The sequence below is a fragment of the Malus domestica genome, chromosome 10, assembly GCF_042453785.1.
Source record: "Malus domestica chromosome 10, GDT2T_hap1".
Lineage (NCBI taxonomy): Eukaryota > Viridiplantae > Streptophyta > Magnoliopsida > Rosales > Rosaceae > Malus > Malus domestica.
Window position 1 is genome coordinate 11776513 of NC_091670.1, and position 70536 is coordinate 11847048.

The 70536-nt window shown below is 36.0% G+C and overlaps 5 protein-coding genes and 1 long non-coding RNA gene across 24 annotated transcripts; 5 read left to right on the forward strand and 1 right to left on the reverse strand.

Annotated features, from left to right (window-relative positions):
- Positions 1-8869: 8869 nt before the first annotated feature.
- LOC103449807 (protein TIC 62, chloroplastic) lies at positions 8870-15378 on the forward strand. Of its 2 annotated transcripts, none has more exons than XM_008389123.4 (14): positions 8870-9134; positions 10041-10158; positions 10254-10326; positions 10409-10445; positions 10626-10802; positions 11396-11477; positions 11615-11687; positions 11782-11892; positions 12668-12820; positions 13125-13357; positions 13739-13936; positions 14292-14486; positions 14924-15010; positions 15103-15378. In XM_008389123.4, the coding sequence occupies exons 1-13, from the start codon at positions 8960-8962 to the stop codon at positions 14979-14981; spliced, it is 1683 nt and encodes a 560-aa protein (XP_008387345.1). In that variant the 5' UTR covers positions 8870-8959; the 3' UTR covers positions 14982-15010; positions 15103-15378. The 2 variants fall into 2 exon arrangements, with proteins under 2 accessions (XP_008387345.1, XP_070663392.1); XM_070807291.1 differs by having other exon boundaries at positions 8878-9134; positions 10041-10188.
- Positions 15379-15523: 145 nt separating this feature from the next.
- LOC103449808 (uncharacterized) lies at positions 15524-18612 on the forward strand. Its single transcript, XM_008389124.4, has 7 exons — positions 15524-16052; positions 16128-16224; positions 16709-16847; positions 17681-17763; positions 17913-18047; positions 18128-18232; positions 18340-18612. The coding sequence occupies exons 1-7, from the start codon at positions 15967-15969 to the stop codon at positions 18469-18471; spliced, it is 777 nt and encodes a 258-aa protein (XP_008387346.1). The 5' UTR covers positions 15524-15966; the 3' UTR covers positions 18472-18612.
- A 1808-nt stretch (positions 18613-20420) lies between these two features.
- Positions 20421-24932, forward strand: LOC103449809 (probable E3 ubiquitin-protein ligase ARI1). 4 transcript variants are annotated; one of them, XM_070807292.1, is made up of 8 exons: positions 20434-20995; positions 21348-21380; positions 21476-21755; positions 21994-22474; positions 22707-23255; positions 23364-23521; positions 23900-23957; positions 24440-24932. In XM_070807292.1, exons 1-7 carry the CDS (start codon positions 20876-20878, stop codon positions 23914-23916), a joined length of 1638 nt encoding a protein of 545 aa, XP_070663393.1. In that variant the 5' UTR covers positions 20434-20875; the 3' UTR covers positions 23917-23957; positions 24440-24932. The 4 variants fall into 4 exon arrangements, with proteins under 4 accessions (XP_008387349.1, XP_070663393.1, XP_008387350.1 ...); XM_008389127.4 differs by lacking the exon at positions 23900-23957 and having other exon boundaries at positions 20421-20995; XM_008389128.4 differs by lacking the exon at positions 20434-20995 and having other exon boundaries at positions 21021-21380.
- Positions 24933-26762: 1830 nt separating this feature from the next.
- Positions 26763-32127, reverse strand: LOC108174884 (uncharacterized). Of its 3 annotated transcripts, XR_001791714.3 has the most exons (4): positions 31873-32125; positions 28659-28724; positions 28473-28575; positions 26763-27010 (listed from the first exon to the last, which is right to left on the reverse strand). It is a non-coding gene; the product is annotated as an uncharacterized lncRNA (long non-coding RNA). The 3 variants fall into 3 exon arrangements; XR_011572141.1 differs by lacking the exon at positions 31873-32125 and having other exon boundaries at positions 28659-31093; XR_011572142.1 differs by lacking the exons at positions 28473-28575; positions 28659-28724 and having other exon boundaries at positions 31873-32127.
- A 1344-nt stretch (positions 32128-33471) lies between these two features.
- Positions 33472-36340, forward strand: LOC103449810 (DNA-directed RNA polymerases II, IV and V subunit 11). Of its 11 annotated transcripts, none has more exons than XM_070807299.1 (7): positions 33494-33632; positions 34347-34441; positions 34892-35011; positions 35093-35182; positions 35309-35387; positions 35539-35634; positions 36134-36340. In XM_070807299.1, the coding sequence occupies exons 3-7, from the start codon at positions 34959-34961 to the stop codon at positions 36164-36166; spliced, it is 351 nt and encodes a 116-aa protein (XP_070663400.1). In that variant the 5' UTR covers positions 33494-33632; positions 34347-34441; positions 34892-34958; the 3' UTR covers positions 36167-36340. The 11 variants fall into 11 exon arrangements, with proteins under 11 accessions (XP_008387352.1, XP_070663400.1, XP_008387353.1 ...); XM_008389131.4 differs by lacking the exon at positions 34347-34441 and adding an exon at positions 34757-34789; XM_070807298.1 differs by having other exon boundaries at positions 33496-33642.
- Positions 36341-51112: 14772 nt separating this feature from the next.
- On the forward strand, positions 51113-55582 carry LOC103413621 (uncharacterized). 3 transcript variants are annotated; one of them, XM_070807301.1, is made up of 13 exons: positions 51113-51305; positions 51426-51577; positions 51855-51927; positions 51997-52039; positions 52152-52226; positions 52315-52431; positions 52695-53135; positions 53277-53677; positions 53845-53944; positions 54063-54122; positions 54201-54287; positions 54447-54575; positions 54682-55582. In XM_070807301.1, exons 4-13 carry the CDS (start codon positions 52025-52027, stop codon positions 54982-54984), a joined length of 1728 nt encoding a protein of 575 aa, XP_070663402.1. In that variant the 5' UTR covers positions 51113-51305; positions 51426-51577; positions 51855-51927; positions 51997-52024; the 3' UTR covers positions 54985-55582. The 3 variants fall into 3 exon arrangements, with proteins under 3 accessions (XP_070663402.1, XP_028965430.1, XP_028965429.1); XM_029109597.2 differs by lacking the exon at positions 51997-52039; XM_029109596.2 differs by lacking the exons at positions 51113-51305; positions 51997-52039 and having other exon boundaries at positions 51312-51577.
- Positions 55583-70536: the final 14954 nt, after the last annotated feature.

Here is a 70536-nt window from a genome sequence, read left to right on the forward strand (position 1 = left end):
TCACAAGAAGAGCCAGAGCTGTTACTGGCACGTTGATACCCTTGACACACATGTACTAGACCCCCTCGGCCCTCATGAGAAATATTCCCCTTGTGCTCCACTGGAAATCTACTTTGAAGTCTCCAGAAACTACAACTACTTCGACCACGATCTCTCAGAAGACGGAACCCTAACCCTGGTGCACCAATCTGAAGTACAAGTGAGAAGTTACCAAAGCAAAATAGTTGATGCGTGCTGGTTAGAAACCAGAAACAAATACGTCAGACGCTATCTTTCTCTGGTGTTGTCCTTTCTTAAAACCCACGAGGACGTGCACAGTGATATAGTGGAGACAATTATAGACGCTGCTATCCGAATTAGAAACTTGGATTCCAAGAAAGGTCCTAAAGTCCTGCGCCTGAGGGTTGGCGTAAAAATATACCATAAACAGATTCGTTGTGAGGATTGTTCGAAACAAAGAGAACTCAAAAGGGATGCGTTGATCAAGAAGATATGCTAAAGAGGGTTAGAGTGGTGGCTGATGCCGATGATGTTAATGAGGAGGAGAGAGGTCGAGGAAGACAAAGACACCCCGTTGTGCGTGAAAGTGAGGTTTGCCCTATTTGTCTGGAAGAGTTTATTGTGGGATCAGAGGATGTAACGTCCATGCCTTGCACACATGTGTTTCATGAAAACTGCATATGGAGATGGTTCAAACAGAGTCACCTTAATTGCCCTATTTGCCATTTCGAGATGTTTATTGAACTTGGATCACAAGGCGACGGAGACATTAGGGTTTAAGCTAGTCTAGTTAGCTGTTTTAATTGGCACTTCATTTTATTGTATTTTGTACAAAATATATAATGGGTTTCGTTCTTCTAAATATGAGAATGAATTTTCTGGACATGTTTAGTTATGTCAAAGTATTTATTTAATTATGTGTGTATAGAGGATTAAGATCAAGAAACAAACATTTTGACAAATATTTTACACTCTTTATAGGCCAATGCACGCTCTGCATTTTCAGTTTCATCCAGTAGGTTATTAGTGACAGATAATTAATCCAGAAAAAAAAATTAAAAAAAAAATTGAGGAACTTCACACAAGGCATGTGCAAGGGGCTGCATGTTTTACAACTTTGGCACTTTAGTTTTGATTTCCTCTATAAAAATCGAACCAATCTGCAATTGTTTACCATACAAGGCTGAGTTTTTTTGTTTCATCCTTTTTAATGGGGCTCCTTCTTTTCAAAATCTTTGCTTTTCTAACAGTAAGTGAACCCCGTATAAATTGAATTTTAACGATAATTTTTTTACGAATCTTTAGTGTATGTGTATTAGATTTTCTTTAGCTCGTACTCATGAGAATTTTAACTATTTTGCAGCTCACACTGGTGGCAACGGCAAGCCATGTTACTACTTTACTGCTACCTCAACTTTACTACTGGAACTCTATTTTTCTAGACACACCAATGCCAAGAGCTCTCAGTCAACTTGTCCAACCTGATTTGTATTTACAATCTCTGACCCATGGAGCTTATCCATCATGTCTTGCTAATACGAAAGATATATAAAAGAATAGAAAAAAAAAGTGATTTTATTCTGTGAAGGGTATTTAAAGGGATAGGGATGTATTGAATGAAATTAGAGTTGTCTCCATAAACCCTAGATATCTCCGCACATGCTATGCATGTGTTAGGGGAAAGTTATAACAGGATACAGAAAAGGTAGGGAGTGGGAGAGAAAGTGGATATAATAATTATAATAGTGCATTTGATTGATTTTATTTTCAATTTTAGTAGAGCGATAGCATTCGTGAGTAAAATAGTTAATTTGTAGGAGTGCAAAATGAGATTTTTGAAGTGCCAATAATAATTTCCATTTTAAAATAATCATTTAATTCTAGAGAGTTCTCTTAATTTGTAGTGTAGATAGAACAATGATTTTGAAATGTGTGTACTAATCAAATGAATACCACAAACAATATTATAACAATCATGAGCAACTATTAACACTGCAATTCTCTTTGACTAGCCTCTATACACGCGCTCACATGCATGCGAGGGGCCATTTTTTTAATCAAGGGCGCTACGCGTTCCTAAAAATATGTTGCAATAACTGACACTTTTTAACAAACTGTGCTACATACTAAACTTTTTGATTATCAATCTTTTTTTTAGTTAACATCTTTCTAAATAAAAGAAAGTGAATGATAATAAAAGTTATGAATCTATCACCAGATTTGCTTGGAGTATCTCGTTCAATATTTCTTTGTAATGCAAGCTTGTAAAAGTATATTCTATATAGATTTTGTAAATAGACATGATTGTAATAACGAATTCAAGCTCAATGAACAATTTTAGTCATTAATGTGGAGGACGGGTTGAAGCAATTGAGCATGACCTTCGAGATTGCTCTTTTGCTACGGCTGTTTGGTTCGCAGGGTTAGGCTTGAGGATTATTGTCTTTGATCACCTAAGTATAAAGGCTTGGTTGATGCAAAGTGCTCGCTCTTTTCTTGTGGCAAAGTTTGAACTACTACTTATGATTTTATGGACCTATGGAAGAGCGGAATGAACTACTATGGCAAGGAAAGCAAGTAACTCCAGTTGAGCTCGTTATGAATGTCGACGAATGGTTGAAAGTTTATAAGCAATGCCATGGTCAGAGAAACCCTTGCACTACTAGTGTGCGACAGAGATGGGCAGCGCCCAGTGATGGTTGGCTTAAGTGCAAGTTCGACTGTGCGTCGGTTGAAGGCTCGAAGAGGGGAGGGTTTGGAGTCGTTGTAAGTGATAAAGAGGGTTCCTTTGTGGCTGGGATGGCTGGTAGCAGTGATTGGGTGACCTCTTCGCTGCTTGCTGAATTATTGGCAGCAAGGAAAGCCACCAGTTTCTGTAAGGAAAACTTCCCTGAAGACGTTAGATTGGTGTTTGAATGAGACGCAACCGCTGTTATAGCAGCCTTGAGGAGGTAGGAGGAAGAACTATCAAACGAAGGCCCAGTTCTGAACGACGTTAGATGCTTGTTGCAGGAGTTCGTCCACTACGATCTATCTTTTGTACGTCGAGATGCCAACAAGGCTGCTCATCGTCTGGCTCGTGTGGGATTTGGTTATGGAGATGAAATAGTTTGGTTTGAGGAACCACCCTCTTTAATTGTAGATGTTTTACTAGAAGACCGTATTAGGTAATGCATGGATTGTACTTTGAGGGATAGATCTCCTAAGACACTCTTTTTCACTTCGACTGGGTTGAAAGCTCGGGCAAGGTTTTTATTGAGGCACTTTATGCACACTATCCCCCACGTTTGTACGTTATTTATTTCAATAAAATATCATACCTTCTCAATAAAAAATAAATAAACAGTCTATAGAGATAAATTTATTGTCAAAAGGAAATAATGAAATATAACATTCACTCTTTTCCTAGGAATACATTGAAGTGATACATAAATTTAAACTTACTTTCAATGGACTCATGATTTTGCATCTTCAATAATACAAACTACAAAGCCTTTTTTTCGTATAAGGATAATAAAAATTTCCTGGATTGGCTTTCTTTTCTCCACAAACCAATAAAGTAAAACATTGTTTTTATTTTATTTTATTTTTTTTTAAATTTATTGATCTACAGTTGCAATATATGAATAATCAATTTATCAGAATTGCATTTCTTAATAGAAAAACTAACACAAGGTAAAGGGATTCTAAAAAGAAAAAGAATATATAAACCAAGCCAAGTTGAAACTCTTGTTACAACCACAAACATCTAACTCTTTGATCTGAAAGCAAACATCAATACTCTCACATCCCAAACCCAAGTGAATAAGTCATAGAAAGCAAACCTAATACTCTTGTATAAAAAACTGAAATTAGAAGATAAATAGCAATTGAACAATAAGAGACTTTGCGACTGAACCCCCCACACCTTGTGCAGCTATTACAAATAAAGGATCATGATATGAAGAATTATGGTTCTTTCTCAAATTGTTGCAAAGCCTCATATAATCCTTCAGCGCCTCAATCCTTCTTTGTATATATGCGAAGGAAAAAAATGGTACACCGCATAACCATATTAGTGAAAGCTAATTCCACTTTATGGGGCTAAAATGGTGTTCTTTGTTGTAATTACAAATTAAAATGAACTCACGCAGATTCTGCACCAAGAAAAAAAAGAGACTGCAGTTCCTACCAAATTAAAGAAAAAAACTAAACTATTGATTAAAAATCGATTAAAACATTAATCAGAGACACTTTTGTCGTTCAATGTGATAGTATTCGTGCAATATAAAACGTTGGAAAGGGATTAAGGTTGTGAAGAAGGTGCATTTTAAGGTTGATTGGCTAATTAGGGTTGTTTTAACTCTCTTCAAGAGGTATTGAACCTGAATTGCTTTGTGAGGGCAAGATGATGATCCATTAATCTTCATAGAGATTCACAACTAAATATGGCCTTATTATTTTGTCATCATCTCCACTGTCTTCTTGAGGACTACTTTTGCTGCTTCAAAATGTCAGAAACCTAGTCGAATTCATGAAGTACATTAGACTTCCAATTACTTGAGAATATTCAAGTTGAGATATAACATTGCCTTTATTTTTCTCCAACTTGCATCCAACATCAAAAGGAGTTGCAACAGGTTTGCAGTCAAATTAACCAAACCTTCGTAATATTTTTTCCGCATAATGGGACTCTGTAAGGACACATCCTTCACTATTTCTCTTAATTTGAATTCCTAGAATGACATCGGCTTGACCTAAGTCTTTCATGTCAAAAGTTGAATTCAACATTTTCTTTGTTTTGTTTATTACATCCTTATCAATTTCCATTATGAGCATATCATCCACATACAAGTAGACAATAACACAAGTTTTATCATTACTCTTAATGTAGACACATTTATCATATTCGTTTATTTTGAACCCATGTGTCAACAAGTATGATCAAATTTCTCGTGCCATTATTTTGGTGCTTGTTTAAGTCCATATAATGTTACTTAACTAATTTGCACACTTTGTTTTCTTGCCCTTTAAGCACAAACCCCTCAAGTTGTTCCACGTATATATTCTTCATCTAGTTCTCCAGTTAAAAATGTTGTTTTTACATCCATTTAATGTATATCAAAGTTGTATACAGCTGCAATCTCTATTAACGTCCTAATTGACATTATGCAAGAAACTGGAAAATAGGTGTCGAAATAATCCAACCCTTCCCTTTGGCGATAACCTTTGACTAAACGTGCCTTGAACTTATCAATGGTTCCATCCACCTTAAGTTTCTTCTTGAAAATTCATTTATGACCAATTGGTTTACTACTAGGAGGTAAATCAACCAATTCTTAGGTTCCATAATGGATTCCATTTCACTTTTAATTGCTTCCTTCCATAAAGGAGTCTCGGAAGAAAATATTGCTTCTTTAAAAGTTCTAGGTTCATTCTCGGACAAGAAAGCAATGAAATTTGGTCCAAAGTTTTTAGAAACTTTGATTCTTTTTCCTCTTCTTGGTTCCACATCATTTTCTTGAACACCAGAAGAAGAGGCCTCATCATGACTATGATCATGAATCATCTTTTTATTAGAACCAGATTCCTTTTCTTTGTAAGGAAATATATCCTTAAAGAATTATGCATCTGCCGATTCTAGTATAGTGTTAACATGAATATCAGAAATCGAAGATTTTACAAGAAGGAACTTATAAGCAGCATTATTATTTGCATATCCAATGAATACACAATCAATAGTTTTAGGTCCTAATTTCGTTCTTTTTGGTAACGAAACTTGCACTTTTGCTTAGCAGCCCCACACTTTGAGGGTTTTATAAGTGGGTTTATGTCCCTTTCATAGTTCATAAGGTGACTCGTCCGTCTTCTTTTGAGGAACTTTATTCAATATGGTATTTGTATTAAGTAAGGCTTCACCTCACAAACTGTGTGGAAGCCTAAAACTATTTAACATAGAATTAATCATATCCTTGAATGTTCTATTTTTTCTTTCGGCAATACCATTTTGTTGTGGTGTGTATGGAACCGTTGTTTGATGTATAATTCCATGTTGTGCACAAAAATTTGAGAAGACAGTAGACTCATACTCTCATCCTCTATCAAATCTAAGTGCTTTGATTTTTCTCTCAAGTTGATTTTCAACTTCGACTTTATATGTTTTAAACATATTCAAAGCTTCGCCCTTGATATGAATCAAATAAACATAGTAATACATACTGCAATCATCAATAAAAGTGACATAATAATTCTTTCATCCACGAGTTGGTGTGGATTTAAAGTCACAAAGATCACTATGAATTAATCCAAGTAATTCATTTGATCTTTCCATAATTGACTTTCTAGTTTGCCTAGCAAATTTGGATTTAGTACAAGTCTCACACTTATGATTAAAATCAATTTCGAATTTAGGTAATAATTCTAATTTAACCATTCTTTGCATGGAACAAAAATTAACATGTCCTAATCTAGCATGCCAAATATTAGAAGACTCAACAATATAAGTAGAAGCATTTATTTTATTAGCACCATCAATGGAAATTACATTGAGTTTCGCGAGGCCATCAACCATATATCCTTTTCCAACAAACATCCCACCTTTGGTAAGTACAAATTTGTTAAATTCAAATACAAGTTTAAAGCCCTTAGCAATCTGAATAGGTCCATAAACCAAGTTCCTCTTTATTTCAAGAACATGTAGCACATTCAGCAAGGTCAGACTCTTTCTAGATGTGAATTTGAGTATTACTTTGCCTTTGCTTTCAACTGCAGATGAAGCAGACTTGCCCATATACAACTTTTCTCAAAGGGCAGCATGATGATATTCAATGAACAGATTTCTGCCAGCGCATATGTGCTTAGTAGCACCAGTATCCATCAGTCATTCACTCACATTCGAGACCATATTGACCTCGGACACAACAGCAGCTAACTCTTCATCGATGATTGCCATGTTAGCATGGTTGTTGTTTCCGTTGGCATGATTTCCACCTTTGCGATGATAACAATCTTGTGCCTTGTGACCAGATTTTCCACATATAGCAGACGCACTTAATCTTCTTCGGATTCTTGCCTTTAGGTGCAAGGGCAGATTGTACAAATTGCTTGGTTTTCAGAGCCTTATTCTTCATCGGCTTGGCCTTAGAGTTTCCTCCCTCAACATAATTTGCATTGGCTTTAATGGCAGTAAACCTACCAGAACGATTTGCCTTTCTATGGTCTTCTTCCACTCTTAGCCTCATAATCAAATCCTTCATATTCATCTCAAGACACTTGTGCTTGAGATAAATTTTGAAGTCATTCAAGTAAGTTGTTAACTTCTCGATTATTGCCCCAACTTGGAAATGCTAATTGATCTCACATCCTTCGGAGTGCAGTTCATAGATTAATTTCTGGATTTCTTCGACCTGAGAGACAACAGATTTTGAATCCACCATTGTATAATTGAGAAACTTACCTATAACAAATTTCTTTGAATCGGCATCGTCAATCTTATACTTTTTGTCCAAGGATTCCCACAACTCCTTTGCAGTCTTACACAGAGAATAAATGTCATACAGATTGTCATCCAAACTATTCAGAATATAGTTCTTGTAACAAAACTCAGAATGATTCCAAGCTTCCATTGCCATGACAGTCTCTTTTATCATTGGATTCTCATTAGACTTCGAAGCTTCTTCCTTGACAACATGAGCGAGATTCATGGTTGTCAGGAAAAACAACATCTTATGTTGCTATCTCTTGAAATCCAGCCCTTTGAATTTATTAGGCTTTTTAGAGTATTTCGGCAGCCATATTCATAGTCATTGATTGTTGATCCATTTTTTGTTTCAAGATTGTTGGATATATGTCAACAATTTATGACAAACTTATATATGCTAATAATAAATGCGAATAATTTTTTACAAAATATAAACAGAATGCAATAATAATTAAGTAGATAAACAGAAGATTGAGGCTTGCGTATCACAATGTCCTTAAACATAAATTTTGTCCCTACTCAGTGCTTGTAGTTCTACGGATGTTTGCTTCACCAGGATTCAACGATCAAGTTAGAATTCCAACACCAGAAAACTTAACTTCTGGCAAATTTCTTTGTGGTTCTCTCAGTAAGAAGGCTTTTGATTGTAGAAAGAGAATTATGTTTTTTTATGTGTGCTAAATGCCATGCAGATGGATGTATATATAATATGATTATGCATGTTTGCAATAGGTATGAAGAAGGGATGCATTTGTTGGGAGAGAGGGGTGTTTGTTTTCTGCCTTCTTTCACCACACTTCAGACTTCATCTGAAAGGATGAGTTTGTTTGTAAAAAAATAATTAATTAATTAAATCTGAAAATAAATAATTTAATAATTTAATTATATATTAATTATCAATTAATTAGTACACCCCAAAGCCCAACTCCAAGGGTGAGCCCAATTTTATTCTCCATGGTCTATCACTCCAATAACTTTGTATAAAGGACAAAGCCTTATAAAGTGAGGGGACCTTTTGGTGGTGAACAATGTGGGACAATGAAATTCTACTCAAAATTTCCAACATATCTATGGTCACGAATGACTCCCTGAAAGTCCCATTAGAAGTAAAAACAGAAGCAAGTGTAGCCAATTGGCAGCTGCGAAGCCACAATTTGTGGAGAGATTTTTTAGTATGCTGGAAATACAGTCTGGTACACTAATTTTATAATACAAATAGTTGGATATCTAAAAAAAAAATTTAACCACTTGTATTATGACATTTGGTGTATCGAAAACACATACTTGATGTACCGTTTTGTGTTCCGATACTTAGAAAAATTTCTCCTATCTGTGACACAGGAAATTTGGCGCGGGGTCCATCATATCCATGGACTGTGGAGGGTGCCACATCTGCCAAACTCAAAAAGTTTCAAGAGATAATAAAACCTTTCATTTGCCTCCAATTGTTTAAAGCTCCGAGCTTTTGGTGAGCTTCTGAACACTTGAAACTCCACTGCGATGGAGGCTTGCTCTCTGCTTTCACCAAATGTGACCGCTATTCCCTCCTCTCTATCCCAAAGTAGGTTTGCAGAAAAACCCCTTCTGCGTGGCCAGATCCTCAAATTTTCCAATTCCAAGAGGTACCCAAATGCCAGGAAGCTTGGATTTCTTCATGTCAAAGCTCAAGCTTCAGGTATGTAATATTTCTTTTACTGTTTCGTTGAAATGGGTTTGTTATGCTTTTAATTTTGATTAATGATATGATGCCCCTTTTCTTTTGTTCATCTGGAATTTTTTATCTTATTATGATTTTACTATTGTTTATTTGTTCTATGTATTTGTAAAAAAGTAGTGATGATATGATCCAATCCAACAATCAAAATGTACTAAAATTTTACCTACTTCACCACCTGCATCATGTTCCCTAATCCTCCTGCTACTGCTAGTTCTGCATATATTTTGCGAGAGAGCAAACTAGACCTAGAAAATAAGCTACATTAAGGGATCGTTTGGGAGTGTTTCGGTAGAAGTGATTAAAAACGATTAAATGTATGTGTAGAGAAAGGAAATTTTGTTTTTTTTAATGGTAGGAAGGGACTGATGTAGGAGCACTTATAAGTTATCAAACAAAAGCAGGTGTCATTTGCATTTAGAGAGATGAAATTTCAATATAGTCTAGAAACCCTACACTTACAGTAAGATTTTGAGGCTTGTGTCACCAATGTCAACTAGTTTCTCCATTAACTTCGAATGCACCATTATAGTCTAGCACTTTGTTGCACTAGCTTCCCATTTAGGATGTGAGGCGTACTTAAATTAGATATACTCTTGGAGATGTGAATTATGAATCAGTGCTTGTAAGAGTATATATGCTACTGGCTTGCATAAGCTGGCTACAGAATGGTGAGGAAATTATAAAGCATAAGGAAGTGCCTTAGAACGTATTCAACCTACTTCAAGTCACAATCTTATCTTACCTATATGTTAAAGAAAGTTAAGGGGCTTTTCCTCTGTTTAGGTGTGTGCTGAAATGGTAAATTGTTAATCACCGTAACTCCTTCCTAACCTATCTGTAACTGATTTTTACTGTTTTTACAAGGCACCACAAAGTTCAGCTCAGAGATAGTTGAGCCAGTTTCGGAAAAAGGAGATATTAAGGATGAGAATCTTGCATTTGTTGCCGGTGCTACTGGGAAAGTTGGCTCACGAACAGTAAGGTTATCATTTGCTGCTTGCTCTGCCTTCAGGTGATTTTCTTTTCCAACCTGAGACCTGTTTTATTAAATTTCTAAGCTTTCTTAGTGCGATTCAGGGAGCTTTTGAAACTTGGGTTCCAAGTCAGAGCTGGTGTCAGGAGTGCTCAGAGAGCACAAACTCTTGTGCAAGTACGAATTTGATTGGTGATACCATAACTTATGCACCACTTTCCTTAATCACATTTATACTGATAAATCAATTCATCTGCAGAGTGTTAAACAAATGAAGCTCGACGAAGGGATTCAGCGTAAGATTAAAGACTTTAGAACTATCAATTTCTTATTGCATTTGATTTCTATAAAATTTTCAGAGAAAAAAATAAGGAAAAGGTGAAAAAGAGGAGCGAGATAAAGTTTGGATAAAGAGATATTACCTTAACAATATTTGCTTATAGAAAATAACAGGTAGCTTTTGATTTTTAGCCCAGCTGTAGAAAAGCTTGAAATTGTGGAGTGTGACTTGGAGAAACCAGATCAGATTAGACCAGCATTGGGCAATTCATCAGTGGTCTTGTGCTGCATCGGTGCCAGTGAGAAGGAGGTTTTTGATGTTACTGGACCATATCGAATTGACTATCTAGCTACCAAAAATCTTATTGAGGCAGGTAAGCAAGGGTTTTGACTGGTGGCGGGTACAATGTTACTTATATCTTTGCGTGATGTAACTATTTTGACTTTAGTCTTATTTATCTTGCTTGATTTGCAGACCTAAAAGAAGTTACAATGAAAACATTATGGCTTATTGCACTACCCTCCACACACACACCCTAGAGCCTTCTCTTTTTATTTTATTTTAATAGATTTGTGAATATTTTTAGTTTCCATTCCCATAAGTAGAACTCTTCAAACACCCAGGATCGAGAGAGTTTTCACTTTTATTTTTTTGGATTAGCAAAGCTTCTGAAGCATGTTACTCGAAAAAAAGCTTCTGAAGCATGTTTGGTATAACTTACAGTTATTCTAGGAAAGTATTCATCCAGTTTCAACTAGCAAGAACACGATGTTCTTTTACTGCTTAGCCGTTTAGGTGATCTTTTGCAAGTACAAACAGTTATAGATGGGAGGAGTGCAAAGAAATGGTGCCAACGGATCTTTGTATTCAGAATATTTTCAAATCTTGACTGTCTATTCAGTTATGTTTTTTGAACTTTTAAGATAAAAAATGTGAAAATCTTGAGTATCTATCAATGATGTGCAGCAACTGCAGCAAAAGTTAACCACTTCATATTGCTTACATCTCTGGGAACGAACAAGATTGGATTTCCTGCAGCTATTTTAAAGTAAGTCTTCAGGCTCATGGTAGAAATTTGATATATTATCATTTGTAGCTTGTCTATGTACTCGAAACTCTAGAGAAACCGCCTCCTTTTGTTTCTTTTTTGGGTGAACTCACTGAATTTTCTCTTCTTTTATAAAGCTTATTTTGGGGAGTCTTGATTTGGAAAAGAAAGGCAGAAGAAGCACTGATAGCCAGTGGACTTCCCTACACTGTGAGTATTCACAGCATTTGCTGCAGAAAAATCAATGAAATAGATAGGTTGTAAGTTGCTGGATCGTTGAGTTCTTATCTGCGGTCTTCTTCAGATAGTGAGACCAGGTGGAATGGAGCGGCCCACTGATGCTTACAAGGAAACTCATAATACTACCCTCTCAACGGAAGATACTTTATTTGGTGGTCAAGTTTCAAACCTCCAGGTATTCCTTCTGTAAAGATTACTTAATTGTGCACCATGCTGTGGCGTTTCTGTTTTCGGCACTAACTCATGAAAAATAATTAGAAACCAAAAGTAGTAACATCGGCCATATAGTCAGCTTATTCAAAACAAAATACAAAGCCTCTTTCTGAGGCTCAAACACCTGCGTTTTCTTTTTTCTTCTTTCTGAACAAGAATTATAATTTGGTCTCCCATGACTGAGTCAAATGCAACAGTTTTTCACTAGATAGTTTGGAAAGTGCATCAATTGTAATTTTGCGCCATATATATGTTTTCTTCTGCGGATGAAAAGACTTCACTTAGTTAAATCATTTTTCTGTACAAATGATAGGCTAATTACACTAAATTCATCTAAACTACGGGAAGGGGGCTCGAACTTAAGTGCAAAGGGTCAAGCACACTACCCTACCCAACTTGGCTAAACCCACATACTTTGTAAGTTCATTAGAAAGTATAAAATTGAACATCTGTATTTCACTTCTGTCCTACCTTTGATTGTATTAATGTATGTTCTTGTATAGAGACAGGCATGTTGGATTGCGTTTTATGTACTGTTAAAACTCAAATGTTTTTGTTGTTTTAACTGTCACATCAGTAGACTAGAGATAAATCAAATATTGTCCTGATCCTGGTGCTTTTGTTTTCGAAATAAAATTTCTACTCATGCTGTCCATAACTTAACATATATCTGAATTTTAGAGAAACTTGGAATTTATTGAACAACTGTAAAAGTATACTTCTATTTATCAATTCAGGTGGCAGAGTTACTGGCCTCTGCAGCCAAAAATCCCAGGCTTTCTTACTTCAAAGTAGTGGAAGTAATTGCAGAAACAACTGCTCCGTTGACTCCCTTGGAGGAACTCCTCGCAAAGATACCATCTCAATGTGCTTACACTTACACACCAAAGGTTTGTTTGTTCTTTCTTTTGCTAACATTTAGTAAGTAACTAAGGAAATCTTTAGTCCCTATTTTTCCTAAAAGGGCAGAAATGCATTTGAGTTTTATATGTGAGTCTTCAGCTGCCAAGTGAACCTTGGAGAGTTCCCTTATTGCTTCTTCGTGTATTATCTAGCTTTCATTCTTTCACCTTTCCTCATAACAAATATTGTTACTCCTGAACATGAATATCTCTGTTCTTTTATTCAAACAAGTAGAAGTACTTTACCTTTTAACTGTCAGAGCGAAATTGACGCTCTCTATGGTGTCATCAGGAATCATCTGCGGCACCCACAGCTGATCCAGAGCTTTCTAAGAGTGCCAAACCACCAACATCTCCTACTACGTCGCCAAGCACCACGGATCTTCCCACCAAAGCGAGTGATACAGATACCACACCTGCAGAATCAGTAGCTACCCCTCCTCAGGAAGCTTCAAAACCCATCATAGAGAAAGAAAGCATTCAGACAGAAAAGAAAGTTACAAGGGCTTCCTCGCCTTATGCTTCGTAAGCTCATAATATAGACACTGAAAACCTCACCTTATGCTTCGTAAGCTCATATTATAGGCACTGAAAATCTAATAATCTAACTTTCTTTTGACAGAACAACATTGCACTGGTACAAAACTATAGATCTTTCCACAGCTTTCCAGAGTCTGTTTTGGTCTCCATATATGTTAAATTTCAAGTCAATCCAATATCTTTAACCAGTTCTTATCTCTGTTATTATGAAATGTAACAACTTCTGCGAATGAGATAAAATCAGTCTCACAATAATTGCTAATAACAAGCCCTCTTTCACCTTACATTGTGTAAGCTACTTCCAATGCTTTCCTGTCACATCATAGATATGGGACAATTTCTGTATGATGATATGATTTTTTATAGTTATGAGGATTTGAAGCCACCTAGCTCTCCGAGCCCAACACCAAGTGCTCCCAAGAAAACGCCTTTGGATGCCTCAACTCCGGTAGAAGTTGTCACACAATCAAGTGGAGGTAATGATGTTCCAGAAGCTGAGACAAACAGTGTTGCCGAAGAGGTTTCTCCCGGGGATTCACCTCATTATCATTCACCCTACCACGTGTAAGAATTTTCTCATATTTTTATTTTTGTATTCAAAATAAGTGTTTTTTGCTTCTTGCTACTTTGATCATTGTGCTCTTAAATTTGGTAAGTGCACAATCACTAATGCAATGATCTTGTAGGAAGTAACTACAAGAGTTTGTTGATTGAACAGATGTTTACCCTTCATATTATATAAGATTCGACTCAATGAATTATTGATTTCAAATATTATGTTAAATCCAGCTATTTTGTGTCGAATATTAGCCTTTCCTGTGAGTTATATTGTTCTGAGAAATAGGGATTGAACTTATTGTTGGTGTTTTATATATCCAAAGAAGAAAAAGGAACTTATTGTTGGCGTGCTATGTTTCAGATACGACGACTTCAAGCCCCCTTCATCACCATCTCCTACTCCTCCGATCGTATCAGTTTTCTCAGCACCAGCTGCAAACAATGGATCCCCAATCGATACCTCAAACAGCACAGGGCAACTTCCAGCAGAAAATAAACAAAGTGAGGAAGAGCAACATACCAAACCAAAGCCAAGACCGCAGTCACCTTTTTATATGTAAGCTTCTTCATGGTTGCACTTTTGTAGGTCAACGGGATTTCATAAGATTGTTTTTACTATAATAAGTACACAAGGAAGAAACGTATTTAAGGGCTCGTTTGGAAAATGGCTGAAAGAGTTTTTTGTAAAAAGTTTTTAGAACCAATTTTTAGTATAAATGCAAGTGAATTCTTGGAAAAGTACTTGAAGTGCTTCTTACAAGAAGCACATAATTGGTGTTTCTTGCAGGAAGCACTTTAAGTGCTTAATGAACCCGGAAACATGTTTTCTAAAAGCGCTTTCAGTTATTGTAAAAACACTTCCAAACGAGTCCTTAGTCATGCTTCAGTGCCTCAGCGGGGAGTACAAACTAAAACTACAACATACTCCTAGCTTATATGACAGATTTTGGTTTAGGACAACTTTATGAACCCTTGAGGCTTATAAATGAACAGGTATGAGGAGCTAAAGCCTCCAACATCACCAATACCAGTACCGTCCCTAAAATCCTAGAAAGTATCACTGCCATCAATGTTTACGAGGTAGTGATCCCGAAACTCTTCATACTTTCCATCTTCTGAATGAACAAAAGCGGAGTATTTCTGGGTCGTGTGAAACTAAACTGTCTGTGCAGGTTCACATATTCACGCAACTAAGCACTCCACCGTAACAGCAGCATTGGAACAAACGTGGACTTTGCATCAGGGTGTCGGCAAGTTTGTTTTAATGTTCATGAAGAGGAAGCAACTGAAATTGCGGGAGTATTATTCATGGATATTCGAATACCAACATTGTATATGTTACAGTTTTATCTCTTAAATGTGTCTTTTCTTCTTTCAGATTATGTACTCAATATGCAAAACCCAAACAACCTAATCTGGTTTTAACAAATGAGTCCTATGTTTTTGTAGCTTTCAAAAGTTTGGTGAGTGTGACAAAGGGTGGGTCTATATGGTGGGCCCAAAGCCAGCCGAGCCAAACCAATCCGACTGGTTTGGTTTGGTTTTTAACATGACACAAGCGTAATTTTATATCGAACCAAACCATTCAGATCAAGGTCTAGTTTGGTTTGCTTTCGCCTATATGAAAGCGCAGAACAGAATCAAACCAACTATTTTACTATTTTTCTTTTACACGAGACATGTTTTAGGATATTAGATTGCAAGTTTGTTACTTTGAAGAAATGGTAACGTTTAAATAATCAAATTGCGAGTTTGTTACTTTCATGAAATGTTGAATATGGTTAGGAATATTAGAGTGTTACATGTGAAAGGGGCTAAAAGAAGAAAAGGGCTCAATCTGCTTCCTGTGAGCCCAAAAAGCAAATTTTCCAGCTCAGCCCAAAAACGGAAACATCCACTCCCCCAAAACACCCCCACACCAACCACCAAAACGAAAGAAGGAAGACTGGAGGGGCTTTTCAGGGTTTTCGGCCGGCGGGGAAGCTGCAACCGGCCAGAGTCTGAGTGGGAGGAGAAGTAAAACGCGAAACAGTGAAATGGGTACAAAGCAAGACCCGACCGGAACCCAGAGAAATGGCGTTGGGCCATCTACTGCTCTCGCCTACCTGGATCCCAAATACTGGTAATTTGTAATCTTCCTCTTTCCCTTTCTTTTTCTCAATCAAGTTCATAGTTCCATTGGTGTTGTTTGTTTCAGGGACGAACGATTCTCCTCTGAGGAGCACTACGAGTGGCTCAAGGACTACTCTCACTTCCGCCACCTCATCCAATCTCATATCACTCCCAATTCCTCTGTAACTTCACTCTCTCTCTCTCTCTCTCTCTCTCTCTCTCTCTCTCTCTCTATATATATATATATATATCTCATATATGTGTGTATTTCTTGGACATGTATCTTTTCTAGCTTAGTAACAGGCAATTATGTCTGGGTCTGGAGTATATTATGCTAGGAAGATGCGTAGAGAGAATGGGTTGAATTGATTGATTGGTTATTCGAATCGGGTTGAGTTAAAGTTATGAATCTTATGATATAGATGGATAGTTTAACACTTTATGTGGGAATTGTACAGACTGTTATTTCTTGCAGAATATCGCCTATTTCATTTGCCTCGATTGTCCTGAGCTCCTGTTATGCAAATCTTTTCGAATGAACAAAAATTGTCGATTCATTTGCATCGACTTTATTTTTAGACTTAAATAAGAATATGCATCATGTTTATTGGTTGCATTTAGAAGGGTCGGATAAAGCAGTGGTGATGAGCAATGACTATAATGCAGGTGTTGGAGCTGGGTTGTGGAAACTCACACTTGTCCGAAGAGTTGTATAAAGATGGGGTTACGGAAATAACTTGCATTGATCTGTCCGCTGTTGCCGTAGAGAACATGCAGAAGAAGTTACAGTCTAAAGGTTTTAAAGGTGTGCTGTTTGAACTTTGATATTCTACAAACTATACACACTAGAATTATCTGCTTGTATACTGATCCTAAGACCCTACCTATTACTTTTCCCCGTCTTTCAATTGTGCTAAAGTTATTTGAGTTCAAGGTTTTTGATGATTTTCTAAATTTACAGAAAGAGGAGTTTTTGGTCCAAGTTGTTTATAGTTAATGATTGGAATTTGATTATCAATAATTAATCACTCTATACAAGCAGCATCAAACGTAAAAACTGGTATTGTAAAATTTGTGAATATATTATACCTGATATATATACTGTGCATGTACTTGTATACCTCAGTACGTCTGTTTATTTATTTTCTGATAAGAGATATGCTACGGTGTGTGTTCGACCTTAGAAATAACTTTCTGACAATATGTAATGGCTAAACGGTGAATGTGAATAGTAGTCAGGGCTTGGAACAATTAGTATTCATTACTTACAAACTCTTTATGAGGACAAATGAAAATCTGTCAATTATCTGTTTTGTTTTTTGAGGTAATGGAGAGACAGCAGAATCAAAATTGTTCGCTGCTACTTTAAACTGCGTAATCTGGATTGAATCTTGTCTTTTGGGAGGACATTGGTATGCTATCTCCTCCATGATTTTCGGTGCTCCTGTTCCTAATTAAAAGTTTTTTCTCATCCTCAAGCATAATGAACAATGGACTTCTTTGTCTCTCCGTTGCAGTTTTTCTTGTTTCCTTGGAGCTCATTATTAAATTCCTTCAATTGAACTGATTCTCGGAACACAGTTGATTTGCATTAGAGAGAAAATCTTATTTATCTTTTCCAATATTCTTTATTATCAGAAATAAAAGTTCTGGAAGCTGACATGCTAGACCTGCCTTTTAGCAACGAGTGTTTTGACGTTGTTATTGAGAAAGGAACCATGGTAAATTTACTATTTAATATGGTTTTCCTCAAGTTTTGTCCAATTTCAAGTTATCAGTGATTACTATGATCAATATAATTGTGATTTTTTCCACCACCTAAACCTTAAGTGAGAAAGGTATAATGCTTAATCTATTTTTGATTATGAAGGAGGTACTGTTCGTTGATAGCGGTGACCCGTGGAATCCACGACCTGCAACAGTAACCAAGGTCATGAAAATGCTTGAGGGTGTTCATAGGGTTCTGAAACCAGATGGCATTTACATCTCAATTTCTTTTGGACAGGTAATATACCTATGTAGTAAGTTCATAATACTTTTCCGAGTTAGAAAACCTATTGTTCTTATTTGGATTGTTGCCCGCAGCCACATTTTAGGCGCCCTTTTTTCGATGCTCCACAATTTACCTGGTCTGTGGAGTGGAGTACCTTTGGTGATGGATTTCATTACTTCTTCTATACATTGAAGAAGGTCAGTCCAGAATCCAGATACTGTTTTGTGTGCTCGTCGAGGCTTATATCAACCTTTTTCCTCGCAGAATCGACCATTATGTGATTAACAGTACATTAATGTTTCAGGGAAGAAGATCAGTGGATGATAAAGGATCTAGCAAAGAGAAGTTAGAGACTCAGTCTATTTGTCTTTTTCAAGATGAGTTAGAGGGCGAAGATTATCTTTTCCGAACCAACTTTGATGAACTCAATAGTTAGACGAACTGATTGTACCTTGTATTCATTATTTTCCTGGTGTAACATTCATTTGATTGCATCTCAAAGCCGAGTTACAACTAATCATATAACACATTTAACCTGTAAACGTGCGTTATTTATACGAAATTTGTGTTTCCTTTTCTTCTCTGCGCCTGATTTGGATTTTTTTTTCGGTGCAATTAACTACTCAAAGGTCTTGTGTTTTCATTTGAATAACTAAATTGTATAATTATCAGAGAGACGGGCCAAAAGGCCACTTCCAACAACACAGATATTGTCTCCAAATTGATAATTATCACATGCACAATTCGTATCACAAAAAGGTGGGATATTTCAACGTAAACAGCAATGTAATTGGCTGTGGTTCTTTGAATACTAGTTTGGGGAGTTGTATCTACTCTTGAATCACATCATAAGTATTCCATGAACAGAGTGCAGCCCAAGCAAGGAAGGCTCCTTTTGCTTGACTCTTGGGATTGTGCTGGGCAGTCGATGACGATTAAAAACAATAATTAGAGCCAACACAACCAAGGGTAGAACCATGAATTTTCATGAGGGTGGGTTATGATATACGTTTTTCCTTGTATTGTGTGCGGGCGGCTGATTGGTGTTGTCTTGGAAACAGTTACTCTAGAGAAGACCTGACATTTTGGATCCGATCCGTTAATATTAGTATTTGGATGGATGCTTAACGGGTCAGGTCGCTAACGGATGAACCCGTTAAATAACGGGTCACTTTAGGTCAACCCATTAAACCCGTTAGCACCCGTTAATTAATGATGTTTTAGTAATTTTAGTAAAATCTTAATAATAAAAAATAAACTCTATGCAAAAAAAAAATAATAATAATAATTGTTAACGGTTGAAACGGGTGACCTGTTAGTTTAACGGGTTGAGTTTGGATGATCCGTTAACTAAACGGGTCGGATTAAACCCGACCGAAATCCGATAAATCTGACCCGTTTACAGGTCTACTCTAGAGGAAAGGCTTGAACCCTCGGCCTTGTGCTTAACAGCCACACTCTATCCAACTGAGCTACTCCAGCTGCTTGCTCTCAATTTCAAAAACAGTTTTTCTTGTAATAAAATGCTTTAAATAGTTATATTGATGGCCAGTCCGGAGCCCCGATTCTGTATTTGGTATTTACAATATTAGTCGAACATACTATCGAAGAAGGAGCAATCGGTAATTTGCTGGAAATCATAACATAATACCTGGTTTAATCATAATGTCTCAAGTTCAAATATGTCGTGAGTTAGATTCAACAATATTATAATGGTCTTATTATTGATTTAGCCCAAATTCCCAATCCCGATAAAAACAAGAATAAGTTCAAATATGTCTCAAGTTCAAGTATTGATGTTTACGGATTCTAATAACTAGTAAGATGGTAGTGAGTAGTGATGAGTTTATTTATTTATTTATTTATTTTTTGAATAAAGTAGATTAGTATTTTTAGTAGCGATGTTGAGACACTCAAAAAGCATTCGATGTATATGATACCTTATTAATTAGTCGAGTAGAAATAAGAATAACAAATTTAATACAACGCACTAAAAGAAATTGTTATACACTCTCATAATAACTATTATGCACACTTTTTTCATTATCATTTTCACCGATTCCAATTCAAAATGACTCTTCGCAATTGATATCAAACTCTTACTAACTCACTACACGATTTAGCTCAATTTTACTCTCAATATTATCGTGTACAATAAAAAATTATTCGTAAAATATGGTATAGGATAAAAACAAAACAAAATCCATTAAATTAGTTGTTTGCTAACATTTCAAGTACCTTTTTTTGTTTGTGATCAAACTCTTAGAAATGAGGCTACTGACTATTACGATGTAATGATATTTTTCTTCATCTGTAAATGAGAAGTTTTAAGCTTGATTATCGTCGAGAAAAAGTTAAACTAGAGTATTACTAACTCATTCCCTCAACGTAAATAAAAAAAAGCGCTCGGCAGAGTGGGAGTGAGAGACAAGCATAAACCAAAGAGGCCTCCTCCGTCTCATAATAGTTTTCCCTAATACTCTCTCGCATTGAGACGTTCCAGTTGCCCAACCGCTCCAGACTCGCACCCAAAATCCACCACTTCTACTGGATCCATCTCTCCACTTCCCCTACCAGCTCAAACGACGCCGTCCAGCTCCTCCATCCCCCTCACCAAACCCTCGTCTTCCAAATTCAATCCCAATCCCAATCCCAAAATTCAATCAATCCCTTCAATCTATCTTCTCTCTTGGGAAGAAACCCCCAATTCGTCCCTACGTGAATTCCTTACATGCGCGTACTGCCTGTTCGTTTCGATTGCAATTAAAAAAAAAATCATTTTTTTCTGAATTTTTTTTTTAAAGTTTCGATTTTTTTGTTTGGGGGGAGATAAATAATCCATGGAGGATTGCTTGGTCAGCGACGAGGAGTACTATTACTCCGATCAGGACTCTCTCGACGTCATCGAGAACGAAGACTGTGATCTTCAGTGGATTCCCCCCAAGGGCGCCACTACTAAGGTTTTCTGATTGTTTTCTGGGGTTTTCAGCTCTTTCCTGCAATCAATAGGAGTTGAATTTCAATTATTTATTTACCGTAATTTTTTATGGGTTTTCATGGTATTAATAAAATCTGTGTATATTTTGCTTGTTTTGTTTGTTTGCGTGCATATATATGTTGTTTGTTTCAATTCGGAAAGACCTAACTTTTTGGTGTATTGGAATTTGGGTTGCTTTTCACTCTCTTAATAACTTTCGCATTTTTTTCGACATTTTGTATCATTATTGCTGTTGGGTATTTCTTTCAAATAAGTTTTGGCTCTGTTGTTCTGTACTTATTTGGGAGTTTGACGGTGTTTCTGTACTGTTGCAGGTGATTACCAAAGAATCTCTTTTAACTGCACAGGTAGGGAAAGAATAGTTCTCACTGCTTTGCTATAAATCCTCGCTAATATGTGTTACGGTTTAAGATAATGTTTCAATGGGGTTGTGTTTATGCAGAAGGAGGATTTGCGCAGGGTGATGGACATGCTATTCCTTAGGGAGCACCATGCCAGGACTTTACTTATTCATCATCGCTGGGATGTCGATAGGCTTTTTGCAGTGTATGTAGATAAGGGAAAATCTTGGTTGTTTGCTGAAGCAGGTGTAACTGTCGTTGAGCATCACGATCTTGATCCATCACCTCCCAATTCACCACTAATGTGTGCTATTTGTATAGAAGATGTACCTAGTAATGAGACGACAAAAATGGATTGCGGACATTGCTTTTGCAACACTTGTAAGTATTGTACCCGTCTTTTGCATTTTTGAATGTTACCATGTTTATTCTGTTGTGGTTTTGTACGATTATTAGTATGCAGTTCATCGAATGGTATTTTTGGATTTATTCTTCATCCTGTATTTGTGTATATATATATATGTAGTAATATGTGCATGCTTAGGTCTCTTATTCCATGTGCTTTGTTTTTCTATCATATAGCAACTGTCATAAATTTAACATTCTCTATCTTATTTAGGTTGGACAGAGCATTTCGTCGTAAAGATAAATGAGGGTCAAAGTAAGCGCATTAGGTGCATGGCTCACAAATGCAATGCCATTTGTGATGAAGCCGTTGTCAGAAATCTAGTCAGTAAGAGGCATCCCCAGCTTGCTGAAAAATTTGACCGTTTTCTTCTTGAGTCATATATTGAAGACAATAAAAGGGTTAAGTGGTGCCCAAGCACTCCTCATTGTGGGAATGCAATACGCGTCGAGGATGATCAGTTTTGTGAGATAGAATGTTCATGTGGTCTACAATTTTGTTTCAGTTGTTTATCACAAGCTCATTCACCTTGTTCATGTTTAATGTGGGAGCTTTGGGCCAAGAAGTGCCGAGATGAATCAGAGACAGTTAATTGGATCACAGTTCATACAAAACCTTGTCCTAAATGTCACAAACCCGTGGAGAAGAATGGTGGCTGCAACCTTGTGAGCTGTATCTGTGGACAAGCATTTTGGTGAGGGTTCTTTCTTCTTTTTTCCCCTTCCTCTTGCTCCCTTCAATTGATGTACTTGTATTATCATTTGTTTCTTGTACTTTTAACGTTCTTTGTAACTTGATGCATGCCCTTGCCATTACAGGCTTGACAAACTTAAAAATGAGCAAAGATTTGCATTATAGTTTTGATATCTTTTGACTGCTTTTGGAGGTATGAAACTGATTTGTACTTTCTTTACTCTGGATGCCAGTTGGCTATGTGGTGGAGCGACTGGTCGAAACCATACATGGTCAAGTATTGCAGGTCATAGCTGTGGTCGGTACAAAGAAGACAAAGAAAAAAATGCTGAGAGGGCAAAGCGGGATCTTTACCGGTATATGCACTATCATAACCGGTACAAAGCTCATACTGATTCCTTTAAGCTTGAAAGTAACTTGGAGGAGAGTATACAAAAGAAGGTGTCAATTTCAGAGGAGAAGGATTCGAATCTCAGAGATTTTAGTTGGGTAAACAATGGACTCTCCAGACTTTTCAGATCAAGGAGGGTTCTTTCATATTCGTACCCATTTGCTTTTTATATGTTTGGAGAAGAGCTGTTTAAGGATGAGATGACAAAGGAGGAAAGGGAAATAAAACAAAATTTGTTTGAGGACCAGCAGCAGCAACTTGAGGAAAATGTTGAGAAATTATCCAAGTGTTTGGAGTCGCCTTTTGATCAGTATAGTGAGAATGAAGTTATGGATATAAGGATGCAAGTGATCAATCTCTCAGCAGTTACAGATACCCTATGTCAGAAAATGTGAGTGCCTGAAAATATCTCGATATAACTCTCTACAACATGTAGTTATTAATGTATTTGTGTATATATGTGATGCTCATCTACACATGTTATTTAAACTGTATGCAGGTATGACTGTATTGAGACTGATTTATTGGGCTCTCTACAACTTGGTATCCACAACATAGCTCCTTACAAGTCAAAGGGCATTGAGAAGGCATCAGACCTTCCCGTTAGTTGGGTCAATAATGCTGATAAAGGTCTAGCGTTGCATTGCGGCACAAGCGGTAAAGTCGATTCCATGAATCCTTCTGCCTCCCTTGATGTCCTAATTAACAAAAAAGAATCAAAAGTATGGTATTCAAACATCTAAGCATTATTGAGTGTAGTTGAACCTATCAACTTTTTATGTATCATTATTGTGGTATACTCAGGAGCCGGATTGCATGCTGAAATTTTGTTATAAATATTATGATATTTAACAATGATAGGTTATATATTTGACTATGCCTCATCTTACTTATGTTTTTACAATACAACTTAAGCATGTATCTTCATCTGCCGATAGTGTTTTTGGTATGTCTAGCTATAGCTTAAAAATATATAGTCTTCCCTTATTTTCAATGGTTATTTGTTAGCTTATGATCAGTTTTTTTGCTGCTTAGGTAATGTTTTAACCTGAAGTTGATATCAAAAATTGAAGGCTTTTTTGCTTCTTCTGTGGTCAGCTTCTTTCACCTTTCTTGTAGTTGTATAGATTATTGAGAAACTTATATCTGATTGGTATCCCGGTAGAAAGATAAGAAACTTGGACCTTTCTTTTACAATGTCTAGTGGCTATCACATATTTCCTATGTCTTTATCAGTCTAGTAGCTCTTCCAACTAGCAACGCATCGTATCTTCTTGGCATTGTGATTTTGTATTTTCCATTGGATAGACTGTACTTGTAAAACCCTGGTCTGCAGCAGTCATATGACTAATTTTTCCGATGAACAAAAGCAATGTAATGTAGTTATATTATTTGTTCTTGGTAGTTAAAAGAAATTTGTTGGGGGTGCAAACCATCAACATTTCTTTGCTTTCCTGTCATGTTCAGTTTAAAGAAGAATTTCATAATATCGTGTCTTGTATAGGACATGATGGACGCAAAATAGAAAACTCAGGCTAACATGTCTAAGATTTTACTGATACACTTGTAATGCAGGAGGATCGACAGAACTGGAACAACCTTCAGGTTTTGGAAGTTCAGATGAGAGTGGATGCTCTTCTCGGAAGCGTGCTAGGAAGGAGGGTCTTGGAGGTGGTTTTGATCTAAACTTGCCAGCAGAGGTTGACAGATCTGATTCATGAAAGTCGCGCGCTTCCTACAGAAAAAAGGTGTACAGTCTCTAACGTAAGACCCTATTTTTCTATGATGGTATTATCATTATTAAACACATAAGCACTCTAAGTTCTAAGCTCCCAAGTGCTCTGAGTTTTCCCATTCTTATCCTTTTTGCTTCCATCTGTTTCTCGTGGAAGAGAAATTCGGAGATCCTTGTATCTAGATCTATTTCCTTTTCGAAAATGCGTATTTTGTAGATAAAGTTATGGGGGTGCTTTTCGGGGGAGCTAAAATGTAAATTTTCCAACTGAATCATGAGCTATTCTTAAGTTATCTTGGGATAAAATTCAAAATTTTTGGAGACTGGAAATAATCTAACTCGTATAATTTTTTTTTAGGACGTCGGTTTCTTGTATTTCTTGCTTTGCCTGTTTTTTTGTGTGCAAGTAATGAAAAGTCGATAAAAGGAATGATTCTACATTCATGTAATTGAACTGAAAACCTACACACTATCTGCATTTGGTGGCAACCCAACCTACTCAAATCTAACACTCACTTTGGATCAAGTGTTTTATAAGGTAAGCATACATGGTGTAAATTCATAGCCCGAATTAGAAGTCGGGCAGGCAAATACGGGTCGGAGAGTTTCCAACCCGAACAAGTTACGTAGATATCTATACATGTGTATTCATTTACAGTGTATCACTATTATCGGTTGCACTTCAGGTTTATATTAGATTTTTCAACTTCATTTCGAGGGGAAGTTTTTCAGCATCGAACTTACGGTCATGTGGTATTGGCAGTCCGCTCATGTTGAAACGCATGTATATCGGTGACTCCTAACTCAAATTTTTTGTTTTATCAATACTACACCTGTATATCGTTGACTCCTAACTCAAATTTTTTGTCTTATCAATACTACACCTTGGATTCATGAATTATTGACCCCTTCTCCCGTATTATAATAATACGTTAATGGGTGACTCTGTGTGACCGTGGCCGGCAAAACATGGCATGAAGATTGTGTTTAAGAAGCTCCAAAATCATTGGGGAAGAGACATAAAATTGGATCCGTACAAGTCCCTCAATTTAGAAAATCAAGGAAATTTGAAATTTTGTCCAAGGGGGAAAATTTTGTAAGTAATTTATAATTTAAAAGAATGAAGATAGCTATACTTAGACCATCTCCAATGGTTGGGTTAAAAGTCAAATATTTTAGTCCGGAAAATTTAATTTTTAGCCCAAAAACAATTTTTCTGCTCTAATCGTTCTACCCTAAAATTTTAGTCGGGGATTATTAAAGAATGAACTTAGGCTTTTTTTTTTGTTAAATTAAATTAAAAAAAAAATATGTAGACTATCGTAAATTAATTTGATGAACATTTTAGTATAAAAAATTTTAAATTCCGATAAATATTGAAAAATTTAAATTCCAATTTTTGGGCTAAATTTTGGGGGGAATCTGGCCTTGGTTTAGCATTTAGCATTTAACCCAAAATTTCCCCTTGGGTTGGAGTGGGTTTGGGGGGGGGGGGAGGATTTGGGGGGTAATTTGGCTTTTAGCCCACTATTGGAGTTGGTCTTAGCACTCATTAATTAAAAGTAAATAAATTTTTGTTTTTAACAAAAGATATTATCTAATACTTGAATCAACTAGGATCAAACCATGTCAAGTGACTCAACATCCTCTTCCATCCTTCTAGACTCTATCCTCCAACCTTTTTTTTAATTTTAAAAAGGGGTCCACTTTTTCGGGGGTTGAGAAGACTCACAGAGGCATTTCAGCCTCTCGCTGGCCACTATATTGTGATTCACCAGAATGTACCGTGTGAAATACGAGCCTAAAATTCATCATCAACCACTAAGTCACCCCGTAGTGGTTGACTCTACGCTCCAACTTGGCTTTCACACAACCTAAAAAATAACAAGACGGTTTGGGTCATAACACTTTATTTAACTTCATTTGTTACCTAATACAACAATATATACACCACGGGCTTAAGAATTCATGTTAGGCCTCATGGCAGCCGGTAATCCATAATAAATTGATATCGAACTCTTCTTTCACAAAATCAAATTTAGGTCCTCACAATTTTAAGTGAGGAGGAATTCACTAGGCCGTAGGCGATAGCAATTCTGACACACCCCGACTGAGATCAAGGCATGTTGGGCGTCACGTGAGGATGATGTAGTCATGTGCACATTGCGGAAGCAATTAAGATAAGAAATATACGAATATTTAAAAACCGAAACTACTAGAGTGCACTAGAAAACAGGAAGTGTTAGGAGTCAATTACAAAAGTAAATTCTCCTAATCAGAGCATAATAAGTCTAGGTGCAGTTCAGTAGGACAAGTACTAGTTATACAGTACTAGGAATGTCCTACTATTATTTAGATATGTTAGAACCGCCGAAATCCTCAGGGCCACCGACAACAAGCTTACCTAAAACCTGGAAGGGCGCAAAACAGAAAACATGAATGGGCAAAAACAAATGTTTTACAAAACCATTTCATTTATCAACATATCTAACCCCTTGCTGTAAAACATGTATAATTTTTCCTAGAATTAAGATATATGCATATACATAAATATATATGTAATTATATCCAATCAAATCATGTTTCACATAATCATATGCCAAGCCAAGATATAACAGAGTAAGTAATTCAGGTAAGAATAATTTCATATAAATATAACATGTTAGCCGGAACCCCTGTGGTAGCATGTACGGCTGAATTCATAGCTCAAAAGTCAATCTAGCCGGAGTCACTACAATGACCTATACGACACTATACTGCACAAGAGTCGGAACCAAATGAAAAGGTCTCCACGACAATAATGGGTGTAATATAATCATGCTCAATGCTACTCACACATAATAGTTGGGTGATAAATCGCTAGTCACCTACGAGTCGGAACCATCTAAGATAGTCTATACGATAGGACTGTGCACCTAAATTGGATCCAATATGAGCATATGGTGCGGGATGTGACATAAAAAAAAGGCATGTGCCATATCTCTGGCTAAATCACAATCACCCTAGGTGCAGTTTTATGAGCTCAACATTATTTAATCACATATCGCACATCATTGATAATTCACATAACCAAACATAACTCACCTGAGCTTACCCGAGCGTCCACAGCACTACAATTATATTTATAATGCATCATATATCAATTCATATACGAAATATAAATTCATATGAATGGCATTTAAGGCATACTTTCATTTAAACACATATTTCTGGGAAAATATCAAGTGTGTATATATATATATATATACTGAAAACCAAAAGCCCACTCACTGATATGTCGAAGGGTCGTAGCCCCCGAGTCGCCCTTGAACACGCTCGTCCTCGGGATAAGTCTCACATATATGCGAATTAACTATAAAAACATTATTTAAAGCACATAGGCAAAACTAGCTAATAACTTCTCATACAATGCTCAATTTTGGTATTTGAATATACCACAGTGACCTACACAACCTCAGGATCATTCCCAAATTTTTAGAATATTTTTCTAACCCCTCACGCGCCGCCACGCGCCGGTGAGTGCACAGCAACATGCGCGGCCACGCGCAGGGAATCCTAACAGATTCTCTCACTACCGTTAGGAATATTCCGTTAAAACCCAATGGTAACTGTTAAAGATGACTAACGACATTAGCATATTCCGTCAACCTTGACGGAAGATACTCCTTTATTCTCCGGCGAGTCACCTGTTGCTGGCGACTTTGCCGGTTTCTGGGTAAAACTTTAAAATGCTTATTCTACTTCGTTTCTTCACCATTTTCCACAAAAATTGGTACCAAAATGAAGCTAATAACATGTAGAATCACGTTATATAAGTTTCAAGGCTTAACTTTTATTAGAGTTTCCTCGAAAAAGCTCGATAGTTCGGCTTACCTAGATACACGTCGATCTCAGCCCTTCGACATCCATTTCCTTCCAACGAAATACCCCGAGACTCGTGAGGACCTCTTTAAGCTTCCTATAAGCTTCAAATTCCCTGAAAAACAATATTTCACGTATGCATGAACAGTGACAAAATCGGTGGTTCATGGTTTGACGTGAAATCAAAGGATTCCTTACCTATAAATGGTACCAATCGATTCGTCTGAGCTTCACGAACACAAAGGTGTGCTTAAGTCCCTCGATCTGTCACGTTTCAAATGGTTTTGGGTGACGTCCGTACAAGAGAGAAGGGAGAGAGTGAGTCTGAGAGAGAGAGAGATATATAGCACGGGAAGGAAGAGAAAGGATGTGTGTTGTGTGTGAGCTCCACGTGGTCACCACCCAACCAAGGAAATAACATCTAAGTCTCCAAAATAAGTCACACACACTAAAATTTCAACATCCAAGGATAAAACTGTCATTTTACATCACCGATAACAATAATTTGGGACGGCATGTGACAAATTCAATCCGTTAAACCCGATAACGATGAATAACCGTCCCAATATGGCAGATTTGGGAATGAAATTCGGTTATTTTTCGGTTACGGGGAAAAACCATGAATATTGATTCGGTTATGGTTTCAGATATAGTTATAGGGGTTTTCGATCGTTATCCATTCCCGAATCCGCTTCAAATAATATATATATATATATATATATATATAATATAACGTATATGTATATTCATAAGTATTGGAATTATTTGATAATTTGTTTAGCCTTTCTCCCATAGTGATTGTTTTATTTGCTTTTGTCATCTCCTTCCTTTTTTCATGGGACCAATTTGCCTTAATTTGCTATCATATTTGGCTTATCAAGAACACTTACATAAAGTATTGTTATGTTTTTGATGATTCGGGCGTGGATATTTGATGACGGGAATAGTATCTATTAAATTATAATGCGTAAACGAATTATATTTTTTTCATTGATAAAGATGGATATAGTCGTTAACCGATGCAGATTTTGTTACCCGGATCTGTTACTCGATGGTTAATTTGTGGCTACGGATATGGTTAATTTCCATGTTTATGGGCATGAATATGTCATTTCCGTCCCCAAATCGAACGGTTGCCATCTCTAACTAGACTTGGCATTTTGTGTTGTGTTTCTTATGTTTGTATTGTTTTCGTGACATACTCGATATCTTATTGGGTCGTGTCGTGCAACACTCGTTAAAGTAAGCGAGCAATATGACCTGACCCAAAATTGACCTGTTAATATTATCAGGTAATAAGACCCGACCCATTACCCGTTTAAGAAAATATATTTTAAATCAATAAATAATAAAAATAAAAAACATAATTTGACCTAAAAAAAATAGAAAACATAATACTAAATTAGTATATACACACCACATTGTCACATAAATATTACTTCGAAGCATAAAAAAAAACGTTTGTCTTTCAAGTATTACATACTCCAAAATAAGAGTCTAATGAAAAAACATTAGTACATTAATATAAAATACCAAATGTTCATGGATATGCAAAATGAAGGGAGTTACATTTCAAAGTTGGGAAATCTTGTACGTTTATATATGCTTTCACATTTTTCAGACTTGTACATTAATGATTATGAATTTTATTTATTTTGAACTCCCTTAAAAAAATATTTATGAGGGTTTATATTGGCACGCCCCGATCCTGATGTCTAGAGGACAGCGAGATGGCCATGTGCTAGCCAACACCCGAGGGTGACGCAAGTCATTTAATGAATGCATATGCCGAGAACATGTGAAACATGCATATAAATTTCACGCGAACTACACAATGTAATATTCATATACGAACCTTACCAAAATAATATAATAATATTCAATCATCAATAAAATGCTAGTGATAATGCATGACATGTTCAGAGCATACATCTAATTCAGAATACAAGTAGAAGGTGTGATAGAAAGTGCTATTCCAAGTGATGTCAAAAGTAGAGAAGATGACACGATATCACTGGTAGGGGAATGCCTCATAACTTGGATCGTATGCCTCGTTCTTAGGTCTTGAGGGGGTGCAAAACAAAACATGAGTGGACCATGTTGATACATAAGTAGTACTAACATAATTATTCAACAATGTAGTAACCCCCAAAGTTTATGAAAACTCATATAGCATAATAAGTAATAGGTTTTCCGAAAACCCTAGCATGCTATAAAACTTCATAAAACATATATCATATATAGTGTGCTAAGTAGTGGTATCAAAATCGCCTAAAGGCAAGTCGTTTGCCCGTAGGCATATCATTCGCACGTAGGCAAGACATACGCCCATAGGCAGGACATATGAGTGACCACCAAATAAGCACAAAAATCATTGAACATAATCTTTCCAAAGTATAAGTATATATATCTCAATGGAGCTCAGTAGCTCAAACATCATATCATAAATCATGTTTATAGTATATAGTCATCAATCATATATACTACAAACAACATAAAGTCGATAAAGCATGAAATATCATACAACGTAAATCCAATTTACTCATAAACATTTCATAAAACATAACCATTAAATCATGTTTTTCATGTATGCATTTCTAATAGTTAAATCATGCATTTTAGAAAGGGTTCCCTCACTGATACTCCGTCGTAAAAAAGCCGTGCGAAAAAGGAAGGACGAAAACGCCGCTAACAACCGCATCTAAGCACATAAAGGGTCTAATTAATAGAACTCTACCATAACGATTGAATTTCAAAAAACAGACATCATACACGGATTCAAGACGTTGGAAAACATAAGGGGATACCTTAGGTACCCCCACGCGCCGATTTGGGTCCCCATAAAGTTGGCCAAAAAAGTTGCCGGCGTTGGTGTGGACGGCAACAGAGCACAGTACCTTCAGTGGAGGCACGTGTGCTCCATGCGCATGCCAAGACAGGCGCCCACGCTCGCCCATGTGTAGGCCCACGCGCCGACTGGATATGGGCTCTAATTGGGTTTGGGCTTGGGCCTGGACTTTGGGGTTTTGGGCAGGGCTGGACAATTGGGCAGGGTAATAACTTGGGCTTGGATTGGGTTTTAGGGTTATCGGGTCGAGTCGACCCGGTTTCAGGCCAAGGGTTGGCCGGTTTCTGGGCAAGTCTTTAGACGCTCATAACTTCTCCAATATTCAACTAAATCGAGTTATTCAAAAATGAAAGTTGTAGTACTCAACGAGATGAAGAGAATGGTTCCTTACACGATGACTAACTTTCCATGATTTGACCGGAAAACGCCTCGAACGTGGTGGTGCTCGCCGAAAAACTGGGAAAAGTTACTCCTAACTAATTTCTGCGTTTAACACGTATGTACAACATAAAACAAGTTTCGATCTACTCTTAAAACACATCCCAAGGGTTTCTAGAAGCTTACCAACATCGGGAAATTTATGAAACACGTCGGAGTTCGTCGGAGGATGGTGCACCGAGACTATCACGATGGAGCACCAACCTTGCCTGAGGTTTTCGAGGTTGCACGTCCAGGTGGTGATGGTGGTGGTTTGTGGTGTGCGTGAGTTCCAGAGAGGAGTGGGAGAGTTGCACAGAGAGAGCTTGGGGAGAGGGAATAGATAGAGAGAAAGAGGGAAAGTGATAGGAGAGAAAGAGTGTGTGTGTTATAATAATGCAAAAGAATACAAAATATCCCAAAAAGAGAAAGGGGGAATCCGGGTAGGGTGAGGAGATAAGGGGACAAGAATCCCATATGGGTCCCACGATTCGCAATCTAAGAACATGTAGGACAAAACATCAAAACTATCCGAAAACGTTCAACGTTCGAACGTAGAATCTTCGTTATAAATCTGATTTCGAATCCGTTCGCGCCTACGCGTTCGTGGCGATAAGTACATTAAGAATCATTTAATAAAATTAAAACTACACGTTTCGACGAGACGGCCAAGCAAAGTCAACTCAAGGGCAAAATGGTAATTTCATAAGTTCGTTAATATGAAAATACACTAAATTTGGGACGGGGTTTCACATATATGGTTTTAAAAATTCAAACGACAATGTACCCATACTCAAAGCGTAGAAGAAGCGATCACGAGCCTTTGCATATTTTTTTTCACATTTTTTCACACTTGTAAATTAAGTATTATAATTTTTTAATGTGTTTGGTGTTTTTAAATTACTTGATATTTTTATTTTTAATGTGTTTTAATTTTTTTTTAATCTCACTCTTTGCCTATAGTATATACTATGAAAATAAATAAATAAACAAAATTTTTTAAATTTTTTTATATAGAATAATAATACAATAATACATATTTAATATATAATATTTACATATACACTGTGACTATTGTATTTTATAGTAATTTTTTTTAGTACTTTTAAAAATTAGAATCATAAAATAATATTTTTCTTATCATGTCGAAACGGGTTACTCGCGTGTTATCTTCATGTAAACCTGTTAAGGATTTGTTAGTAAGGTGTTATTATCGTGTGACCCGATAATGATTCGATTTATTTTCGTATTATTTACGTGTCGTGTAAGAATTTGCAAGGTCTATCTCTAACTAAGTGGCAACTAATCCTAACCTTTTGTTTTGTTTTGTTGATACAACAATATTATTTACAGTAAGGGTTGAGAGGAATACATTGGTATCGAACTTGTTATTTAACAGATTCAAATCTAAGACATCTTACTCACACGTGAAGAAAAAATACCACTAGACCGTGATACTAAGTGGTAAACAAGTTTAATTGCTATCAACCCGAGCCAATAAGCCCCAACACAAATCCACGTTTTAATTATAAGTTCAGCCATCACTTAGTACTGCAGTATAGTGGTATTTCTCTCACTTGTAAGTGATAAATTCTAAATCGAATCTTGTAAATAGCGAGTTCGACACCAATCACTTCGCCCTACCACTTAATATAAATATACAGTTGTATTAAAAAAATAAAAAATGGTTTCAACCAAAAAGGCCAGGTCCGTAATACAAAAGTTTTGGGCAACCTTAAATAAATAATACTTGAAAGCCCAAAGAAACGCATAAGTCGACTGCTCCTGAGCCCACAAATGGCTTTGAATATCTCACTCTCTCTCTCTCTCTCTCTCTTTACAGCATCGTCCTCGCTCGCAGCACAGCAAGATCGTAAATGCTCTCACGCTCTGTTTCTCTCCTTTACGTGAGTCCAGGTTCAGCTCTTGTTTTCTCCGTTACTATTATTATTATTATAACTTTTGGCTGAACTTTTGGGTTTTTTGATCTCTCTGATTGTCGTTACGATTGGAATGGGGAATTTAATTTTTTATTTATTTTTATTGTTTGGGTTCTCTTCGCTTTGGTTGATTCTCCGGTTTCTGGGTTGGATATACGGCGGGGTTTTTTCGCCATTGCTGCACATCAGCCTCACTTTGTTAGTGGAGGGTGTGTGGCTGTTCTTCCCAGGAGGGATTGAAGCTTTGGGTTTAGGGTTAGGAGCCATTGAAGGAGGGTTTAGGGTTTTTTATTTTATTTTCGTGCTGATTGTGATTACAAGTAAAATATTGGGAAATGCAGAGGGATAATGGTTGTTCTTTTTACTTGGAGATTCAATTTATTGGGTTCTTAGGGCATATGAAAATACCCTCTTTGTAATTTTACAGACGATGAATTTATTATCGTATGAAGCAGTGAAAAGATGAATGGGTAGAAAACATATTCAAGAGAACAAAAGTGAAATTTTTTCATTCCACTCCATAAAAGTTTCGTTTTTATTTTATTTTATTTTAAATTTGATAGCAAACTCAAACCAGACTTTGTGGATATTAAACATATTGTTCAATGATAAGATTACGGTTGTGTTTCTGGTTGTAGCTTATTTGGACTTGTGTGCTCATTTTGTATTTTTCTGATGTAGTATAAAGATAGAGGCTTTCGTGCTCAGCATTCAGTAGTGAGATCGAGTTAGCTTTCTCAGCAATTCAGATTATTTTGGTTACCATATAGTACTATGTACAATCAGTTTTTTGCCTATACTTTCGGTTCAAAGTTAATACTGCAAGTTTTTTTTTTTAATAAAATAAAATTATTTGCGTATAAATTCATTCTTCCCTAGTTGTTGATCTGGGCTGCAACAGTTTGTCTATATCTGGTTCTTGTTACTGCTAGTATCTGACTTCTTTTTTTTCTCTTGATATGTTGGTTTGTACAGTCCATTCCTTTATGCATGTTTATTCACTACTAACATATGTAATCAAATTATACTTGCTTCCCCTGCTTTGGTATAGAGAGTACTTTAATCTCTTGACGTGCTTATACTATATACAGATCATTGTACAATTCCATAAGTAGCTGCCAGTGGTTAGTCAAACTGTATATCATTTGAGCTGTAATATTTTATCACATTCGGATTTCAGAGTCTCAGGAATAGTTGTGTAAACATTGTCCTTGTTTTGTATTCAGTAAGTTGCACCCCACAAAAGAGAGAGAACTGACCCTCAGTCCGTGAGAGACAGAAGGAAACACTACCATGAATGCTCCAGACCGATATGAACGATTTGTCGTCCCTGAAGGGACAAAAAAGTAATTATAATCTCTCTGGAAAAAATTTCAGCTCCTTTTTGAAGTATAAAGTCTGAATCCTTATTTTTTTTCTCTTTGTAGGGTGTCATACGAGAGGGACACGAAGATCATCAATGCAGCATCGTTTACAATTGAGAGAGAGGACCACACCATTGGCAACATCCTCCGCATGTATGCAGGCCTTTTCCTTTAGTTCAAGTTTTTATTGATTTTGCAACTTTTTCTCATTCTTAGATCACTTGTATAAACTTAACAAAACCCTATTTTATAATTTCCTTTGAAAATTGTGGCATTCAGGCAGCTACACAGGGACGAGAATGTTTTGTTTGCCGGCTACAAGCTTCCTCACCCCCTTCAGTACAAGATTATTGTCAGGGTTAGTTTTCCCAATTTAATTCGCTATGATTACCTTATCCTCCGCAACGAAAAAGAGGAAGGAAAAAAAAATGCTAATCATGAAATGAGAAGTAGAAGTGCTCATATAATGTTGTGGTTGTGACCTGAACCTGTAAATGGTGTTTTTGTAGATTCACACAAGCAGCCAGTCTTCACCAATGCAAGCATACAACCAGGCTATTAATGATCTTGACAAGGAACTTGACCATTTGAAGAGTGGTTTTGAGGTAATGCTTTTTGATGCTTCTCCTTCTCAACGCTTGCTTTGGTAAAACTCTGAGTGTTGGTCCAACTAAATAAAGGCGTTGAGAATGCTTTTGAGATTCGAAACTTACCCCATTTTTAGCATTTTTTGAGATTTTTAATATTGTGCTTCTGTGGAGCCCTCTTCTGTTAAAAATGGAGTGAACTTCAGTTTCATGGTAGTTCAATCCTAACGATTCATGGTGTCAAATGAATCTTATATTTCTATCATCATAGGTCTAGCGGATAATGATTGATATCAAGCATCTGAGAGTATAAGATTATGAAATTGTTATTATGTTCGACACAAGTTCAAAAATGTTTTAGAACAAACTGGAGCATAAATGTTCAACACAAGTTCTAAAATATTCATGTGAAAGGATATGCTTCATTTTATAAGGCTGTTAAGTACTATGAATGTGTCATGAATTTTGTACTTAGGAGTACAATGAGTGCATTTACATTTCAAAATCCCGTATGCAGGCTGAAGTTGCAAAGCATTCAGTGGAGTACTAGTAGGCATCATTCCGGATCTGTAAGGAACATGTCAGATACTGACATCCGACTGTTGTCTTCTTTAATTATGGATCAAAGTACTTTGTGTGAAGTTTTTATGTTTCGCTGTATCATGAATGTTTATGGATAGTTATGAAATGAGATCAGGATGAAGGGGCTAACAGTTTCTTGAAATATGGTGTGCATTGCTTCTTAGCATTACTCGTATATTGCACGTAGTTAGCTTTCAGGTCATGCAGTAAATTCACGCCTCCTTGTGCGTGGTCGTCTGCATCTGTATGTCATAAATTTTGAGAATTACGATGCACACCACGTATATTGCACGCTGTAAAAGGTCGGCATGTTTTGTAACCCCTTTGCTGCTGCTCATGTGTGCAACCTGCAAAAGGTAACTCTGAAATTTAGTTATGAATTCACCATTTGGGGTGTTCCCCTCTTGTTCACATATCATGAGAGTGGAAATTGAGGGTAAAAATGTGGTTAAAATATATGAACGTACTTGACTAAATGTGTACTGTTATGAAACCTGCTGCCTGATTTACACAAACGACACTCGGTGGTAAAAATGGGGAGAAAATGAGTGTTGAAAATTTAGGATTTGTGTCAACTGTCAAGGTTGGGAGTTTATTGGGCCCTTGTCATACCTAATCAAGAAATTTGTAGACTATAATCTTGATTTGTGATGGATAAACATTTACGTTGAAGGGAATGAAATCTTATATATATATATATATATATATATATATATATATATATATATATATATATATATATATATCTTAGAGGAAATTGTAGCAATGGTCATTCAATATCTTAAAGGAAATTGTAACAATGGTCATTCAATTTTAACCTAACTGGAGTAATGGTTCCTTAACTAAAAACTTGTGATTATTGGTCCCTTAACTAATTAAAATGTACAGCTAGTCTTTTTTTGTTAATTCTGTCAAAACTTCCGTCAAAATGAGTCACGTGTCATGCATGTGAGGTTGAATCAAGGGAAAAGTATGAAAAACGAAATGAGAAAAATTGTAGCAATAATCCCTCAACTTTAAACCAATTGAAGAAATGGTTCTTCAACTTTAACCTAATTGGAGCAATGGTCTGTCAACTTTAACTCATTTGTAGCAATGATCCTTGCAACATGACTCATTTTGACGGAATTCTGACCGAGTTGATGAATAGAACTATAACAACACTAACCCTGAGGAGGCAGGATTGATGTGCGGACACAATGTGACATCAACAGAACCTTGTAAAATTACTATCAAATTATGCACTTTTGTTTAATGGTTTGTGACACTGAGTGATATGCACCTTTTTTTTAATGGTTCATAGCCCTGAGTAATACTGAAAGTGAATGCATGAATTAAAAATAGAAAATCGAACAATCGTAGAAATCAAATATAACAGCTAAAACACTCTTAGCAGTTAGTGCTACTTAACATTGGAGCCGGACCCCAAGTTATGCATAAGGAGAGTAAAATGTATAGGTTCTAGTTTGGTGTTTGTTCTGCCATTGCATTTTCATTTAAAATGAAAAGAAGCTAAAATGTTGTCTGTAAAATAAGAGGCAGGATTAGAAGAAGAAGAGCCCTAAACAATTCGGACGATGCCTCATTGGCTTGACCAAAAAACAAAACTTAATTTGGTTCCAGTCCCTTGGGGTGCGTTTGGTACGTGGGACGGGACGGGACGAGGCGTTCCGTCCCGCGTTTGGTGCGCCAAAAATGGGTGGAACAGGCTGTTCCACGGGACAGATTTTGGGTGTTTTTGCGTCCCACCTCCCCCCTGGAACGGGTTTGTTCCACGTCTGTGGAACACAATGTTTTACCATTTTAAGACAAATATACCCCATGTCTTTTTCAAAAATTACACCTTCGTTCCGTCCCGTCCCGTCCCGTCTGCGTACTAAACGCACCCTTGGGGAACGGGGAACCTCGCCCTGCATGTGTTTCCAACGTATAGTTTTGAACTTCATTGCTGCTCAAGATATATTCTTTTTATAACTAATTTTATTTGAAAATATTATCTTTAGCCTATAGTTTACTGCGTTACCCTCAGTTTTCACAGAAGAAAGATTAATATTTTAAAATAGAAGTCAGACTGATTTGTGCACATATTATTTTGATAAGAACTTAACAATACATCGTTGCAGATTTGGACGTAACCAAGTTGGTTAAAGCCGGCGTATTATCAATATTTTTAAGTTTGAATTCCCTTCCTTTTAATTTAGATTGGACATCAAAACAACGAGATTTTCTAATATAGAATATATTATACACCGAAATCTTTAACCTTTGCATCTCTATTCATTAGTTCTTTAGCCGCACATCCGCTTTTCGGTGCATGCTATACACCAAAATATAGAACTTAACCATACATTAGTATTGTTTTACCCATTGAACGTATCTTAAGTATTATAAAGTGAAGGAACTTTCTGTATAGTTTTCTGTACATTGACCTTCTAAATGTTAAACAAAAAACACAATGACTATTTTAATTGAACACAGAATCATATATGGACACAGGCGTATGCATCTTTCGAAATTTCACCTTTTCATTGCAGCATCTCTTTGCATTAATTTTAATGACCTTGGTTTTTGCAGAATTTTTGTTAGCTTCTAATTAAACAATGTGATTAGAAGCAGAGCCCAATGCTTTAAATTTTAAGAGAAATGTAAGCATGTCTGTTAGTTTCTTTGGAAATGGATAATTTGGCTTGCTCGAGATTATAAATGTGTTTTTTTCTAAATTTTTCAATTTGCAACCCCATCGATATGTGAAATCCAAGCATCTTTGTGACTTCTAATTTGTTTGCTTGTTAAGACAGTAATTAAACTATAGATGTTAATTAACTTAATTTTTAGGCAATCACAAATTAGAAACTTCCTTAATTACAGTACAAGACTGAACTGCATTTAGGTCATATAGCATTATAGTACAGCACACAGTTGACCACTTCGCCTAAGAAATCAAATCGGATCCAAATATGCATTTGCAAGGTAGATGAGTAATTTGTTTGGATGTTCAGGAGGATTATACTTGCATTAACGGTCCACAATTGTTAATTATCTGAGTCGTTCGTTACTGTATTATGTGCATGTTTCGTTATAAGGCTTACGTTACCAATAACAGTTAGTATGTGCACAAACAATTGAGGCTAACAAATTAACTCACGTTTACCACTACGATTCTCGAGTTTAAAAATATAGGCAAAAAGAGAGTACAAAAGAAGTGTAATTTGCATAATCAATTGGTAAAAGAAGTCTCGAAGATTGCTTATAACCTAAAACAAAGAAAAGAAACATGTAGGGACACAATGAAGTTGAAAATTAGAGACGAACAAACAAATATAAAACTAAGAATATTTTTATTTATTGAAAACAGAGAAGTACAACCGAGATAACTACATAATTCGAATAGACTACATTTAAACAAATTTGATTTTCATACTAAACTACAAACTATGTTTATAGAGAACAATAAGAAACCTTAATTCAGATAGATTAGGTCTATACTCAAACAAAAAAATTAATAACTGTATTTCTAGTAATGAGAATGTGGTCAATCCCCTATCTCCCTAGCATTACCCTTTCTCAAAGGGTAGGGGAGACCAAATTTTAATACCAAATTTATAAATCAAATGATGTGTCAATAATAAGAAATAAGCACGTTAATCAATACTTCAATAATAATTCAATCATCAACATCTACATCATCTAATTTACAAATTTAATTTGAAAATTTAGTCATGCTCACATTACTTTTTCTCAAATTAGATTAATGTCTCAAATATTGCAAAATTTATTATTCTTAATTTTTTTTTTCTGTATTTTTACTTTTGGGTCTTGGTTTTAGTTCCAAAATTTATTAACCACCTATATTTTAATAAAATAAAATTTTCGGGGTCACATAATTTAATAATTTTCTTTGATAAGAGTTCTCCCGAAAAAAAAAAGGTTTTTTTGCTTGTTTATGCCAAGGTCATCATGAAGTTGCAAACTCGACCAAAACGGCCATTTATCCCTTGAATTTAGGCTAATATGCAAATCATCTCAGCATTGTTAATTAATTTCTTACACCTTCTTTTGGCTAAATTTATAAATCATGCATTCGGTATTACTCGTTGTAAAACAATGCTCAATATTGGTGTTGTCGCTGCCCAAAAGCAAATCCGTAATTTCATCAATGTTGTACTCATTAGGGGTATCATAGTGGCCCGAAGGCATAACCATCATCAAAGGTGAAGCTGTACGACGCTGGGTTACGTCAGTGAAGAAACCATGGTCTATCACCCGAAGGTGCAGCTGTACGACTCTGAATTATGCCAGAGAAGAGGATATAACATATATATGTACATGCAATGGGTCCATCACCCGAAGGTGAAGCTGTATGACTCCGGGTTACGCCGTAGAAGAAACATATACATATAACATATCACACCGACACTAGCCTCGGGCTAGTGAAGTTGGGGGTATGTCATCAATATCATCAACTGTGTCCTATGGCCATAGACATCTATATACCCAGTTGTGTGTATGTGCTGTATGATAACCTACTAGATAAGTACCTAAAACATACCTCAAAACTCATATCCAATCACCGGAGCTCAAAAGCTCAAAGCCACAACACATAAATCCATAATAATTCACATCCGTAAATCCAGAGAATTTCAAATATGTAAATCCAAAGATTCATAACCTTTAGTAAAATGTCAATTCGATAAATCATTAATATTTCCTTAAAAGCAATTTAATTAATTCATAAGAAAAACTAATGAAAAGTCCAAAAAAACTTCTCTTTTAACGAAAAACCCTTTTTAAAGGTGTAGTGAATAGTGCCAGTTAAAGGTGTTTGTACCATACTTGACCAATCCCGAAACTACTGAGCACCGGTCAACGTTATACTGTCAAGGACTCATAAGAGTTTCCCTCCAACCAGGAGGCCAATCACAGTGCAACACGTGTCAACATCAGAAGCCAATCATAGCGCGACACATGTCAACATCAGAAGCCAATCACAACACGACACGTGTCAATGTTAGAATGAAACTAGAAACTCTCTTCTATAAATAGAGATTATTCTCTCACAATATTTCATAATGTCATTTGTACTAAATCATTCACTTGTACTCACTAAAGGAGAGCTTGAACCTATGTACTTGTGTAAACCCTTCACAATTAATGAGAACTTCTCTACTCCGTGGACATAGCCAATTTGGGTGAACCACGTACATCTTGTGTTTGCTTCCTTGTCTCCATCCATTTACATACTTATCCACACTAGTGACCGAAGCAATTTAGCGAAGGTCACAAACTTAACACTTTCTGTTGTACCAAAGTCTTCACTGATTTTGTGCATCAACAAAAGGTAAAAATGTGGTTTTTCGTTAAAAGTGAACAGTACCAAGAGTGTTTTGTTAAAACTCTCAAATTCATAAATCTCCTCAAGTCATAATTATAGAAATCCATAAAAATATAATATAAAACATACCCAAAACATGAAATATGAAATGCATGCAAACCTAATATTTTATAAAAACATGCAATTAAGAAGGTGTCCACTCACATATATTTTGTTGCCTGGAAGCCTTGCGAACTCAAGAGAATGATATCATTTCCCATCGATGCACCTAAACACATATAGAGGTCATTTAGTAAAACTCTACTAAAACGGTCGAATCTGGGAAAACAGATAGCGGATTTGGATTTGGCACGTCGAAACCTAAGAAGGGACCTTGGGTTACCCCACGTGATGCCACGCGCCAAGATTGGTCACCGAAAAGTTCACCGGAAAAGTTGCCGGTGCCATCGTGGACGACGGCGAAGCATAGTACCTCTAGTGCACGCGCCTGCCCACGCGTGGACTAGAAATTTGGAATTTAGGTTCTAGTCGGGCCAGATCTTGGGTTTTGGGTTGCTGGGTTGGGTTTGGGCTAGAGTTAATGGGCCTAAGGTTTGGGCCGGGTTAGTAGATTTGGCTTAGTTGGATCCAATTAGGTTGGGCTGGTTACATGGATCAGGTTTTTGGTGTACCGGTCGGGTCGACCCGGTTAGGTTCGGGGGTTGCCGAACCCAATGAAGAAGAAGGTCGGATTCTTGGCCGAGAAATTCTCGACCTCCTATCGAGCTCAAATCTCAACCAAACTTTGCAACTTAATACATCAAATTGAAGCCTGGGAGACAAGGAATTGAAATGTACCTTTGGTTTCCTCGACCGTGGTTGGAGTTGGCCGGAAAAGAGCTCGAAAGCCGTCGGATTAGCTGAAAAACTGGGGAAGTTTCCCCTGAGGTATTGCTGCATCCAAAACTATCCCACACACGTCAAAACTATCCTAATCATGCCCTAATACAAAATTTAGGAAGTTTGGGAGGGTTTTAGAAGCTCACCGTCGTCGGAAACGGTGAAGGTTCGTTGAAGAATTCGTTGAACAGTGGTAGTGCCACTGTGCAGTGAGAAAAAGAGAAGAGGATGAGCCTCAGCCGTCAGGGGTCATAATGGGGAGGTCTAGATGGTGGTGGGGGTCGCTGGAGTGTGAGCCACGGTGGTAGTGAATATGGTGTCGTCGTTGTGCTTGTGTGCATGTGTCAGAGAATAGGAGGGAGTGACAGAGAGAGGTGAGAGAAATATGAGATGGAGCTGAGGGAAAAAGAGAGAGAGAGAGAAAGAATTAGGGAGGGGGAGGACACATGACAGAAGTAGAAATGGGGTGTGGGCCCCACAGCTCACAAAACAATACACCCAAAATATCTCCTAACGTAAAATTACCAAATTGCCCTTTACGTTTGTAGGTTCATAAAATCTCCATCTCAGCTCCAATTTTGATTCCGCTTGCGCCCATGTGTTAATAGCGATGAGCACTTCAAGGATACGCCAAGAAAACGCATCTTATGTAACACGACGATACGGTCAACAAAAGTCAACGTTTTGCCTCGAAGGGCATTTCTGTAAATTCACACTTTAAAATTATAAAAACCGTAATAGTTGGGGACGGGTCGTTACACAATCCAAATCTAGCATTTCATATCGGTTTCCTTCGATACCTTATTTTAAGGGTTAAACATGCTTTAACTTCTCTGCACATTATGTACTAGTGTTGTGTTCGTTTCAACGAAAATTTTATAACTTATCATTGCATCATCCATGCAGTAGTGCATTGACTGAGTAGCATTACTACAATATACCTTATCAGTGGCGAAACAAAAACCGACAAGAAACCCAATTTCTGTCGGAAATTTAGCAAAAATCCGACATAAAACAATGTAACGTCGAATAGCGACACTAATGCTGGCATCACAAAAGGGCTTCAGTGTCGGTTTGTACGCTTAATCCGCCAGTACGCAACGTCGGTTAAAAGCGACACTGACACTGACATCGGTTTAAAGCGACGCAAACTTCAACATTACGTCGGTTTAAAGCGATGTTAATTACCAATTTAATTATAAAATATCCAAACTACCATCGGTTTTGACCGACATTACATAACATATGGATACATAAAATAATTATTATGATGTCGTTCATAAGCGACACCAAATATATTAATAAAAAAATCATTTTCCGTTTTTAATTAATAATAATTAAAAATTATTATATAAAAATAAATCCCACCATATGTCAATGAAAAAACAAACAATTTTAAGCAAACTTCATATTAAAAATAAAATTTCTACCAACTATATATTAAATTTAAAATTAACTACAATTCCTAAAAATGTACAACTCATACAAATTCTTCCCGAACTCTTGCAAAAGATTTTGAACCAGTTGTGTGGTTCATAGTTTTCAACTGCCAATTATGCTTATTTTTTTCGGCAATCTCCTGAAAAATAAAAGAATTTATTAGACAAATTTCAAGGTATAATAAAATAAATCATGAAACGTTTACCATTGTTTTTTCTTTATTCCAGTATGCCACCATCGAAATATTTCTGTAATCTTTAATCTCTGCCGCTACATGTTTCGAAAATGCATTAGAATTATAACTAATGCATTTTCCAGACGAATCAAACGAACAAGGCTGTTCTTTCCAATTTGGAATTGAGGGTCCGTATCTCTGTTGAGTTGATCCTTATAAATACAGAAAAAACAAATAAAAACCAAGAAACAAAAATAAATTTTCAATTTAAGCATAAAACTAGTTAGAATACAAAACAGAAACTAAAATTAATAATCATAATAATTTCAAAATGAACTACCTTTGAGCTCTTCCTCTTCGAAGTGGAGTTCCTCATAATGTTGATCTTCAAAATGGTGATCCATAGCAAATGGGGAAGGAGAAGAGGAAAACTTGAAAAGGAGGAAGAAAGGGACGCATAGATGAAATGGGGAAGCAAAAGAAGAAAGTCTGAAATTGGGGGAGAAATGAAAGCACGGATGAAATGGGAAAGAGAGGGGTTTAAATATGGGTACTTAGTTTGCGTCGGTTTAAACCGACGCCAACTTCTGACACACTTTTTGAAATTCACATAGTGCTGCTTTAATGAAACTAGCGTCTCTTAAAACCGACGCAAACTTCTGACACACTTTTTGAAATTCACATAACGTCACTTTAATGAAACTAGCGTCGGTTAAAATCGACGCCAACTTCTGACACACTTTTTGAAATTCACATAGCGTCACTTTAATGAAACTCACGTTGCTTTAATGAAACTAGCGTCGGTTAAAACCGACACTAAGTTTCTCCATCCATGTCCTCGTGCAAAACAAACGGGAAATTTCCCGCCTAATATTTCAAATACTATAATTTTATATATATATATTAATTTTATAATTTTATAACCCAAAAAATACTATAATAATTATATATATTAATTTAACAATTTTATACCCCTAAAAACTATAATAATTATATATATTAAATTAAATTTTAAAAATTGGTGACCATTGGAATTTGGATCGGCTTAAATATACATACCATTCAATTTCTTAAGTGTTATACGTACAAAATAAATAAATTTAAATCTACTTAATATATATATACACACACCGTTGAACTTGATGGGATACGAATTGTATGAAACTAATTTCAACGATCCAACAGTCAAACTTGTTTGTATATGCTTCGAGATCGCATCAGCAAAAAATCGCAAAAAACAAACATTTAGAGATCAATTAACGAGACAAAACTTTTCGATGGTTATAAAACGAAAAATCACGATTTAACGGTTATTTTAACTCCGATTTTGATGATTTTTTATAGCTACACTCCTTAACCCTATATGAATACAATGAATGAGCTCAATCTTCAATTTAAAATATATTACATTATTGGATACCACAAATTCTTATATTATACTTAATGAAAGTATAAATAAACTCTAAGTGTTAGTGAATCTATCATTTTGATGGGATACGCATTCTACGAAACTAATTACAACGATCCAACCGTCAAACTTGTTTATATATGCTTCGAGATCGCATACGCCAAAAATTGCAAAAACCAAACATTCAGAGATCATGTAAGGAGACAAAACTTTTTGACGGTTATAAACGAAAAATCACGATTTAACGGTTATTTTAACTCCGATTTTGATGATTTTTTACAGCTACACTCCTTGATCCTATATGAATACAATGAATGAGCTCGATCTTCAATTTAAAATATTTACACTAGTGGATACCACAAATTCTTATGTTATACTTAATGAAAGTATAAATAAACTCTAAGTGTTAGTGAATCTATCATTTTCATGGGATACGCATTATACGAAACTAATTTCAACGATCCAATTGTCAAACTTGATTATATATGCTTCGAGATCGCATAAGCCAAAAATTGAAAAAAATAAACATTCAGAGATCATGTAAGGAGACAAAACTTTTTGACGGTTATAAACGAAAAATCACGATTTAACGGTTATTTTAACTCCGAATTTGATGATTTTTTACAGCTACACTCCTTGATCCTATATGAATACAATGAATGAGCTTGATCTTCAATTAAAAATATTTACACTAGTGGATACCACAAATTCTTATGTTATACTTAATGAAAGTATAAATAAACTCTAAGTGTTAGTGAATCTATCATTTTCATGGGATACGCATTCTACGAAACTAATTTCAACGATCCAACCGTCAAACTTGTTTATATAAGCTTTGAGATCGCATACGCTAAAAATTACAAAAAAACAAACATTCAGAAATCATGTAAGGAGACAAAACTTTTTGACGGTTATAAACGAAAAATCACGATTTAACTGTTATTTTAACTTCGATTTTGATGATTTTTTTTACAGCTACACTCCTTGATCCTATATGAATACATTGAATGAGCTCGATCTTCAATTTAAAATATTTACACTAGTGGATGCCACAAATTCTTATGTTATACTTAATGAAAATATAAATAAACTCTAAGTGTTAGTGAATCTATCATTTTCATGGGATACGCATTCTACGAAACTAATTTCAACGATCCAACTGTCAAACTTGTTTATATATGCTTCAAGCTCACATACGCCAAAAATCTCAAAAAACAAACATTCAGAGATCAAGTAATGAGACAAAACTTTTCGACGGTTATAAATGAAAAATCATGATTTAACGGCTATTTTAACTCCAATTTTGATGATTTTTTTACAGTTACACTCCTTGATCCTATATGAATACAATGAACTAATTTGATCGTTAATTTAAAATATTTACAGAAGTGGATACCACAAAATCTTATGTTATACTTAATGAAAGTGTAAATAAACTCTAAGTGTTAGTGAATCTATCGTTTTGATGGGATACGCATCATTCGAAACTAATTTCAACGATCGAACCATCAAACTTGTTTATATATGCTTCGAGATCGCATACTCTAAAAATTGCAAAAAACAAACATTCAGAGATCAAGTAACGGGACAAAAATTTTCGATGGTTATCAAGGAAAAATCACGATTTAACAGTGATTTTAACTCCGATTTTGATGAGTTTTTACAGCTACACTCCTTGACCCTATATGAATACAATGAATGAATTCGATCTTTAATTTAAAATATTTACACTAGTGGATACCACAAAATCTTATAGTATATTTAATGAAAGTATAAATAAATTATAAATGTTGGTGAATCTATCGTTTTGATGGGATACGTATTCTATGAAACTAATTTCAACGATCCAACCAACCAACTTGTTTATATATGCTTCCAGGTCACATACGCCAAAAATGGCAAAAAAACAAACATTTAGAGATTAAGTAACGGGACAAAACTTTTCGATAGTTATAAACGAAAAATCACGACTTAACGGTTATTTTAACTCTGATTTAGATGATTTTTTACAGCTACACTCTTTGCCCTATATGAATACAATGAATGAATTTCAATTTAAAATATTTACACTAGTGGATATCATAAAATCTTATGTTATATTTAATGAAAGTATAAATAAATTCTAAGCTCTATCATTTTGACATAGATATTTAAAAAAACTAAAATCTATGTCGCTTAGAACCGACGCAGGCTTTAAAATATTTAAAAACAATACTTTGTGTCGCTTAAAAGCGACACCAATACTTTATGTCGCTTAAAAGCGACACTGTTTTGTTTAAAGCGACGCTAGTATTTAAAATTATTAAAATATATGTCGGTTATAAGCGACATTAAATGTTTACGTCGGTTTAAAAGCGACGTAGACATTTTATGACGCTTATAAGCGACAGTAAATCCGACTTCATATTCAATTAGTATCGCAACTGTCTTATCTGCCACTATATTATATTAAACCGACGCCACCTATTGACATTATAAGGCCCTTTTGCAGTAGGGTAGATTTGCATGAGTAAATTTTGATAGTCTCAGTTAATATAGCCATTCAAACACCTATGCTTCCTATATGTTTTGTAGAAAAACCCTAGATTGGATTACAACTAGGTTGAATTGTGCAATTTGCTTCACATATGTAGTGTGTCTACTGTATAGCACCCTTCCCAAAAACGAAAATAAAGGCAAGGAGCTTTTGGCAGCAACATGCAAATCTTTGACTGGACAAAAATTCCTCCTGCAAAGGAGCTAGCCGGACAATGGAAAGCCCACGAATGCCAGTCGTTTCATGTCAATCATGCATGGTGTTTTAGCTTTGACCTTCACCTTTCAGCCCTTTTGAGGTTTTATAGCTTTTTGTTTTGTTTTTCTAAGTGCTTCTCCCTTTTAGCTTATGGACCAACCACTAATTCTCTTCCATCTTGGCCGGACAGCTCGCATTTTGTATGCTTCACAGCTTTAGGCTGATAAGAAAATGGTTATTTTGTGCATTGTTGATGTCTGTATGTCAAGGCTTTTTGCACAGCTTTTGAGTTTATCACAAATTTACGTTCATGTTTGCATATACAAATGAATTCGTTGGATTTGTATGAAGTGCATACGATACGACACAATGAGAGTTAAACTCTTGTGGTTAAGCAGATATATAAAGGACAATGTTTGACTATTTAAAAATGAGGGAGAATTTCTCCTCAAAACACTTTATACATAATTTACAGATATTTGTGCTTATATGATCGAAATTGTTAATAGTATTAATCATTCTGTAAAGATCATCTCTACAAAACATAGATAAAAAATGAGATTGTTTAGTTATCGAACAATATAAAAAACAAATGGATGAATTTAATAAAAGAATTATGAACTATCTATCTATTTACTATAGTTGATTGACTAAACGACTTTATTAATTTTAATTGATTTTTTGCAGAGCTAATTTTAATAAAGTGATTAATAATATTAACGGTCGGTTTTAATTATAAACATGACGATCCGTAAGCTGGTCACAAAAGTGTTTGGAAGAGAAACTCCTTGTCATTTGAGTAGCCAAGTTAACTCCAGCTATAAATGTCCTATCATCGAAGCTATAATTTCTACAGAGTTATATATATATATATATTTTTTTTTGTTAGTACTCTTTGAAAGCGACTATCGACTGATAGACTGAAGTACTAAAAATACTTATGATTAAGAATTTGGAGAAGAAATTCTCTTAGGTAAGCAACCTAAGAGCATTTCTAATGGTGTAGGCAAACAAAGTAAGCATTTCTAATGGTTTAGGCAAACATTTTGCCTAATGACTCATCAAATAAGGTTTGCCTACCTATTTGTCTGTAACTTTGGAGATGATGTAAGATGACAATCAAAAGAGTCTGTGGACCTGGTATGGCTAAGTCAACATTTGGGTTGTAATCTAGTTCTTTACAAACCCGGTCACATGGTTGCAATTTCTGGGAGCCAGTTCGTCGAGTACAAGCAAATTGCTTAATCTTTGAGTTAACACGTGAGCGAAGCATCGATCCAACAGACAATACATAGACATAGCATCCCACCAAATTTTGGTTCTAGTCCTTTTCACATATAGTTTCTTATTTATAGGGTGGTGTCCATAGACTTTTTCTACTTTTTACACATTTCTCTTAATTTTAGGCATCAGATGAAATGAATTGAAGAAAATTGAAGAGAGAGAAATTAACAAGAGGTGGGCGAGGGATTAAAAAGAGTGTGTGGATAACACCGTCTATTTTTTTAATTGTGTTTTGGTGAGACCGTTTCCACCATTTATATATGTAGCAGTAAGTAAATTTTCTTTTGCTACATAGTTATGTTTTGAGGTTTGATCACTTGTGGTTCCTAAATCAGGCGAAACTAATAAGCTTCAAAACCATTCAAAGTGACGTTGAGCGCAATGTTGTGTAGTATCAAATGATGAAGATGACGTTGAGCGATTCTGGAGTTGAGGAACCAAATTGACGAGTTTTGTATAATTTATAGACCATTAGGATAAACAAAACACTTTTTTCAAGATATGATTTTCATTAACTATATTGTCATATCCCGGCCCGGGGTGGATCACTTCCCGGGCCCGCTTCACCACCATAGCACGATATTGGATACTCACATGTGCGTCCACAACACCAATTCACATATATATATGCATCAATATCCATAGGACAACCGATGTGACCCACTCAATTTTGTTTTGCGCCCCTCCAGGTTCTTGATAGCAGAGCTTTGGTGGCCACGAGGAATCCAATGGTGTTCTGACAGAATTCACAAAAGTAGAACTCACCATCGGGTGTTTCATCTTAGTAATTGTATTTTTTTAAAGCTTCCGAACTGTGTAAATGGTTACGTCACTCTCACGTGACGGCCAGCATACCCTCCTTCGGGACGGGGTGCGTCATATATCAACAACATAAATGTTAATGTTACTCTTCAATACGCTTACCAATTGAGTGGTAAATAATATTTTCATCTACAATTAAAATTCTCCTGTATTTGATTCCCTAATTCCTCATAACCAATTGTAAATAAATAAATAAATAAAGCGTTAACAAAGGGTAGTTCTTTCTTTTTCCCTTTGTTCCTTCAGTAAATGGTGAAGATTTTTCCTTTTCCATAACTTTAGCACGTCATCTTAAATCAAAAGCCATGAGATAAAGATTTACTTCTTTTAATGCAATGCAAAAAGCTCACCATTGCCAAGGCTCTCCAAAACATTGCTGTCCATGACAAGGGACTAGTCAAAAAATCAACCAACCACCCAATTGTTTTAAGCACTATCTTCTACAATAGGGACACTCGTTTTAGTCTTTTATACATTTTTGTTTAATTTTGACTGTTGTTTAAGTTTGGTTTATTTAGTTTCAGCCAAAACTAAAGAGGAATGTTTAAGAAGCTGAAATGGGTGTACGAAAATCATCTCTCCAGTAGACACTTATACTAAACTTACTTTTTGACACATATTTTGTAGGGTTCATTCCGTAATATTTTTTTAAGAATCCGAAATATATGTATTTCAATACATACCATCCTCACAAATAAATTAGATAACTCTAAAATATAGTTAATAAAATTGACAAATACGGTTTAGAAAAGAAACACTAAAATGACTACTGTTGATCCAATGATCATATGGTTTGAATTTGGATGATATTTTTTAGATATAATCTTTGAACGAAGGCTTAAAAATTAAACGGTTGAACTATTGAAATACATTACGAAGTGAGCCTTATTTATAGTCAGATCTCCCCAGCAAAAAGTCAATAACTAGATTTTCTGGGATATCAAATAAATACAGCTAGCTAGAAATATATACACATTTTTGGCTTCCTCTCAGCTACTAGTTTTTGGTTCAGCTTTCCACAAACCCCATTTGTGTTAGTAGTCTCACTCTACCCTCTCACTGTATTTTTTGTTTCTTCCAATCAGATTTTATACTGTTTCACATTTAATGCGTTTATTGGATGTTTCTATCAGCTGGGTTTTTTTCTGTTCAGGCACTTGTCAATTTTTCAAGTGTGGCTTCTTCTGCATTTAATGCTGTTTCAGTGAGTTCCTTGGAAGTGGACAAGCCAAGTTTTGATCTTACTATGCAGGAAGTAGAGTCCAAATTCATGGAGGGAGTTTCAAAACACAAGCGTTCCAACAGGTAGCTTTTTCTTCTTTGTGTTTTTTTTTCTTTACCATTATTTTTAAATTCTACTTTTAATTTTTCATATCCTTCTTCTGTAATCCAAATAATGGTTAATTTTTCCTTAATTTTTTTTGCTAATTTTTCCAATTGGACATGCAATTTGTATCAATAGCTGAACTGGTTTTTCCTGGAGTAAGAATACGGTTATTAAAAACTGAAAATGAAATGGTTATCCAACTACTCTAGATTTTCTTCGTTGCGTATTTTAACAAGTTCTTTTGTTTACTGACAGTGAACCAGTTAAAAGAAAACTTGAGAAAGATGAAGTGAATCAAACCCTCCAAGCTCCTTACAGATTGAAAATGGTAAGAGGTTTTTTTTAAAAATGTTTTATTTATTTGTCTTTATTTGGAATTCTTAATTTTTTTTTGCAGTAGAGTAGCTCACTGTCAGTACTACACAATGTCAGATTCTGTGGTAAAAGAAACTCTCTTATTTCTTGCTGGAATCACATGCATTAATTCCTGTTCATTACTCAATTTACCCTTTTCTTTTTACTTATAAGTAATCCTGTTTTGTTCCATACAAGGAAATGGGAAGATACTTTGAAACTATGGAGATGCACCCCACTAGTTCTGATGTTCAAAGTTATTTAAGTCAGGAGGTAAATATTTCAGCTTCTAATACAAGTAAGGTGTTCTTTGATTATGTATAGTGTGCATTCAATGATTTACAGTTTCTTTCTTTTGCAGATTTTGGATCTTCGAAAACAGTTGCAGAACCAATTTTCGGTACGCCATGCTTTAGAGAACGCATTGAGTTATCGCCCGTTGTCACCTGATGCTACAACTGAAAACTCACTCCCTAAGGTAGGCTGTTATGTGCTTTAGATGCACTTTATCAGTTTAGGTGTTTCGAGTCTTCGTTTGTATGTTTGTATGCTTCCTAAAGAATTTGGAGATCTGATGTAAACCCTATCAAGATGGAAGAACAAGTTTTAAGTTGTTAACTTAGACACTAATATGGTAATTACTCTTTGAGAAAAGGCAAATAAATGATTTTTTAGTCATGATTCTAGAGAGTTTTGCTATTTTTAAGATAATCAGTTGATTTTCCTCTCCCTCGACTTCAGTCTACCACGGGCCTCATTAAGGAAATTGCAGTGTTAGAGCAACAAGTTGTGCATTTGGAGCGCCATCTTCTTTCTTTGTACCGAAAAACGTTTGATCAACAAATATCATCTGAATCGAATGTGGCTGAACGACTCAATTCGTCTCCATTAATCACACGTAAAGGGGTTTCTGCCGAAGTTCCTGGACAAGACGTTACACAAGAAAATGACAATACAGTCACCAGCTCTAATGATCTTCTGTCTCCTCGGCATTCAACTGGAAATTTATTAAAGGAATGCAATGACATATTGGACCAACAAAAACTGTTGGATTCAAGCATTCATCGTTGCTACTCCTCATTGTCTCAGCATTCAACTTGTTCCATAAGAACTTCTCCTAGAACAAAATCTCGAGCTAAAGCTGTAGACTCATACCACTCTTTACCTTTCTCAATGCTAGAGGTAACGGATATGAGAAAATGTACCAATTGGAGGCTATTCATTTCCCTTTTATTTGTCCTTCGTTGTTCCTTTAATAGTTATTATAGTTGCTTGCTAATTTTATGTCCCTCTAATGTGTGGTTTCGATGTTTTTCTCTGCAGCAATCTCAGAGTGCAACTACAAGTGTCTATCCGATGGAACATTATGAAACCTATTTTTCTGATCATGTTCCGGAGACACCAAACAGCATCTCTGAGGAGATGATTAAGTGCATTTCGGCCATATATTGTGAACTTGCAGATCCACCTGTCATCGATCATGATGATTCTTGCTCCCCAATCACATCTTCATCAACGTATGACTTTTCTTCACACAGTCAAGGTGAAAAGTGGAGCTCAAAACGCCGAAAAATTCCATTTTTTCATTCACATTTTGATAAGCCGTTGCAATCTGAAGGGACAGAGGAAATGAGTGGACCGTATAGCAGAATGCTAAAGGTAGAATGGATCTGTAGGGATACAGATAAGTTAGAAGATGTTGAACTCACACTAAAAAAATTTAGGTACGCCAATTGATGCTGAACCCTCAATTGATTTTCATTATTCCATTTGTCAGTCCAGCTGTTATGAATTTCTGGAACATATCGGAACATGGTTATAATTGAATTCCGCAGAAGGGTTTTCGTTAGAACATGTATGAATTTTGATGGTGAAAACTGTGCAAGTGCAGGTCACTTATCCATCGGTTGGAAGGAGTTGATCTCAGAAAGATGAAACATGAGGAGAAGTTGGCCTTTTGGATTAACGTGCACAATACACTCGTCATGCATGTATGATTCCTCAGCCATGAAAGAGTACATAACCTGATGATTTAATATTTTTATTTTCCTTTTGCTATTTTCCTTGAGTCTTTGCGCATATGCAAATCATGTTATCTGCTATCTTCAGGCATTTTTGATATATGGGATTCCACAGAATAATCTGAAAAGAGTTTCAATGCCACTCAAGGTAAACGAACTTTCTCTCACGAGTTTTGTAATAAGATATGTTGCACCATTCTCCTTACGAGCTTTTGCTTTTTTGCAGGCGGCTTATAGTGTAGGAGGCCACACCATAAGCGTAGACATGATACAAAGATCCATTCTTGGATGCAGATTGCCCCGTCCTGGACAAGTAATCTCTCTTTCCGAAGAAACTAGTTCATATTGTATCCTGTTATTATTTTCCTGGTATACCATATAAACCAATTAACTTGTTAGTTTACATTCTTCTAGTTCACCATTGATAACCTATTCCTATTGGTTTAGACTTACAGTATTTATTTCCCTCCAGTGGCTGCGGCTGTTGTTTTCCATGAAAACAAAATTCAAGGTTGGAGATGCCCGAAAAGTGTATGCAATTGAGCACCCTGAACCTCTTTTGCATTTTGCACTCTGTTCAGGAAGCCATTCCGATCCTGCGGTACACACCTACGCTGTTACTCCATCTGCATTTTGCACATGATGTTTCTATTCTTAACCATAAGCTTCTAATACATTATACATCGCATTTGCTGTTGTTCCTTCAGGTTCGCATGTACACATCCAAGGGAGTGTTTGAGGAGCTAGAAACTGCAAAAGAGGAATACATCCAATCGAACTTCCTAGTGCACAAGGAACAGAAAATCCTTCTTCCAAAAATTGTGGAGTCGTTTGCAAAGGATTCAGGATTGTGCTCTGCTGATTTGGTAGAGATGATCGAGCATTTTATGCCTGATTTTCAAAGAAAAAACAATCAGAAGTTCCAACACAAAAGAATCTGGAAGGGAATTGAATGGATTCCTCACAACTTTACTTTCCGTTATCTAATTTCAAAAGAAGTAGCATGGTGATCTTTCGCAAAGAGTAAGCGAACGAGTTGATTCTATGACTAGTTTCTTTGCTTTTGTCTCTTTTTCGCCATGGATAGCATGAAGAATTCAGAATGATTATGAATATGACGCTACGCTTCCTGAAGCGATGCCCGCTTTCTCAGCAGAATGATGATCAAATGCGCTCAAGGTTGTTGAGCTTGAGATGGCCTGACACGAAAGGTCTTGGATTACGAAGAACATTAGGCAAACAAGGGGGTTGGAAACTAATGATGTATTGTGTTCCTGTGAGCTTGAGCTTGTTTGATCAGCGGTCTTGTTTGAGTGTCGTGCTGATGACCCTGCGTTCATTAGTCGTCGTCTTTTAAATTTTTTCAGTAGGACTTTCGTTTGTATAAAGAAAATGCAAATGAGAAGGTTGCTAGCATTTTTTTTTTTTTTTGTTTAAGAATACGTGTTTGCCAAATACTATATTTCCAGTCTTCTTAATGGGCCGTCTTGGATTAGAACTTAATGTAAAGATCATTTGGGCTAATTTGTTTGGGTTTGCTATGATACATTATTTGGTTTGTAAATTTGATTTAAAATTTTAGTCTTTTTAGTATTATCCATTCAGAAACGTGTCATATGTTCTTTCACTTATGTTATAATACATGTGGAGTAAAAAATAATTTTAAAAGGGAGCATTTTGATTTAAGTGCCTTGTTGAACTGCTTCTTTGATTAAACATCCATTACTTTTTAAATTTTGATTAATCTTTTCCTTACTATTTAGGTGCCACGCATAATTTGCCATCATATTTAATGGACCAATTAATCCTCAAATGATTATCCAAAGTTCCTACAATTTAGTAGATATATATTCCAGTACTCAATATCAGCAAAAAGTCTTTAATTATAAAACCTAGCAGACTTGATATGTTCTTCTACTGATATATACCTCAACTTGTCAATACAAAACCTTGCTTGTGCGTCCTAAAAAAAAAAAAAAACACCCTTGCTTGTTAAAAGGTTCCAATTGCTAGCACTGCATATCTCTTTGAGAAAAAAAAAGAGAAAAAAAAAAAATTCAAATCGGCATGTACAAAGAGAGGCATCCTAGTACCGGACATCAGGCCACATTCCAAATGCCATTCAAGTTGAGCAAATTGCTCAATGCCTGTATACAAATTCTGCAATGCTTAGAATGCTAATTTGGTACGTTATATAATTCCAGAGTACGCTATAGAATGCTAATTTGGTACGTTATATAATTACAGAGTACGTTATAGAATGCTAATTTTGGTACGTAATAAACTATTGGTACATGATATACTTTCAATTTGGATATAGAACGTAAATTTTGATGCGTTACAAACTACTCATATGTTATACATTTCCAACTTGAGTACGATATAGACGGCTTATTTTGGGACTTGCTAGTAGACCTGTAAACGGGTCGGGTTTATTGGGTTTGAACCCGACCCGTTAAGTTAACGGGTCACCCGAACCCAACCCCTTAAGCTAACGGGTCACCCGTTAACACCCGTTAACAATTATTATTATTATTATTTTTGCATAAAGTTTATTTTTTGTTATTAAGACTTTACTAAAATTACTAAAATATCCTCAACTAACGGGTGTTAACGGGTCCTAACAAGTCTAACGGGTTGACCCAAAGTGACCTGTTATTTAACGGGTTTACCCGTTAGCGACCTGACCCGTTAAGCATCCACCCTAATACAAATATTAACGGGTTGGGTCCAAAATGTCAGGCCCACTTGCTAGTATGTTGGTAAGCTATAATATATGTTGGTACACTATGAAATGTTTATTTTGATATGTACCAATATGATGGTATGTTATGAATTCCCCAAAGTGATTGTTACCAACTTGACAAACTTCTACGAGCCTTTGTAAAAAAATAAAATAATAATGGGCAAAAACAAATGTTTCTCTCCAATGGTATATACCAATAGTTTGTATATAAGGTATCATACATCATTGGAATCAAATTCAGTTTGGGAGTGTTTACATTCATTTTAAACATAGCAATTATGTACGAACAAACGTACCAATTATATACAAATAAACTTATCCCTGCAATGTTTACGTACCAATAATTTGTAATACCACAATTTTAAGTTTGTTTAGTTTCATATTAAGCATACCAACTACATACCAACAAACATACCTAAATAGCAAAAAGAAAACTAAACAAATCAACTATAATATCTACGTAATTAATTGTACCAATTAATATTGTGTTCACTAATCAAATGTACCGAACAAACATAGCCATGAACGTACCCACACTACACAACAGAAAAACTAGGAAGTGTAAACATAAATAAATAAAAATATATATTTTGAAATCCAGAACCACATCAAAAGTTAAACATATCAGTAAAGAGATAAAAAGTGTAAAGTTTGTTTTGATAGTTCCTAAAATAAAGGCAATGGGTTTTGATACTAAGTTAATCTCGATAATGCCTAAGTAAATGCTCCATGAGGGCAAATTGAGAAACCAATACATAGCATTATGAGTTTAAATATATAAAAATGACATGTAAATAGCTTAAATTCAATTATGCTGATGTGGCCTCAAATTAAAGCACCTTAATCAAAAGTTCAAAAACTTTAATAAAAAAAATTAAAATACCCTAGATGTTTAGTCAAAACATTTTAAAAATGGAGCGGTAGATTCTCATTCCTGTAGACGACAAGTGGATATATATATATATATATATATATATATATATATATATATTTTTTTTTTTTTTTTTTTTTTTTTTTTTTTTTTTTTTTTGAAGAAGACAAAATTACTCTCATTAAATAGGCAGGGACCACAAATATTCCACACACAATTTAACATTCATGAAGGCTTGAGCAGCTGACTACGACTACATCAAACTTCCTTACCCATGGCATGGAAAAGTAAGAGGAATTAAAGATATGATTAATCACCAAATCCTATTTTTAATACATTACTAATTGAAAATCACCTTAAACAAGTAAGGAATATCCCTCACAATCAATCAAGGATGTTACCATCATTATGTCAAGATATTCTCTCTTAATTAATATCTTGGATAAGTCTTTCCTCGTCCATCCTACGGATCCTACAGATGACTCACCTTGACTAATGAGAACTCTCCACGTGTAGGGTAAAACCTTACACCTAGGCCGACCACCTCTTTAAAAATACGCCATCTCCACCAATTTTTGTTAAGCTTTTTCTATGCATACAAGTCCTAAACACTCACTCTTTTAAGAGAAATTGATTTAGATATCGAAGATCCATTGGCCAAACCCCCACCTTGTGGCGTGTGGCTTTGGTCTTTGATCAGAGGTGTTATTTGTTTTGTAAGCATAATTTCGTCAAGATTGAAGACGGCAAAAATTTGCTACCACAACACGTAAATATACTGGTTTGTGTTTCAAATACATTGAAAAATTGCAACTCACCAATACAAAACTACATGAGTAAAAATCTGTACTTTTAAGCAGTTAAGAGGTTTTACCATATGGGTAGTGCTATTCACACACCCATTTTTACCTCCTACACACTTTGTTAATTTTTTGTCCATTGATCTTCTTTCATTCGATCCAATGATCAAAATTTGAGAAGCTGCGTGAGAGGTAAAAATGAGTGTGTAGAGAGCATCACCCTTCTCGTATTTGAGGCCACAAGTTTTCCTTTCCTTTTTTGTCCATAAAATTTACTTTACTTTTCAAATTTACCCTCGTTAATGCTTCATTGCTTGTGTATCTGCTATGCAGAAAGATGATTAAGAGCAAGTTGGTAAAGTGTGATGATGGAAGAAGATTAGAAGTGCCCCCTGAAATGGTGACTCTCTGCTCTTTATTTCCTCACACTACTACAAAATTACCCATTACTGGCACAAATAAAAACGACAAGAAAAGGTTATTACTGAGGGATTTTAAGCAAAATCCGACAGAAAATGGTTGCAGTGGCGAATATAATAAGCGACAGCATTGCTCGCGTCAGGAAATAAATTTTTCGACAGAAAATACTATAAAACCGACATAACTACTGTCGATTTTATCCGACAGAAATTCCGTCGGTTATAACCGACAGGATATATATTTATTCATTATAATTTCTGTAACATAAAACCGACAGGAAATACTAAAACCGCCAAGAATTCTGTCGGTTATATCCGACAGAGAATTTATTATAAAAATATATAAAATCATTCTTGTCGGATAAAACCGACAGAAAGTATATTAATAAAAAAAAAATCTGCGTTCACCATCCAAAACCTCGCCAGAGCTCGAGCTCGAACTCGAAAACATCAGATCCCTCAACAACTTGAACAAACAGCCAAAAACCCAAGAAAACACACACAAAAGCTAAGAGAGAGTAGCAGATTTGATGGAGCTCGAGCTCGAACTCGAAAATAATATGTCGAGGCCTTTTGCTCTCTACCACTGGTTGAGCAAGATTGGATGGAGCCGAAGCTACAAAAGGTTCTATATCCCAAGAAGAACTGCAGCATGCTCGAGCTCGAACTCGAAAATAATATGTCGAGGCCTTTGAACTGCAGCATGCTCATCCCATTGAACCTGCAAGAAATACAACTAAAGATAAGTAGATGAACAAGAAGAAATAAAACAACATTTGATCTGTAACTTGTTAGCATCTTAACCTTCAACGATCACCATTTAGATTCAGTCCACTGAGGACATAAATCCCCAACCTCAACTATTGTGCCTGTGAACCTGAGCAATATGAGAGACAGAGACAGAGACAGAGAGATAGCTAAAGCTAGGGTTCGAACTGGAAGTAAATGAGGAGAGGAGAGAAGAGAAGGAGAAGGAAATGAGGAGAGGAGCAAATAGGGAAGGGAGAAGCACCGACGGCAGGGAGAGATGGAAGGGGGTTATAATGTGGAAATGTTTCATTACTGTCGGTTAAAACCGACAAAAATTTGTTTTTAATAAAAACCGACAAATTTTTTTTTAATAAAAACCGACATAAACTTTCATTAATGTCGGTTATAACCGACAGAAACAAAATGGCGGCAAAAATTTTAAACTTTCCCCCAAATTTTAAAATTTTAAAGTTTCCCCCAAATTTTAAATTCCCCCCCCCCCAAATTTTGTTACAATTTTAAAAAATAAAATAATAATTGTTTGCTTTAATAAATAAATAAATAATATGTATTTAAATAGAATATGTTTTTAAAAATTAAATAAATAATTCTTTGGTTTAATAGATAATTTTTACATTTTTGGTTTAATAGATAATAATCCATGTAAAATATGCGATAAATAAACAAAAAGAGAATTGTACAATGAAAATGTCTTCACACGAACTAGATATTGTCTAATCAATACTTGAAAAACATACATAAAAATTTAGCACAAATTACTTTTCCCACTTCAATTTAGCACAAATTTAGCACAAAATTTTGACAAATTTATGCATTCTACGAAATTAGTTTCCATGATCTAACCGTCAAACTTGTTTGTAGATACTACAAGATCGCATATGTAAAAAATCGTAAAAAACAAACATTCAAAGATTACGTAACGGAACAAAAGTTTTCGACGGTTATAAACGAAAATTCACAATTTAACGGTTATTTTAGCTTCGATTTTAATGATTTTTTACAACTACACTCTTCGACCCTATAAGAATGTAATGAATGAATTTGATCTTCAATTTAAAATATTTACACCAGTGGATACCACAAAATCTTATTTTATTCTTAATGGAAGTATAACATTAACTCTAAGTGTTTGTTTAATCTATTGTTTTGATGTGATACGCATTCTAAGAAGCTTTTTTCAACGATCCAACCGTCAAACTTATTTGTACACACTCCGAGATTTTATACATAAAAAATCGTAAAAAACAAACATTCAGATATTAGGTAACGGAACAAAATTTTTCAACGGTTATAAAAGAAAATTCACAATTTAACGGTTATTTTAGCTCCGATTTTGATTATTTTTTACAGCTACACTCCTCAACCCTATAAGAATGTAATGAATAAATTTGATCTTTAATTTAAAATATTTACACTAGTAGATACCACAAAATCTTATTTTATTCTTAATGGAAGTATAACATTAACTCTAAGTGTTTGTTTAATCTACTGTTTTGATGTGATACGCATTCTAAGAAGCTTTTTTCAACGATCCAACCGTCAAACTTATTTGTACACACTCCAAGATTGCATACGTCAAAAATCGTAAAAAACAAACATTCAAAGATTACGTAACGAAACAAAATTTTTCGACGGTTATAAAAGAAAAATCACAATTTAGCGGTTATTTTAGCTCCGATTTTGATGATTTTTTACAGCTACACTCCAGAACCTTATAAGAATGTAATGAATAAATTTGATCTTCAATTTAAAATATCTACACTAGTAGATACCATTATTTTTACACACTCCGAGATTGCATACGTAAAAAGTTGTAAAAAACAAACATTCAGAGATTAGGTAACGAAACAAAAATTTTCAATGGTTATAAACAAAAAATCACAATTTAACGATTACTTTAGCTTTGATTTTGATGATTTTTTACAGCTACACTCCTCGATCTTCAATTTAAAATATTTGCACTAGTGGATAATTTTTTATACTTAATGGAACTATAACATTAACTCTTAAGTGTTTGTTAAATCTATCAATTTGATAGGATATGCATTCTACGAAACTAGTTTCAACGATTCAACTGTCAAATATGTTTGTATATACTCCGAGATAGCATGTGTAAAAAATCGCAAAAAAAAAAAAAAACATTCAAAGATTAGGTAATGGGACCGTGAGTGAAAAAAAAATATTCACACCATTTGTTTATTTATTTTTAATCAATGTAACATTTTAAAATAATAAAATAATCAATTTCTGTCGGTTATAACCGGCATAATACTAAAATAATAACCGCCAGAATCTAAAATAATAAAATAGTCAATTTATGTCTGTTATAACCACCACAATTAACTTAGAAACCGTCAGAATAATTTAAAAATATTAAAAAAAAGAGAATTCAAAAATACTGAGGGTTATAATAATTTTATGGCGGTTAAATCCGCTAGGAAAAATCCGTCAGGAATTTATGTCGGCTATATCTGACAGAAAGTAACTTTAATCCGACAGTAAATAAATTATGTGTCGGAAATCTTTTATTCGTCAGAATGACTTATTAACCGCTAGGATCGTCCGACACCTAAAGCTAATATTGTAGTAGTGTCAGAGGTTTTCTTCTACTTCTCAAAGATTCCATCTTTCTTGTGTTTTTGGTGCTTAATCTTTACCAATGGGTAGAAAGTAAAAACCACTTTGCTTTTAGGGGTTAAAAGTTTACTGTTTACGGTTTCAAGTTTTGGTTAACAATTGAAAACTACCAAATTTATCACATTTGTGGGTTTTGTGACTTTTGTCTATGTTTGGGTGTCATGAAATGTTGTAATGTTTTTGTCGGATTTGATGATCTTTTAGTACTTGTATGTTTTTTTAAGGATTCTAGTTCTATGTTTGTGCTTAGCATAAATTTTGGATGATATTTGGTCCATTAGTATCATAATGTTAAGTTGGGGTAGTTTTAGAATGAGATGACAAGCCTAATTAATCCCTTGAACGCGAGATTTTGTATGCTTAAAGATCATAACTTTAATTTCATGAGATAATATCTCTAGATCTTGAAGTGTTATATGATTTAGGGACTATGGAAATGAGGTTATGCTTGTGTTGATTCCTTTCTGTTTGTTGTTTTACATTTTCATAAACTTCTTTGGCTTCCAGTAATTGAACGCGCAATCTCTGATTCTCGAAGTTACTACATTAGTTTGTTAAAATATGTTTTGTGATCTCTAAACTGAAATATTTGTTCTTTTCGTTAAGTCATAAAAACCACATATCCTCCCGAACAAGGTCACGGTTGAAGAGCAACAACTGGAGAAAGAGAACTCTAGGAGTCCCCAGTACAATCAAGAGAAGGAAAATAAAGGTCGGTAGGATCAAGGAGATGGAGGCCATGGTTCCTTCTCCTCAGGTTTAATTTTCCATTCCATTATATGCAATGTCTTTCTTTTCTTGCCTTAGCTCTTGTTGTCAAACTCCAAAATTCAATATTCTTTTATATGTAGCATTCATAAAAAGAGTGCGGGTGACAATTGAGAGCCTTCTGCACAAGGTAAAGCAGAGGGTGGAGGCTACCACCAGAACTCCGGTTCCTCCCTCAGCTCAGTAGTCTAACCATGCAGTCCACGTCAAACCAGAACCATTCGACGATTAGGAATTAGTTGACTTTCGAGGCTTGGCAATGGTTCCGAGGTGTCATGCTTCATTGCTTAAGAGGGCCTGCTTGCCTCATCCAGATTTAGCCGTATGCCTAAATAGGTCTGCTCGATGGCATGAGTTTGCTTATGGGAAAGATGCTGTTTTTCCTCACTTCAATGTGGCGGAGAGAAATGATGTTAGGAGTACTGTAGGTTCACATAGTTACCAAAGGTGTACAGCACCAGATTAGTTTTAGTCTGTGTGGGTTAGATAGGGGAATGCTAAAATAGTTAGCTTTGGTATTTATGTATAAATACTTCATGTACAGAGAATAGTGATATAATGAAAATCATTTTCACAATTCTCTTTCTCTCTCTACATTCTCTCTCTCTCTCTCTCTCTCTCTCTAATCTCTCTCTTTCTCCAAGATTCAGTTTTCTTATTCACTAAGATTGTACTTTCTATATGGTATCAGAGCCGGAGTCCACCGACGTTGATCTCCCGCTTCCGTATTCTTGATTTTTCAGCAATTTTCTCAGCACTTTTCTTTCCTGCCAAACAGATCTTTCTCGTCTTCTCTCTCTATTTTTTCTGCAAATTCGCCATGACTGTTGTGGAGAACTCTACCAATTCTTCGTCCTCAGCCGCTATTCCTCCCGCTGATGCTCTGAATCCTCCGATTGCCTCTGTCACTGTTCAGAACATCGCCGGCATGGTTCCGACTAAGTGGACTCGTCACAATTACATCACCTGGCGCAGCCTCTTTCTTCCAGTTCTGAAGCGTTTCAAGCTTTTAGGGCTTATCAATGGCATTGACATCTATCCTTCTCAGTTCGTCTGTGATTCTACTGGCACTCGAGTTCTCAATCCTGCGTATGACGTTTGGTGTGATCGAGATCAGATCTTGATGATTTGGATAAATTCGACTCTTTCTGAAGATCTCCTTCCTTTGACTATTGGTATGGATGATTCCAAATCTTTGTGGCTTTCTCTGGAAAAACGCTTTGTTGGCGCTTCTCGTTCACATGTTCACAGTCTTCGTGCTAAGATTCAGACGATCCAGAAAGGTGACTCTTTGATGACTGATTATCTTAATTCAATTAAAGAAATTTCTGATAAATTGGCTGCTGCGGGTGAACCGATCTCTGAATCTGATTTGGTTGCCTACATTCTGTCTGGTCTTCCTGAGGATTATGAATCTTTGTCGATTCTATTGAAACCAGAACTGAATCTGCTACTTCTGATGAAATTCATGGGTTACTTTTGAGTAAGGAAATTTCTCTTCAAAAGCGTAAAAATCAAGCACCTGCATCCACTCCATTTCATGCATATACTGCTCAATCCTCTCCTACTTCTGGTTATCACTCTGGATCCCGAGGGAGTTATCGAGGTCGCAACCAAAACCGCTCTAAATTCAATCAGAATCGTAATTTTAGGGGTAATCGATTCAATCACCAAACTAGTGGGATTCTTGGTGTTGGTCCATCCCGATCTGAAGGTTCTCAGTCTGGTCAATCCTCTTTCCTCTCTGGAAAGTCTATTCCATGCCAACTTTGCAATCAGCATAGTCATCATGCTCTTCATTGTGGTTGTCTTTCGCAATTTGCCTCTTCCATGACTACTGGCTTTACTCATGGTTCTGGCTCTCCTCAGTTCTCTGGTTATTCACCTATGGCTATGTCTACAACCACATATGCTCCACCAAATTACTGGATAACAGACAGTGGGGCTTCTCATCATGTTTCTCCAGATCCATCTTTCTTTAACTCTGCTATCCTCTACACTGGCAGTGAACAACTATTTGTGGGTGATGATAAAGGTCTATTGATTTCACACATTGGTCATGCCTTTATACGCACACCTAATACAGTCTTTCGCCTTAAATATGTCTTACTTGTCCCTCAAGCTTCTCATAATCTACCATCTGTCTACAAATTTGTCAATGATAATTTCTGCTCTATAACTTTTGATCCGTTTGGGTTCTATATCAAGGATCTAAACACTGGGAAGATGCTTTTCCAGGGCCCCAATGAAGGTGGCCTCTACCCTTTCTACTGGACATCTCCAAATGGCTCTTCTGGAATCACAGTGTCTCTTCGTGCTTTGATGGTTGCGAATGCTGATATTCATCTCTGGCATAGGAGGCTTGGACATCCTTCTAGTGCTGTCTTACATTCTGTGCTACATAATCATCATTTACCTGTAACTGGTTCAGTAAATAAAATGCCATTTTGTGTAGCTTGTCGAATGGGCAAAGCTTCTAAGCTTCCCTTCTCTGTGTTGCCTTGTACTTCAGTAAAGCCTTTCATTTGGTTCATGCTGATGTATGAGGACCCTCCCCTTCACTCTCTTGTACTGGTTACAAATACTACCTAATACTAGTGGATGATTTCACCAAATACAGTTGGTTATATCCTCTATATCTTAAATCGGATGTTGCTTCAGTTCTTATCAATTTCATTCTCAAAGTTCAAACACTGTTTGTCTCTAAAGTTCACTGTTTAAGGACTAATTCAGGGGGTGAGTTTTTGAACAACACACTTCAAGATTTCTTTAATGCTCAAGGTATTACACATCAGCTGAGTTGTCCACACACACCTGAACAAAATGGATGTGCAGAGAGGAAACATCGTCATGTTATTGAAATGGGCCGAACTCTACTTTCTCAGAGTGGTTTACCATCCAAATTTTGGGTTGAAGCTTTTCAGACATCAGTTTATCTCATTAACAGGTTGCCTTCACAGACCTTTTCCTTGAGTCCATAGGAAAAATTATTTCACGCTCCACCGAAGTATCATACATTGAAGCCTTTTGGATGTGCCTGTTATCCATAGCTGAAACCTTACTCCAGTCACAAGTTAGAACCAAAGAGTAAGCAGTGCATTTTTCTGTGCTATAGCTTGAGTCACAGTGGATATCGGTGCTATGATCCTATAACTGAGAAACTCTATATTTCAAGACATGTGGTGTTTGATGAGAGTACTTTTCCTTATCTTCATCCTAATTTTTTACCAGCTTCATCTTCTGTACTATCTCATTCCAATCCTATCCCTTCTTCCATCTCAGTTAATATACCCGTACCATCTCATTCCCAAACTGCAGAATCTCAAGCTCAACCATCTGTTAGTCCTCATGTCTCGTCTACACCATCCATACATGATCCTACCTTTATTTCATCATCATCTCCTTCTTCTCTACCAGTTGCTCTTCCCACTGATATAGCATCGGGTTCCACTCAACCTATTGCCGCACCTCACAATAGTCATTCTATGATCACTAGAGCCAAAGCTGGTATTCATAAACCCAAGGTTTTCAATGCTACCAAGCATCCCCTTCCATCTTCTGTTGATATTCTCACCAAAATACCATCTGCACCAACCACTTACCTTCAAGCTTCAAAACATGCACCTTGGATGGCATCAATGCAAGCTGAATTTCAAGCTCTTCAATCCACTGGTACATGGGATTTGGTGCCTCCTTATCCTTCTTACAATCTTGTCAGTTGTAAATAGGTTTTCAAAGTGAAACACAAGGCAGATGGGTCTATCGAAAGGTATAAAGCACGGCTAGTTGCTAAGGGTTTTCACCAACAAAAAGGTTTGGACTTCTCTGAGACTTTCAGTCCCGTGGCTAAACCACCCACTATTTGGATTTTGCTTTCCATTGCAGTGCATTATGATTGGTTCATTCATCAATTAGATGTTAGCAATGCCTTTCTTCATGGTCAGTTAAAGGAGGATGTCTATATGGTGCAGCCCCCGGGCTTTGTTGATACTTCCAAGCCTACCCATGTTTGCAAACTTAAGAAGTCCCTATATGGTCTTAAACAAGCGCCTCGCGCCTGGTATGAAGCTTTTTATCGGGCTATTCTGTCCTTGGGATTCTCTGCATCCTCCTCTGACACTAGTCTTTTTATCAAGAAAGACATCACTATCACTTTCATCTTGGTGTATGTTGATGATATAATCATCACTGGCAGCTCTTCTCAAGTCTGCCAGACTATTATTTCTCAACTGCAAGCTCTTTTTCCTGTCAAAGATCTTGGTGATATTTACTATTTTCTGGGAATTGAAGTGAATCGATCTTCCAAAGGCCTATTTCTTCATAAGTCAAAATATGCTCTGGATCTCTTTAAGAAAATTGATATGTTAGGCGTCAAGCCTTGCAATACTCCAGTTAGTTCTTCTAAACTGGATCACTCCGGCACACCACTTGCAGATCCTACTTCCTACAGGTCCATTGTTGGTGCATTACAGTACCTTACCTGGACAGGTCCATATGCAAACTCCACGAACTATCCATTTACAAGCTGTTAAGCGTATCTTATGATATCTCAAAGGCACTATTGACTCCGGACTGTGGTTCACAAAGGGTGCTCAACATCTCACTGCTTGGTCTGATGTAGATTGGGTTGGTTGCCCTGTTGACAGACGATCTATGATAGGAGCATATTTATGCAACTTAGTTAGCTTGTTTCTTGGCATTTACTTAGTTTAATTCTAGTTATTTTAGTACTTTAAGCTATTTTTGTGTGTTTGTAGGTTCAAATAACAAAGTTAGCAACAAAGTGCTATTTGGAGCATTTTGGAGCATTTTTGGGCCAAGATTGGATAGTGCAAGCATGAAGACATGAGGATGGACGTTTTTGAAGATTAGAAGGCTAGAAATCAGCATGTGTGTGTGCAAGTGTGTTGACCTACAACTATAAACATCCATCCACTACACCCATTACATCCACTCATTACCAAACATCCACCCACTACACCCATTACATCCACTCATTACCAAACACTCACCCACTACACCCATTACATCCACTCATTACCAAACATCCATCCATTACACCCATTACATCCACTCATTACCACAACACTCACCCACTACACCCATTACATCCACTCATTACCAAACATCCATCCACTACACCCATTACATCCACTCATTACCAAACACTCATCCTCTCCCTAGCCTATAAATACATCCATCCTTCACCATAACAAAAAAAGATTAGAAAAGATCCATCAAAAGACACTACATTCACATCTCACAACTCTATACACTTACACTTTCATTTCCCTGTCCTTGCCGTGACCTTCATCCAACCTAAACACATTCAGCCATTCCCTTCCATATATCCATATGCATCCATCAAACCACACCTTGTGCCACAACAAAGAGAAGAAGGAGGACCCTTGGACGTGCTTGCCATTCAAGTTGGATTGTTGGAGCGTTTTTAGGTGTTTTCATTCTTTGTTTTCAATGTCTAAATTTGTTTATCTTTGCTTTGTGAGTATGAGGAACTAAACTCCCCTTAGCAAGGGGGGAATTCGAAACCATGTTCATGCTTGCAATATGATTTGATTACTTTCAGTTGTGATTTCATAAGTTGTGAATTCAATTTGTTTAACTGCTTGATTGATAACTTATTTGTATATGTTTATTAAGAGTGCACACTTAGTTTGCATGCATGAATATGATGCTAGAGTATAAGGGAGTTTCACCGAATAGTTACAAACTTATATTCACAAGTAGTGGAGGTTGCTTATAAACGATCGCGTTAAATGAATTCTTGGCAGGAGTTTCATGCTCATCATAGTAATGAATGCCTCGTCAATACTTATAGTTTTCATGATGCTTAAAGATCTTTGATTGTATCTTTATTGTGCTGTTCACATAAATGACTTTTGAAGAATGCTTTGAATTGTTGTATGCGCTTTCCCATCCAATTCAATAACTTAAGGAGAACTTGAAGGTTAATTTAAGCCGACCTAATTAATCTGGGGTGTTGAGTTTCATGATTTATTGAAAGAACAACTGAAAATTGGTTTATGTGCAAGTGTGTCATGTGTGGAGAAGAACCCTCTAGCTAGCCCATCATCCATAGTTTACCCAAATTCGTCCAAAATCTGTTTTAGTTTACAATATGTTTGTTTTGTTTTCAAATTCATCAAAAGCAAATCCCCCTTTACTTTAAAGTGTTTTATTGGTCAAAATCTGTTTTGATTTGTGTTTTTAAGTGTCTTGAGTAAAGTTAGAACCTAATTTCATCCAAAACCATCCCTAGAGTCAGTTTAGAGTCTAATTCATTGTTTTAAGCTGTTTTGAGTCTTTTAAACTAGTTTTGAGTCTTTTTAGTTTGTATTGCATCTTTTGAGTCTAGTTTGGTGTTTTAAACTTAATTTTACGTTTTTAAGTCAGTTTCAAGTGTTTTAGCAATCCCTCATAATCCCCGGCCTAGAACGATCCATACTTACATTCTTTACTACAATTGACAACAAGAGGGTTTAATTTGTGTGCTTATATATTTCGCATCAAATTTTTGGCGCCGTTGCCGGGGATTAGCAACTTTGCTAATCCCTCGTTATTTCTTTTTCGTGTCTTTTGTTTTAGTTACTGACTTTGTTTTTGTTTGTGTCTTTTATTTTTACTTTTGATATTTGATTTAGTTTTGTTTCCTTGATTTCATATACTAGAGAAGTAAAACATGGATTTTGCTACCATTCAAGCTCAATTGGTGAAACTTACTTCTCAATTGTCACAAAATGCCGAAAGGACCACAATGCAAAGTGTCACTACATGTGGTGTGTCCTATGGGCAAGGATATCCAACTCATAAATGTTCTCAATTCGCTGTGAATGAAGATGCTTGGGGTTATCAAGGTCATAGCCAATCATGGGACAACATGTTTTCCAATGCTTACAATTCGGATTGGAGAGATTATTCAGATTACATGTGGGGAGAACCTCAACAATTCCAACAAGATGGATATTGGCAGCAAGAAGAGGAGTTCTATTCAAGACCTATTCAGCCACCACAACAATATGCCCAATTCAATTCAGGTACGTCTTTGGATAATGATATGTTTAATAAGTTACTCACCTCTTTGAACCAGGAGGTAGAAAATCGAAACACAGAGGTGCAAAATCAAGCCAAGAAGACGGGTGAATTAGAGAAGCAAATTGGGCAGATTATGGAGTTCACGGCACAAATTCAAGAGCAAAGTGAACTCTCCAACTCAACTATTGAAAATTTGAAGGACGATTTTGAAATCCATAATGCTATCACTTTGGGAAGTGCTATGGAGGTTGGAGGTGAACCCAAGACATCTAAACCAAGCCAAAACATGGATTAACAGCTGCTGCTCGAAGAAGAGGAGAATAACAAGGCCATGGCAAGGGAAGAACCACCCTTGCCGCAACCCCATATCCCCTCTATGTCGTCCACTACAACCAAGGTAAGCCTAAATTCAATTTGTCCTGACCCCGTTTCACCAAATGTCCTTATTCCTTGTAGGATCATGCAATCCAAGGAAAAAGAGGGTGAGAAAGGCATCT

What these genes read in the sequence shown, in the direction of transcription:
- LOC103449807 (XM_070807291.1), top strand. Translation starts at nt 8,960, where the DNA reads ATGGAGGCTTGCTCTCTGCTTTCACCAAATGTGACCGCTATTCCCTCC. An exon ending in GCTGCTTGCTCTGCCTTCAG is followed by an intron (nt 10,189 to 10,253) that starts GTGATTTTCTTT and finishes AGTGCGATTCAG; the next exon opens with GGAGCTTTTGAAACTTGGGT. An exon ending in CAAAAATCTTATTGAGGCAG is followed by an intron (nt 10,803 to 11,395) that starts GTAAGCAAGGGT and finishes AATGATGTGCAG; the next exon opens with CAACTGCAGCAAAAGTTAAC.
- LOC103449808 (XM_008389124.4), top strand. Translation starts at nt 15,967, where the DNA reads ATGGGTACAAAGCAAGACCCGACCGGAACCCAGAGAAATGGCGTTGGG. An exon ending in ACAGTCTAAAGGTTTTAAAG is followed by an intron (nt 16,848 to 17,680) that starts GTGTGCTGTTTG and finishes CTTTATTATCAG; the next exon opens with AAATAAAAGTTCTGGAAGCT. An exon ending in TCTCAATTTCTTTTGGACAG is followed by an intron (nt 18,048 to 18,127) that starts GTAATATACCTA and finishes TGTTGCCCGCAG; the next exon opens with CCACATTTTAGGCGCCCTTT.
- LOC103449809 (XM_008389125.4), top strand. Translation starts at nt 21,150, where the DNA reads ATGTTGTTTGTTTCAATTCGGAAAGACCTAACTTTTTGGTGTATTGGA. An exon ending in ACATTGCTTTTGCAACACTT is followed by an intron (nt 21,756 to 21,993) that starts GTAAGTATTGTA and finishes TATCTTATTTAG; the next exon opens with GTTGGACAGAGCATTTCGTC. An exon ending in ATCTGTGGACAAGCATTTTG is followed by an intron (nt 22,475 to 22,706) that starts GTGAGGGTTCTT and finishes TCTGGATGCCAG; the next exon opens with TTGGCTATGTGGTGGAGCGA.
- LOC103449810 (XM_008389130.4), top strand. Translation starts at nt 34,959, where the DNA reads ATGAATGCTCCAGACCGATATGAACGATTTGTCGTCCCTGAAGGGACA. An exon ending in ATTGGCAACATCCTCCGCAT is followed by an intron (nt 35,183 to 35,308) that starts GTATGCAGGCCT and finishes TGTGGCATTCAG; the next exon opens with GCAGCTACACAGGGACGAGA. An exon ending in ATTTGAAGAGTGGTTTTGAG is followed by an intron (nt 35,635 to 36,133) that starts GTAATGCTTTTT and finishes TCCCGTATGCAG; the next exon opens with GCTGAAGTTGCAAAGCATTC.
- LOC103413621 (XM_029109596.2), top strand. Translation starts at nt 51,393, where the DNA reads ATGTTTCTATCAGCTGGGTTTTTTTCTGTTCAGGCACTTGTCAATTTT. An exon ending in CTCCTTACAGATTGAAAATG is followed by an intron (nt 51,928 to 52,151) that starts GTAAGAGGTTTT and finishes GTTCCATACAAG; the next exon opens with GAAATGGGAAGATACTTTGA. An exon ending in AAAGTTATTTAAGTCAGGAG is followed by an intron (nt 52,227 to 52,314) that starts GTAAATATTTCA and finishes TTTCTTTTGCAG; the next exon opens with ATTTTGGATCTTCGAAAACA.